Raw genomic sequence first — 72,089 nt, forward strand, 5'->3', positions numbered from 1 at the left:
ACTATACTTTTCTCTGGTACCAAGCTACCTTAGATTTCGTCTGGAATCTTTTTTTTTTTAATGCATACACCAACCAAAATGGGCATACTTTCCAACAAAACTGTTTCCAAACATTTGAATCTTTTCTTAACCGTTTACATCAATATGTTAAGTTATATGGAATAAATTTAATGAGCCAAATTGTCATTCCAATGTGTCTGACCATTTAGAAAATGTAAAACTATGGAATTGATGATTTTTGATAGACACGAAAAATTCAGTATTAGCCCACCTGTGCATTTCATTGACCACTAGCCATTATTTTAGTGCCCATCTTTCGTGTCAAGGGATAGTAGCATAGGTAGAAATATAGCTTGCCTCTGTTTTTTAATAGTTGTGTATCCTTGGGCAAGTTTTTTAACCTCTCTCTGCCTCAGATCCCTCTTTTGAAAAACCTTGATAATAATAGTAACCATCTCAGAGTTGTTAAAGGACTCATGAATTAATACATATAAAGTGCCTAGAACAGTGCCTGGCACGTAGTAAGTTCCATCTGGTCTTGTTAAATTAAATTTTTTGTTGTTGTTGTTCAGTGATAATGTAATTCACACAATAAACATTAGGGGGGAAATGAATCATAAAACTAAGACTAAAATCTTTTTTTTTTTTAAAGAGAGAGAGATAGAGAGAGCATGAGTGGCAGAGAGAAAGAATCACACTCAGTGTGGAGCCCAACATGGGACTCGATCCCACAACCCTGGGATCATAACCTGAGACGAAATCAAGAGGCGGACACTCAACCGAGTCATCCAGGCATCCCATAAGACTAAAATCTTTTTTAACATGTTTACAGGCTGATAATAAGAAAGGGAAAATGTGGATCATTTGGTCATGACTTGAATACGGTGTGGGAACAGTTGGTGTCTTGTGAGGTTCTCATTTGACAAAATGGACATTGAAACCCATCTATATTAGACAATCAGTTCCTTCATTTACTTCCATGCAATATGTTTGTGAAAGTCGCCTTTATTACTATGATGGCAATCTTTGACCTATGAAAAAAATGAAAGGTTGAAATAGCTGAACATAATATTAATGGATACAAAAGAACAGTGGTCATTGGAAACCAAAACAACTTTTCAACTTCCACATTGCTGAGAATGAATGCATCTGGATGTTTGGGACACTGGGTAACTTAGGGGAGGTTGGGAGAATTTCCTCTGCTTGTTTGCCTTTCAGTTGTGAATGATGGGAAACCATCCCCCTAGATTTAGCCACAACATTTCCTGGAGTTTCATACAAAATAGAGGTTTTTTTCCATTATTCTTTACTTTGTAGGCTCAAGAATGTCAAATCACTTAGGCAGTACCGGAATAGACTCCATAAATGATCACCACAGACTCAAAAAAAGTTTGACAAAAAGTTTTTGAGTGCCTCCTAAGTGCCAGACCTTAAGAATATGAACATCGTAAATGTCGTAAACATCATAACCAGAAGCAGCATGTGAACAGGTTTGACTTTGTGAGAACTACGTGCAGGTCACTGTGATAAGTACCTTACGTATACATGCCTCATTCAACCCCCAAAGAGGTAGGGTCTCCACTCTTTAAGAAGTGGACAACCCAAGGGCACCTGGTGACTCAGTCAGTTAAGCGTTGACTCTTGGTTTCAGCTCAGGTCTTGATCTCACAGTTGGTGATTTCAAACCCTGCATTGGGCTCTGTGCTGACAGTGTGAAGCCTGCTTGGGATTCTCTGTCTCCCTCTCTCTCTCTGCCCTCACTCCCACCCCCCACTTTCTCTTTCTCTCTTTCTCTAAATAAATAAATAAATAAATAAATAAATAAATATTTTTTTAAAAAAATAAGTGGACAACTCAAAGAAGGTACCGGACAAGCGTCCATAATGTCAGGCAATGGGCAGTCTCCCTCGTAGGGCTCTTCCAGGCACATGCCTTCCATAGCACCTCTGAACTTATGCCCGGCTGTTGGCTACCCTCAGTGCCTCTTCTTCGGAGGAAATCAGCTCCCACAGAAGACCAAGAGCTATTACTGGTCACAGGCTTTATTTGTGAACAGGCCACACTGGATCCCTGGGAAGGTAGGTGAATTCCCAAAGTGCATAAATAATGTACAATAAATAAATACAGGTTTCTTTTTCCCAGCTAGATCTCGATTCCCAGGTTAAGCCATGAGGGGACTACAGAAAAAGGTAGGATGGTAAATAAGAAATGAAAATCCTCCATGTTTAGCTGCAGCATGGGGTGGGCACAGTGATGATCGAATTAGTTACTGCTGATAGTTATTAGTTACCTGGGATGCCCACCAGGTGCTAAGAGCTCTGCACGCCCCTGGGAGCTTCATTGTCACAGCCATGCTCTGATGTAGGCACTATTGTCGTTCTCATTTCATTGATGGAAAGCAACCAGGTGTAGGGCAGTTACATCACAGCCGCATGGGGCATTTGAACCCAGGTCTGTCTCCTGTAAAGCCTGTCACGTCCCTCAGATGTTGAGCCTCTCCAACATGGGCACAGCTTTATCTTCTGCCTGTCTCCATCTTCCCATCTCCATGTCTTCAGCTTCCTCCTTGCTGTGAAGCCAGCCTGTCACTGACCTCCAGTGACAATTGCAATTACAATAAGGCCAGAGATGCCCAAGAATGGAGGAGAAATGGGATGGGGCACTTATACGGGGGATCTAAGAAGACAGTAGAAGGGTTTACATCCTGGAACCCTCCACGTCCTCTAAGGAGCAGGTGACAGCTCTGAGGGCCTCCCATCCATCAGTTCAACAGCGACACGTTACTAATCTTTACCAGCCACGTGCCTTGCCTCTCCTTTTACAGATGAGGACACTGATGCAGAAGGAATTGTAAGAGGCTGACCTAGGGTCAGCACATCAGGGACTACATGCCACAGACTTTGAATTTTTTACTGCTGATACAGTGAGTGAGGGAACATTAAGAATTCTGGGTTCTGTTTGCCTTTCCACCAGGCAAGTGGCTTTGGCTATGGGTTTTAATCGGCACCTCAGCCTGAAAAAGTATGTCCTCTATATAGAATACATGCAAGCCAGAACTTTCACATTGAGAAGCGTCTGTCCCTGGTCCGTGCCCCCGCACCCTGAAATTGCTTTCATGTGGACAGTTCCAGCTGCAATGAGAATAGGATCCAACAGGTACCAAGTTGGGGGTGACACTGTGCTACCTGGCCCCCCACCAGTAACTCTTCTCGCTTCCTGGAGGCTCTGAGATACCAGGAGTCTCAAAGTGTGATCTGTGGATGGTCACATGTGGCCATTGATTTTTTAGATTCTGATCTACTCTTAATATTTGTAATAATGTTGGAACGTGTTTCATGGAATTAGTCATTTGCTTATATCTACTTAATTTAAAAAACAGCCCCTCATTACTGTCTTATGAGAAGTAATGGTACCATGTGAATAAATTCTGATGAGATCAGTTGCTTTAGGAAACCAGGGATTACTGGCAGAGCAGATGGCCCATAGATTCTTTTCTGCAGGCCATAACATTTTCAGAAGCACAAAAGTACTAAAGCACAATATTAACATGATCGTAAATAAACATTCAAAGATGATTATGATTAAAAAAACCCACTAAGAATGTCATATAGTAACTTTGCCAGTTACTATAAATCAGAGGGCCATAAAATCTAAATCTGGCAATAAACTTGAGAGGCCACATTTAGTCTCAGGTAGGAGTCAGGAGTCCCTGGTGATATCAAACATGTCTACAGTTTGTATTTTTAAAAATGTGACTATAAATCAGGTATCATAAACTCAGCAATAAATTTGAGAAGCCACCCTTCATGTGAGGCTGGATGTCAGAATTCCCCAATGATAAAAACTTTTCTTCTACAATTGTTACTTTTCAAATGTAATACCCAAAGTAGTTATTACGCTGGGTGCATGTGGCAAATGTCTACATGATACTGAGGTTAAATTACTTATGGGCCCTATGTTATAATATTGCTTAAAATGTTTCTAATGTAGTGGGGTGCCTGGGGGCTCAGTCAGTTGGTTAAGTGGCCAACTTCAGCTCAGGTCATGATCTCGTGGTTCGTGGGTTCGAGCCTCACATCAGGCTCCGTGCTGACAGCTCAGAGCTTGAAGTCTGCTTTGGATTCTGTGTCTCCCTCTCTCTCTGCCCCTCCCTGCTCACACTCTGTCTCTTTCTCTCTCTATCTCTCAAAAATAAACACTAAAAAAACTGATTTTAAATGTTTCTAATGTAGTATTACTTTCAATCATTTTGTTAATGTAATCCATAAAGGAATTATTTTTCTTCTGGTTGCGTTTGAGAGCTGCACATAATGATTTAAGAGTTGCCTACGTTCTCAAGCATAAAGACTGCCTTCTCCAATCTCCTTCCATTTACAGCCTTTAAAATGACACCCTTGCCTATGTTCTAGAAGGTTCTATGTGTTTAAATATAAAGCAAAGTAAAATAGGGGTGAATACCCCATGGCTGATTTTGAGACTTTGGCTTTGCTTAAAAATATTTTATATATAATCCTCTACTCTTTGAAATAAAACTAAATACACATACACCATATCATAATTATTCCCATTTTACAAATGAGAAAACCGAAGTATTAAGGGTCAGGTGAATTGTTTAAGGTCACCCAGCTCATATGTGGTAAAGCACTAAGTGTTTGTCATGTCTGACACAGGCCAATGCTTTTAACTGCTCTTACATTCTGTTTTTCCAAGCTCCACACATGGCTGAGAAAAATCCTGGGTACCATTGTAAGGAACATATTGGATTGTCTTTACCTTCAGGGGCCTGTGTTGTCCATCACATTCATTCATTCATTCATTCATTCATTCATTCATTCATATAGCTTTTCCTTCATTGATCTGTTCATTCATTCAACAAATAGTTGTTGAGAAGCTTTTAACTGCTGGACATCATGTTAGGTGCTGGGGTTTAAACAGAGAATAAACTAGACAGACATGGTCCTAGCCCTCACCCATTGGGAGAGACATTGTTCAAGCAATCACATCAGTAATTATCTAGTTATAAATTTTGAACTATGATTCAAAAAAGACAAAAAGAGGCCTGTGAAAATATGAAAGGGCAGCTTTATTGAGTCTGACAATAGGAAAGTCCCTCCTGAAGAAGTGACCATTAAGTTAAAGAATATAACATTCAGAAGGAGTGACAGTACATGTCTGGCTCTTGAATGTTCATGAAAAAATGACAGCTTGGTCCTCCTACCTAATACCGCAGTCATTCAGAAATTCCTTTTCTCATTTCAAGCAACCACATGGAATATCTACCTACAGATACTTGTTTAAAAATTCAGCCCAAACTCAACCATTTCTGAAGCTTGCTTAAGACACTGGATTTTGGAAAACATCAACTCCTCTCCCTTACCCTCCAATCTATCACCATCTTGCTAATTTTATCTCTTAAATGTGTATGTATTTGTCTCCCTCCTTTGTGAATAATTTCTCACTGCCTAATATCATCACTCACCAGGATTTCTGCAACCACCTCCCTGCCTTCAGTCTTGTCAAATAAATTATCCCTGTTGGTACCAGGATGTTCTCTCCCAAACATGGATTTAACCAGAGTATTTTCACTCTTACTTTGCTAGGTCCTATTTAGCAGGCTGAGCTAGGTAGCCCTCATGCACAGCATCTCTGCATATTTCTGTCATTGCCTTTAATGTGACACATTGCAGGCATCAGCATGGTTTTGATTGTATGCAGAATCAAGCACGCAAAGACTGGGGAGAAATTCAGGATCTATTTAGATAATATTCACTTATCTCAAAAGAGTCAGAGAAACACAAATCCAGTTGAGGCAGTGGACAAAATTAGTTACATCTTGGTGGGAATTGCAGATTTCAGGAAGTGAACAGAAAATTAAGTAATGGCAGAATTTAAGTCTTGGGACATGGACAAGAGTACAGTCCCTTTATCAAGTTTTGGACTACCTTTTATAGCGACACAGAGAGATCTTGTTTCGTCTCATCATGATGGTGGAAAGAATCAAGTCCCATGATCTGATGAGGGGGTATCTCTAGGTCTTTAGGCAACTGCAATATATTTGCTTGGATGGGGGTAACAAAGTTTCTTTAGAAGGTAAGTTTGTTTGTTTGTTTTCACCCTGGGAAGATAAAGAATTAAGTAGTTAAATATCAAAATAAATCAAACAAACATGTTAAGGTTTTAGCTAAATTTGGAAAATACATGTGTATACCTGCTCTATTGAATATTTAGAATGTTTAAGAGAAATAGGCACGTTTCAATATGTAACAGAATGTAATTCTAACTTCACATTTCTACTTAAAATATGACATTAATTGGGTTGACTTATGAGTCTAAATTAAAAAGTCTAAGAGAGTATTACCAAGGTTGTAAACAATAGGAAAGCAGTTTTAAGAGCTTCAGATTCATCATGCGTGCAAGTTTCCTTTTATTAGATTCAAAGGAGCAATGCAGGTACTTAAAAATTTTTTGTTTATTAATCACACAATTGAAGCATTTAAAGAAGAAATGAGTACATCATTTTAATAAACACAGTTTAAATTATTTAAGAGAATTCAATTAAGTAGTGAGAGTTTTCTTAAAAGTGGTTGTAAAAATATAGGGAATGTATAAATAGAATAAAACGATTTGTAAATTGAACATAAAAGCTTAAGGTTCAACCTGAAAATGAGGTTTTTGAACTTGTGAATTTTTAATTTTAATAAATTAAGCATTAATTTTTAAGCCTCTGAAGTCTCTACAAGTACAGGAACATTCAAACTGAGAAAGCAATTATCAGTGATTTATCAACTTGTTCCTTTTTGTGGTGAATACCTTGAAGATAAGGGTCAAGTCTCACTGAGATGATCATTTTCTTATTCATATGATTTTTTTCTTAAGTATTTCACCTTTTTATTACCTAGGTGACCTCTTGCTTTAGCCTGCGTGATTGAATATTAAGTTAATACCAATTACTTTATTCAGCTTTGAAGACACAAATAGTCTTGAATCTAGGTTGTTTTAAAATTTTAGTTCAGAAATTCCAGGGAAGTACATTTCTTTCTAGCTTTATTGCAATGTAATTGACATATAATGTTGTGTACACCTTTTTTTTTTAATTTGGAGATCTGATTGACTTTATTAAACATTAGGTGAATTTAAGGTATACAGTGTAATCTTTTCATTTATGTACATATTGTGAAACAATTACTACAATAGATTAGTTAGCGCATCACAATGTGCTTTTCTTGGTGTGGCAAAAACATTTAAGATCTACTCTCTTAAGAGAACAGCTTTCAACTATACAAGACAGTATTGTTAACTATAGTCACCATGCTGCATATTACAGCTCCAGAACTTATTCACCTGACAACTAAAAGTTTGTACCCTTTGACCATCTTCACCCCCACCCTGACCCACATGTTATGACACCCACCAACATGCTGTTTCTAGGTGTCTGATTTGTTGTTGTTTTAGATTCTTATTTCAGTTAAGATAATGTCCTCAAGGTTCATCCTTGTGGTCACAAACAGCAGGATTTTCTTCGGTTTTATGGCTGAATAATATTCCATTGTGTACATATACCACATTTCTTTTTCCATTCATCCACTGATGGACACTTAGGTTATTTCCATGCCTTGGCTATTGTAAACAATGATGCAGTGAACACGGGGGTGCAAAGGTCTCTTACAGATAATTATTTGACTTCCTCTGGTTATACCCAGAAGTGGAATTATTGAATCACATGGTAGCTCTATTTTTGACCTTTTGAGGAACCTGCATACTATATTCCATAGTGACTGCACCAAGCTACAACCCCACCAACAGTTAGTTGTATGACGGTCCCCTTCTGTCCACATCCTCATCAGCGTCTATTCCATGTCTTTTTGGTAATAGCCATTCTAACAGGTGTAAGGCAATGTCCCATTGTGGTTTTGATTTGCATTGCCCTGATAATTAGTGATGTTGAGCACCTTTTCTTATACTTGTAGCCCTTTGAATATCTTCTCTGGAATTATGTCTACTCAGTTCTTTTACCCATTCTTAATTGGATTATTTGGTTTTTGTTATTGGGTTGTACGAGTTCCATGTATATTCTGAATATTAACCTCTTATTGGACATGTGGTTTATAAATATTTTCTCCCATTCTTTAGGCTGACTTTTCATTTTGTTGATTTTATTATTTATTATTTATTTATTTATGTATATATCTATTCATTCATTCACTCATTCATTCATTCATTTTGCTGTGCAGAAGCTTTTTTGTTTGATGTATTCCTTCCTGTTGATTTTTGCTTTTATTGTTTGTGCTTTGGGTGACATATCCATGAAATCAATGCCAAGATCAATGTCAAGGAGGCTTTCTCTATGTTTCTTTTAAAAGTTTTATGGTTTCAGTTCTTACATTTAAGTCTCTAAGCCATTTTGAGCCCATTTTTGCGAAGGGTGTAAGTTGGGAAACTAGTTTCATTCTTTTGTCTGTGAATATTCAGTTTATCCAACATCATTTATTGAAAAGACTTTTTCCCATTGAGTATTCTTGGCTCCATAGTCAGTATTAGTTGACCAGGTATACATGGGTTTCTTTTTGGACTCTATTCTGTTCCATTGATCTATGGTTCTGTTTTTATGCCCCTATTATTCTTTTTTGATTACTATAGCTTTGTAATATAGTTTGAAATAAAAAAGTAATGCCTCCAGTTTTTGTCTTCTTTCTCAGCACTCTTCTACCTGTTTGGGATCTTTTGTGGCTCCATGCAAATTTTTTAGATTTTTTTTTTTCTGTTGTGTATGTGTGTTTTTTAATGCTATTAGAATCTTGATAGGTATTGCATTGAGGTGGCTTAGACAGATGGCTTTGGGTAGTACAGACATTTCTACAATATTAATTCTTCTGCTCCATGAGCACATATCTTTCTATTTATTTGTGTCTTCAATTCCTGTCATCAAAGTCTTATACCTTTCAGTGTACAGATATTTTATATCCTTTGCTAAATTTATTCCTAAGTATTTTCTTATTTTTGACTATGTTATGAATGAGATTTTTTTCTTCATTTCTTTAGCAAATGTTTTGTGGTTAGTGTATAGAAACACAACTGATTTCAGTATGTTGATTTGGTATCCTGCAACTTTACTGAATTCATTGATTAGTTCTAACTTTTTTTTTTTTAATTAAGTCCCTCAGGGACACCTGGGTGGCTCAGTCAGCTGAGCTTCCAACTTCAGCTCAGGTAATGATCTCATGGTTCATGAGTTTGAGCCCCACATCAGGCTCTGTGCTGACAGCTCACAGCCTGGAGCCTGTTTCAGATTCTGTGTCTCCCTCTCTCTCTGACCCTCCCCCATTAATGCTCTGTCTTTCTCTGTCTCAAAAATAAATAAACATTTAAAAAATTTAAATAAAGTCCCTCAGCTTTTGTTTGTTTGGGAAAGTCTTTATCTCTCCTTTACTTCCAAAAGACAGTTTTGTCAAGTATAGTATTCTTGGTTGACACGTTTTTTTTCTTTCAATATTTTGAATATATCATCCCACTCTCTGCCTGAAAAATTTCTGTTAAAAAACCCAGCTCTAGGGGCGCCTGGGTGGCGCAGTCGGTTAAGCGTCCGACTTCAGCCAGGTCACGATCTCGCGGTCCGGGAGTTCGAGCCCCGCGTCAGGCTCTGGGCTGATGGCTCAGAGCCTGGAGCCTGTTTCCGATTCTGTGTCTTCCTCTCTCTCTGCCCCTCCCCCGTTCATGCTCTGTCTCTCTCTGTCCCAAAAATAAATAAACGTTGAAAAAAAAATAAAAAAAAATAAAAAAAAATAAAAAACCCAGCTCTAGGATTTCTGCTTGGGACTTTTTAAAAATAATTCCTATTTCCAGGGCATCTGGGTGGCTCAGTCAGTTAAGCATCTGACTCTTGCTTTCAGCTAAGGTCGTTTGTGGGATCAAGCCCTGTGTCGGGATCTGTGCTGACAGCATGGAGCCTGCTTGGGGTCCTCTCTTCCTCTCTCTCTGCACCCCCCCACTCGTGCTTGCTCTCTCTCTCTGTCTCTCTGTCTCACACACACAAAATAAGTAAATAAACATTAAAAATAATTTTAATGTACTTTTCAGTGCCTTTATATCATAACAAAATAATTTTTTAATGTTTATTTATTTTTGAAAGAAAGAGAGAGAGAGAAAGAGAGACGGAGTGTGAGTGAGTGAGGGGCAGAGAGAGAGAGGGAGACACAGCATCCAAAACAGGCTCCAGGCTCCTAGCTGTCAGCACAGAGTCTGATGGGGGCTCGAACTCATAAACTGTGAGATCATGACCTGAGCTGAAGTCAAACACTCAATGACTGAGCCACCCAGGTACACCCCCAAAAATAATTTCTATTGCCTGTTGAACTACTCATTTTGTTCATGCTTTGTTTTCCTAATTTTTTTAATTGCCTGCTTGTGTTTATAAATTTTTAATTGCCTGCTTGTGTCTAAAGTTTTCTATAAACTTCCTTAAAAGGTTTATTTTGAGTTCTTTGCCAAACATTTCATAGATGTTCATTTCTTCAGGGCCAGTCATTGGAGCTTTATTCATTTCCTTTGGTGCAGTCATGTTTACCTGATTCTGCATGATAGTTGATTTCTTTTATTGGTATATGTACATTTCTATAAGTGGTCTCCTTTTCCCCAGACTTTACATGTTTACTTTGGCATGGAAGGACCCTCACCAGTCAGCTCAGCTTGGGTTACCAGATGGGTCAGCTAGTGTCATCCATGGGCAGGTTGGATTTGCCACTTGTGTCTTTAGTTGAGAGAGGCCACTTCTTGTGATCTGAGGGTGGGTCTTTTTGGGGGGTGTCACTGACTGGGCTCTCTGGTTGTATGGGTCTGATGGTTGGGCTCCACATTCAAGCAGGGCCCCTGGGTGGGTCACTGGGCAGGGCTGCTGGATGTGTTCTGCAGTCACATGGGGCCACTAACTGGGTTCTGCAATCCCCTCTGGTTGGGTGAGGTTGCAAGCTGTGTCTGTTGGAAGGGTGGTGCCACCCTGGTTAGACTCTGTGATGAAGTAAGGTTGTGGGCCAAGCTCTGCAATCACTCCTGGTTGGGTGGGATCTCAGGCTATGCTCCAGACCGTTGGTGCCACTGGCTGGATTTTGTGTTCATACTGGGCCACAATCAGGGATTCACAGATGTGCCCTCAGACTTTGCTCTGTGATCAGATGAGGCTTCAGGCTGTACTCTGAAATTGGGAAGAGCTGCAGGCTGGACTTTGTGGTTGAGAAAGGCACAGTTGGGTGGAGATAGAGACAATGCTCCACAGTTGGGTGTGGTCACTCTCTGGGCTCCCTGCCTGGGTGAGGCCACAAGTTGTGTTCAGGGATCAAGGAGGGCTACATAGGCTAGGCTCTGTGGCTAGGTATTACCATAGTCTCCGAGGATTCCCAGGGCCACTTTTCAGGCACCCTGGTTATGTGAGGCCAGACCAGAGACCTTATTAACAGTTGTTCATGGCTGCTGGCTTGATTCCCTGCTTAAGTGGGGCTATAGGATGGGCTCTGCAGCTGCCTGGCTTCTCTGGCAAAGCTTCCTGGTCAGGTGGGACTGGAAGCGATACTCAGCAGTTGAGTGGGACAGTGAATTTGCTTTCCTGCCTGGGCAGTGCCATAAGACAGTCTCCATGGACAGTATGGCTCATTGGCTGGAGACTCAAATCAGGCAGAAATGACAAGCAAGCTCCCTGGCCATATGGGGCCACTGGTTTGGCTCTGCAGATGGCCAGAGCTGCTGGGTAGGAACTCTGCTTGGGGAACATGCCAACAAGAATGTGATCTGCAAGATCTGAGTGCTGGTTCTGCAAGTGTGCTCCCTTCTTTGTCTCTATCTGATTTCCAGTGGCTGAGGCCTACAGATTTCCCAGTGATCCCCATGAGGTGGGACCCAAGTAGGCCTCCTGGGAAACATCCTGCAATGTTCGGGGAATGGAGTGTCCACTGTGGGCTCTACTTTTCCCACTGGAGAAACTATAGGCCCAGGGGGCCCTCTTGGTGCAGCTCTGTGCTGGGTGGAGGGAGAGGCGATGTGGTCAGACTATAGCTATTCATCTTACTCTTCTAATGTGGTCCTCCTTGCTCTCTGTGGCTCAGGGGTGCTTCAGCCTCACTCCCAGGTTCTGGGATTTTCATAATGGTGTGTTATGTATGGATAGTGGATAGTTGATCTTTTTGTGAGGGGGGCTAAAGTTGATAATGATCTATATTTGTCATCTTGATGATGTTACCCCCTCTGGGAAAATATTTTCAATTCAGTGGACTATAAATATAATTCTTATTTCCCTGAGACAATCCTGTAGGAACAGTGTATATCTTTGAAGTCTGTAATGGACATAAAGTCCATGGAGATTATTTTTATCTAATTTATAAATTCAGCCCATTATGCTGGATTAGGCAAAAACTGAGTTTATTTTCCAGCCCTCTTCAATGAAATGTCCCACATAGCCAGTGATTTACATAAATCATATGAGATTTTAAATTATCAACACATTTTTTTATGCATTCAAAAAGTTTCTGACTAAGAGGGAGAAACTTTAATTAAGACAAGATTGCATTTAAAGATGGGCACCATGACTCATGGCTCAGTCAGTTGAGCGCCCAACTCCTGATTTCAGCTCAGGTCATGATCCCAAGGTCTTGGGATCGAGCCCTGCATTGGGCTCTGTGCCGAGCATGGAGCCTGCTTAAGATTCTCTCTCTCCCCCTCTGCCCCTCTCCCCTGCTTGTGCTATCTCTCTCTCTCTCTTCCTTGCTCTCTCTCTAAAATAAATTTTAAAAAACAACCAGCACCATTAAATATACTATTGAAGGTCTGCAGGAAGGCAGGGAGGCCAAGTGCTCCCTAGGAAATAGCAGGGCTCCTTCCTACCAGCGCATGGAGAGAAAATTCTGAGTTGAGTTGAATAATAGAGACACACTTCCACCAACTCAACCATATTTTGACCTGTCTCCCCTGCAACCAGAGGCACACATTTATGAGGTTCCTGACTAGTTGAGCCTTCTGGAGTCACAGGACAAACGTGGACAACTAACTAGCTCACACGGACATCAGACGTGCTAAACAACTGGCAAAAAGGCAGCCACGAGTGCTGGACAGACAACTCAGTCACTGTAGACAGCAAGGCGTGGCTGAAGCAGCCTCCCAGGACTCAAGGGCACCCATGTTGGGGTCTGTGGGCAGGATGTGTGCAGGGGCCCGGCAGCTGCTCTGTGCCAGCACAGGTGGGACAGCTGCAATGAATGGGCCAAAGAGCCACCTCAAAGGCACACTGTGCCCAACTCCAAACACATGGCCTTGCTGCGGACAGCTGAGAAACAGCAGCAGCAGCGGCGCAATAGCAACAAACAGCCCACCCAGCCCAGGCGTTGGCAGGGAGGGACAGAATGGCTCCCTATTGTGCAAAGCAGGCCAGCAGGCAGGGCCACACAAAGCTCTGTCAGCAGCAGCTGCAACTGCCAGCCAAAAGTTATCTTTACATGTAAGTCACTTGGACAAGGACTTCCGGTCACACAGGACTTCTTCCTCCGCTCAGTCAGCCTAAGAGACATCTCTAAACTCCCATCAGAGTGCATCCGTAATGTGTTTGCAGGCTATTCTGCTATGTGCCTCTCCTACCCAAGTCTATTAGAATGCCCTCCACATCCATTTCACTGGTAGCAACCGCCAGGTGGACTTTAGCTGTGCTAATTGTCAACTTAAGTATAGAGAGGCCAGTTGTCTACCCTTGTGGAGCCCCCCAAGGTGCATCTCCACCTGACTGCATTCTTGGATCTTTCTCCAAAGCCAGCATCTCCAGGATGAGTGGATGTCATGGATAGATTCCTGTTCATTGCCCTTGTTCCTACCTTATTCGGAACGGTGGGCATTTACAGGAACAAGGCACATGGGCACCCACCATCAAAAATTTTACCTGGATTGAATTTTATCAGTTGTCTCTAAGTGGGTGCCCGCCCTACATCTTGGATGTTGCTCTATCATCTACATTAACACTCAAACTTTGCCCCTTGATCTGGAACTGGCTGGCTTTAGCTAGACTACTCACTATTATTCTCAAAGCCCATTGAACAACTTTCTTAGTCCTCCACATGGCACTATTCCCCCACACCACTCCAGGCCACCCCACCGACTCATAGTTTGGGACCTGTTTTGCAAACTGAATAATTGTTTTTCTAAATAATTCCAATTTTGTTCAACCAGGCTGGTGGTTTTGAGCAGTTCAGTAGCATGGTCTCCCAAGTTTGGAGGGTTCATCCATGATGCACTTTCAGGGGAGATTGGTTTGGCTCCCTTTATACATGATCCGAATCACTACAAGCAAATGTTTAAGATCGGCTAATATCCTAAATAGGCTTAGTGATATATATATTTTTAAAAATAGTATAGATGTTTGAAATGGAAAAAAAAATTCAACCTTTCCCCAGTGGGCTAAGAAAAAAAATCTATGAGCGAGAAGCTTCTAGTACTACATATAGAACTTCTAATATTATTCCACAGCTAGTTTCCTGATTCATATTTGTCACTGTTTTCTCACTGCTGGTCCTTTTCTCTTTTAAAACTCTGATCTTTTTTACTGTCTTTATTTTAAACCTTTTCACCACCACCCCCCTCCTTTTTTCCCTCAGCCACAATATACAACAATCTGAATGTTTCAGGAACATCTTTCTTTATCTCTGTGTCTGTGCAGTGTTCGGTGTCTGGGAACCCTGATCCCATTTTGTGAGGAGTCGCTTGGTGGTCTCTTGTTAGAACATAGAGATACAAAACATACTTCTCTTCTTCACAGAAACAGAGAACAGGTCCCAAATAATGAAAGCTAAGCAATACTTCTTGGCTTGTTTGTTAGTTTGTTTCTTCGTAATTATGGCAAATTATACATAACATACAATTTATAATTTTTACTAGTTTTAAGTGTACGATTCAATGGCTTTAAGTACGTTCATAATGTGTGACCATCACTACTATCCAAGTCTAGAATGTTTTCATCATCTGAAATATAGACTCTACAACCATGAAACAATACTTCCCTTCCCCCCAGTCCCTAGTGATCTCTATTCTTTCTGTCATTATAAATTTACCTATTCTCGGTATTTGATATCAGTGGAATTACACAATACTTCTCTCCTTCTAACTTGCCTCTTTCATTGAGCATAATGTTTTCCAGGTTCATTCATGTCACAGCATGTATCAGGATTTCAATTCTTTTTATGGCTGAATAATATTCCATCATATACGTACACCATGTTCTATTTATCGATTCATCTGTCAATGGACACTGGCATTATTTCCGCTTTTTGGCTCTTGTGAATAATGCTGCTATGCCTGGTTGCTTTTTGAGGATGAAAGCCTTAGATCCAACTGGAGACAGAGATAGCTGGTTAGGATACTGAGGTTTTCTGAGAAATTTTTAACCTAACTCAGTGTTCAGAGTCCTTGGGTGATGCGAGGGCCCTATTAACTCAGTTCTATAAGAACGTAAATTTCAAAAGCTATTAAAAAAAAAAGAAAAGAGGACATCATAAAATGTGTATCAAGAATTATTAGTGACAATCTCACAATCCCATGACCTTTAAGTGCACCCAATATTGTAACAACTAACGCCCAGATATTACACATACGACCTGACTATAATACATGACAGTGGGTAAGAGAAAATCATTGTTTTGGTACAAATATCCTTTTTCCTTTCTTTCTTTTTTTTTTTTTTTTTGCATGAGTTACAATTTGTCATACTGTATCCTCAGTTTTGTATTATGTGATAGTTGTAATGCCCCATCAGAGATGAAATACATATTCATCTTTGGAAATTATTGGAGTTAAAAATAACCAAATTTACCAATAAAAATTATTCTTCTTTCAGCTAGAGTCATTAGGTAAGAAAAGTTTATATTTCTGAATTCAGGGATTTTCTTCTCTAAACCACATCAGATTCCATATGAAATAAGTACATAGGCCATTCTGTCACATTCTTGTCTATCTTCCTTATCTGCCTCCTTCACCACCTCCTTCTCCTGCTCCTGCGTCCTGCCCTCCTAGCAAATGGGAAGCCACGTATGTTTGCTAGGATTCTCTTACTTCCCTGTAACTCTCCTTGCCTATGAAATGTAGGCACATCTGAGGCTCATTCATAGTCAACACTATGATCCAGGGAGATTTTTGCTGGGCTCCAGCCAAAGAAATGTTCCTCTTAGTGAGAAAATGGAGAGTTTTCTTAGCAGACTGTGACCTCAGGCTCACTGGCTCTTGTTGGGAATGCAGCAAAATTTGTGCCACAAACAACATAAAAATTTTCTGAAAGGGGTAAAATCAGGGTAGTTGGTTCTCAGGTATGTACTTTTCCTGTTCGTTAAAGGGGCTGAAGACGAAACATGTTACAGTTTGTCTCCCTGGTGGTGACAGTGGCCTGGTGCAGTTCTGGGAGACCTCATGCTCTGGGACTAGCAGGCAGGGTGTGTGGAGGGAATGGGGGTGGGAAATGAACAGGGCCAGGATGTCCAGAACAGGTATCTCATTCCAAAACTATGCCTAATTTGGAAGTCACAGTTTTGATCAAAACTCGGGGTCAGAAGGCATGTGTTCCCTACTCTGTGCCTAAACCCAGACCACCACCTATGTATGTAGTATGGCCCCATGCACCATAATTATATACAAGTAGCTACTTCATTATTGAACTGTTATGGTCCAGGCACTATGTCACATCACTTCACAATAATTCCAGGAGAAAGTTATATTATTTTCATACCTAAATTTACCAATGAGGAAACTGAGACTGAACAAGATTGATATATCTGTGATGACATAGCTCCTGAGAAATGGAAGTGTGGCTCACTCCGTGGGCCTACTCTTTCAACTGGTAGGCTTCACTGTGGTTGGCACCCCATCTTCGTGCCTTGTTATTGTTCAAGGAGAGTCAGTAAGGGCTCCGAGGTTGTCTTCAGAACAGCAGAACGTCCATCAGCATTTCAGGTCTCACTGTGTCTTTCCCTGATGTCTTCGCCCTTCATGTGGGCACCCAGAGTCCTGTTGAAGTGACTAACCTACCCAGCAGAGATTGCTAAGTTTTCTTATATACCACCACCTTCCTGTCCTCAGTTCTTGTCAGATGGGTACCTGTCTTTGCAAGATTTCTTGGTCCCAAAGACTTCCTGTCAGTCTTGCAGTCCTGACAGGATTCCTACTGTGTGGAGCCAGCCTCATAGGCGCTATGAAGGGGAGCCGTGCTGTCAGGCCTCCCTCACCCCAGTGCCTGGCACATATCATGTCTTAAATGAATGAATCCCTCATTCTAGAAGTCACCTAGTGTGGGAAGAAAGAGACGGATGTGCAGCTGAATGGGACACTCACTTGGAATGAGAGAGAAACCACACTTCTTAGAGAAGGAAACGCATAAGCCTCCTTGACCCCAGAGTCCTTTTCCCTGGCCTGCCCCCAAGACCGCTAAAACCCCAAATGACTGTTTCCTCCCCACCACTGTCTGCCTCCCTGCCCATCTCTCTGGACTACTGAGTTGAGAAACCAGTAGGCCTTGAAAACAAACTTCCTGGCCTCACCACTGGCCAGGATGCCCATGCACCAGGGTGTCTTCACTGTGGAATAGAGAGAAGACAGCAACTGTTTTCCTGTACTCACTTCCTAGAGCATAGATGACAGGAGCATGTTGGGCTTAGGTGGGCGTGTGCATGCGTGGGTGCTCACACACGTGTGGGTGTTTCTAAGCAGGGACCATGAAGTTACTATTACCCAGCATTTGCATTCCACACACTAAAGCAACGATTTGTCTCTTCTGAGGGTTGGAAAAGGAGCCTCGTCTGAGGGTTCAAGGCAGTCCTTTGACCTGTAGCTTTGTGGGTGGCCTGAGAAGGGATGTGACCCAAGCTTTGCCAGAAGCCACAGGAATAAGTTGGAAGGTTGGGGCTTGTGCTGAACTTGAGCTCGAGGCCCTCCGAAAAGAGGCCTCCGAAGCATATTTCTTCCTCGGCTAATTAAGCATGGACAGGGGATGCGGGAAAATGTGTGGCAACCAAGCAGCCATTTTCCACGTTTTCTTACCTATGGCCATGGCACAAGAATGCGGGGGGAGCAGGGATGTCCATAAATAGTCTGGCCCCAGTTGCACAGAGACAATGCCTCTCACAACCGAAGCTTTAGCATGTGCTAGAAATGACAATGCCATCCAGTGTCAATAGTTCCAGGGGGACCCTTCATTCCTAGTCACAGCAATGAAACCGCTGGTGGGTGGTCTGTGCTGCTGGTCGTCTTCATTATCATTTCATTGTGCTTCTGGGAGGCCCAGTGCATTTTGGAACTCTCGGCATTCTAAAAGCCTTTCATGCATTGGAGAGGCTTGACATTCATATTTATATATCTCCTCTGCTTGCATGGCTGCAGAATCTCTATTCTCAGGATCCCTGTTCTTTGTGCATTCAAGGTCACACCCCATTTAAGTGGGAATTGCAATATACCCCGAGAACATCAAGCCATCATAACTCAACTCCACAATCCAGATTCCTCTCGGGTGCTGAAAGCTCTCTGCCTCTTGATTCAAAGTCAAAGGGAAACCTAGAATAAACTCATCAAATTATGATCTCCGAGTCTACCTAGGAAACTTCAAAATGTTTACTTTGGAAACTTTCAAAGTTTCATCTCTTTTAAAAAATATACCTTCAGGGGTGCCTGGGTGACTCAGTTGGTTGAGTATCCAGCTCAGATCATCATCTCAAGATTCATTAGATCGAGCCCCAAGTCGGATTCTGCCCTGACAGAGTGGAGCCTACTTGGGCTTCTCTCTCTCCTTCCCTCTCTCTCTGCCCCTCCCCAACTCATGCTCTCTCTCTCTCTCTCTCTCTCAAAATAAACTTTTAAAAATGAAACATTAAAAAGAAAAAATATCCCTTCAATGTTGCATTTATAAGCAAAAGTGGGCTTGTCTCAGTCAGAAACCTGGGCACCACTGCCAGCTTCTTTCCCTCTTTATATGGTGGGTAATCACTTCTGGTCAATTCTATTTATGGAGTATCTTCCAGTCCCACACCTCCATCCTCATCCTAAACTCCTAGTATTCCTCCTGTCTAGTCTGTGCCTACACTACAACTAGGATAGTTTTCTAAAAAATAAGCCTGATCACACGAGTTTCCCCCAGCTTCTAGAGTAAATGTCACCAACCTTAGTATAGCCTAGAAGGATTTCTGTTGCCTGATCCCTGTCTACCTCGTTTGTCAGGTGTTCACAGTCGCCCTCCTATCCAACCAGTCTCACAATCTTGACTAACTTGTATTTCTCCTTGAATGCTCAGCTTAAGCATCCTTTACATTTACCCTGATCTGTACCCCACATGACATGCTCTGCACACATCAGAGACAGCATGACCAGAGTCATCATGAATTTGCTGTTCTGTTTTTCACTGACCATCATATAAGGTTGACTCATGGAGAATGGACAGGTGATTGTGGAAGAAATATTAGATAAATTTTGCTAAATTGCACCTGAAATCATCCTCCAAAGTGGCATCATACAGAGAACCATCAAAGTGATAAGTAGCTTCTTGTCATCCCTTGGCATTATGGGGGGAACAACTGAAATTTGAAGCAGGAGGCTCTGGGAGATGGTCGCGAGGACCCTTGAAATGCCGTTGAGAAGTGAGGCCAAGGGGCGTGTCTCCTGTAGGGCTCATCAGGCACTGATTGTCCATGCTCATGTTGGTTTGCTTGCTATTTCCTCATAAGGGGATGAATGGTAGCCTCGGGGCCCTCCTCTCCTCCAAGGCCACCAATGGTTCACATGAGAATGTCATACCAAATGGCAGAATGAGTCACAATAAGACCCTCTGTGGCCAGGAGGAAATGGTATATTCAGCCTTTATCATTTTAAATGGAATTCCCCAGTGCTCACAGAGGTATTTTAATTGGTTTCTTCATAAAAAATGAAAAGGGGCTCTTCCTCAGTTTCTGAGAGTGAGTTTGGGATTCGCTCGGATAAAACACTCTGAGAGAAGGGAACAGAGTCAGTGGAGTCTGTGCAAAGCCCAGATGGGCCTGACTCCCGGCATGTCCCTCACACCTCCCCAGGGCTTCCCAGGTAAACTGCACACTGTTTCCTGGAAGCCTCTCGCACGTCTTTAGGTGGTCTTTGTTTAAGCATTAGATGGACGTTTGCAAGATTATTTAAGTGGTTTCCCACAATCTATTTCAAGCGTTTACTGTAAGTGGCTCCAGGAATTTTAAGTATGAGGTAAACTACAGATCGCCTCCCTAAATGCACCATATCCTGCGTTAGTTTTATACAGTAGTCTAATCTAAAAGATGGTATAAGGCCGGGGTCTGAGCTGCTGCTAACTCCCCCGAAGGGCTCTGGGTACACCGGAAATGCCTGGGAGGGGCCCCTCCCAGTGTCGTCCAGGGTGCTCTCCTTCCGGGTGTGGCCCCAGACTCTCTCAGCCAGATTCTCCTAAAGACCCTCCCACAAGACCCCTTTTCCGAGATTCGACAATGGAACATGAAAAAAAAAATCTGAGAATTTAAAGCCCAAGGATATAAACTAAGTCTCTTGTAAATATGATTGCCCTCTTTCTGCTGTGCTGTAAGCAAGCTCTGACTCACTTCCCCTGCTAGAGAGGATTTCCTCCTGCATGTACTCCCAGTGCATGGGATTCTTTGAATGCCTTTGCTATTACCCCTGTGCTTTCAGCGTGTATCTCTTAATATTCTTAGGCCTTGCTGAAGGCGTTCCTAGCCATCCGTCTCCACAGCTTTTGGCATTACCCATCTTGGCCTCGCCCCTGGGGTGGTTCCTGGGGATTAGTCACCCAGAACCTTCCATAGGCTTCACTGGGCATAGAAGGGTTGTCTTGTGCCTAACGGAGCTCCATGCCAGAGCTCCCCCTAGCCTTCCCACACTAGGGACAGACAGGCCTGGAGCAACCCCAGAACACACTGGAAGTTTTCATGTCTTCAGGAGGTATTGATCAAATTTAGCATCGGCCTGATCAAAAGCTGCACTGTGGAAAGTGAGCAAAGCAAACTTACAAAAGTCCACAGAAACGGACATGTTCTGACTGTGTACTGTAAGTTTTCTGATGTGATTGATGCTAAACTGCAGGCCCTACTAAAGCCTCTCAAAGAGGTAATCATTACTCTCCAAACAGCCATTCTTGTCAATTAATCATCATGGAATACCAGATATCAATTATACATCTACAGATACGTCTATGATCGCTCATATGTCACCCTGAGCATTGTAGGGCAGCATGCTGGGTGGTTTTTTTTGCTTGTTTTTTTTTTTTTTTTGATGTTTTCATTGGTGTGAGCACTGCTGATGAGAATGATCACATTAAAGAGATACATTCATGTTACCAAGTTTTTATAACACTTTGCTGTGATGGATGGAAAGAAACATAACCTTAGCTTTTAGTCTGTCAGATATCTTAGGGCCTGACTGGGGAAGATGGGGAGCAAAATAAAAATAAACAAATGTCATCATTTCAGGTACTTCCAAGTGCCCTGACATCAGTCAGGCTTATAAGAGAGAGGGTCTGGGGACTGGATTGGAAGGCAGGGCGCGGCTGGATGAAGGGTGTAAGGAAAGTTCCTCAGAGGAGGGGCCCTTTGAGCCCAGGCCTGAAGGGGAGAGAGGCTGGCACACAAAGGTCTGAGGGAAGAATGTCCAACCTGTGATGATAGCAGGTGCAATGGTCTCAAGGTTAGAATGAGTGTGACTGTAAGGGCAGTGAGGCCAGAGCATGGACAGCACTAGGGATGGGACTTGGTTGGGGGAGGCGGTTAGAAGGTGGACCCAGGTCATGGTTGCCATATTGAATTTCATTTTAAACTTAATTGGAAGGCATAAGAGAGCTTTACTTCAGCAGAGGGTGACATAGATCTGATTTATGCTTTACGGAAATTGTTTTGTCTACCGTGCACAAGATAGGCCATAGGGAGCAAGAAGGGAGGCAGGGAGGCAGTTCAGATGGGAGATGATGATACCTTGGACCATGGTGGTAGCCGTTGAGATGGTGAGATGTGGTCAGTCTGAAGCTGTATCTTAGAAGAAGCACCAGTGGGGGGCACCTGGGTGGCTCAGTCGGTTAAGTGTCCAACTTCAGCTCAAATCATGATCTCACAGTTCATGAGTTCGAGCCCCGCATTGGGCTCTGTACTGACCGCTCAAAGCCTCACCCACACTCTCTCTCTCTCTCTCTCAAAAATAAATAAACATTAAAAAATTAAAAAAAAAAAAAGAAGTAGCACCAGTGGGATTTAGCTCATGGATCAGATGTAGAGTTGGAGGGGGAGAAGAAGAAGCAATGACCTCAAAATATTTAGTCTTAGCCACTGGGTGGACCTCTCCATATGCTGAAAGGGGGAGAGCTTGGCTGGTGGGGAGGAACTGATCCAGGGGGAGGAAAAAAGTCAAGAGTTCAGTGTTGGCACTGTTGGTTGTGAGGTACCTATTAGTCATCTAAGCAAGGATGTTGAGTAGGCAGATGAGTATTTGAATTTGGAACTCAAAGGAATGTCAAAGCTGAATAAATAATATAATGGTCAAGGGCATAAATATAGGTCTTAAAATCTGTGAGACTGAATAGGGTCATCTTACCTTGATGGAACATAGATCATTTAGAAAGTCAAGAACAGAGTCATGGGGCACTCCAGCCTCACAGAGAAGTGGAGAGCAGGAGCCATCAGAGAGGCTTAACACGGACAGCCAAGGTAATGTGGCATCCTGGAGTCCTGGGAAAAAGTTTTTCCAGAAAGAGAAGGAGTGACCCATACCAAATGCTGCTGAGAGTCTAGCAGAGGGAGGGCAGAGAACTGATTCCTGGCTTTGATGTCAGTAGTCTTGGTCAAAGTGTGATGGAGAGGACAGAAGTGTGAGTGGTTTCAGGAGCGGTGATATGTGAGGATATGGAAACGATGAATCGTAACAATCATTTCAAAGATTCTCCGATGAAAGGAAACACAGAAATGAGGCCGTGTCATAGGGACAAGTGTGAAGAGGCTGTTGTTAACATGGGTGTTATTGGCTCTTGTGTGTTTGCTGATGGAAATGAAGGTAAGACATAAAAAATAAAGGAGAAAGAGAGAGGAAATAATTGCAGAAGCAAAGTCCTTGAGAAGAGCACAGGGGATGAGATCCAGATCATAAATGGAGAAGTTGGCCTTAGAAAGAAACAGGTATCCTTTCATTTAGAGGGAGGCAATGTGATTTCAGCTTAGCAACTTCCAGCTTGTGAGTCCCAGCAAAGAGTAAGTGGATAGATACGTGAGCAAGTATGGGGCTTTTGATAAACATGTATGATTGAGGAAGACAGAGGCAACAGTTGTTAAGGGAATTTGTAAAGGAGCATTTATGCCACTAGACCAGGAATCTAAACTAAGAAAGGAAGTGAGAATACATGTGTGTGGGTGGTGGTGGTAAATAGTGAAAAAGTGGAGGTGAGCTGATGGGATTGTCTGTCATGCCAGTGTAGTTCTGTTGGAGGTGGTCAAAGTGTGAGATGCCTAAACTTGAGATTTTAGAAGCTTTGCAGTTATTTTGAATGATGAGGTCCAGGGCAAGCCATGGGAGTGTGTAGCTGAGGTCTAGAGGAAAAGATCTTTGGAGCAAAAGAGGTCAAGGAACTAAGAGACCAGGATGTTTGCTGGATCATCAGCATGGAGGATGAAGTCACCACGAATGAGGAAGTGGAATAGGGGTCAGTGAGCAAAGGTGCCAAAGTCATCTCTGAATGACTGCGAAACCAGGAGACCAGTAGGCTCAAGAAATGAATAGTGAAGTCTGATGCTATTTAGTTCAAAGAAAGGTTTTGAAGAGGGAAAGAGGAGCAGCAAAGGGAGCAAGGGCACCCACTGCACTCCCAGGGTGTAGAAGAAAAACAGCCTGCACAGGTGAGAGCTTTGAGGGAAGCATGGTGCTCAGAACACCACCAGGTGTCAATGAAAGCAGGATGTTGATGAGAACTTCCAGATAGGGAAAGAGGAGAGGAAACCAAACGTTTACCAAGACCATTTCAGTGGGATAGCTAGGATGTACCCTGACCTTCCTTCTGCTCCAGTCTCATCAGGGTGGTTTGTCTGGGAGCCTCAAACCTTCCCAGCATTCCACAGACCCTACCTTGTTTGTGTTCTCTGGGTGCTAACACAATCCCCTCCCCACACGAGAGAGGTGGTGTAGCCAGGAGATCACATGGCTCTGGGTGATTTATAATTGTAAACAGTGCACGAGGCTGCTTACAATGAATGGAAACACCCTATGGTGTTTGGGGGCCCCAACAGCCACTTCTATGACCAGACCCCTCTTCTAATCAACTTACCTCAAATATCATGTTTTCAGAGAATTCTATATGTAAAAGAAGAAACACAGAAGCTATTGGTTTTGAAGGCTGGAAGGTTGAATGTTCTAGGAAGGTTCTGAGCAATGAGGATTCATTCAGTCTTCAGGACCATCCCCCTTTTTGTTTTGTAGGTATTTTTATTACAGTAGTAAGAGTCACTGCTCATGCCTGAATGAGGAATCTCAAGTTCATTGTGCCTGGATCCTAATGTCTGTGATAATAAGGCTGTGAAACCAGGTACATTTCAATAGTAAGTGGTAGTGAAGATTTGATAATATTTTAAGCTGGTGTAATATTTTCTACTGACAAAAACCAAGTGGCAGAATTTTGGGGAACTATTTGCTCTTGGGTGGAGAAGACAAAATTTTCATATAAAGGAAAATATTTTGTCAAAAGGTATTAGTGAAAAGGGGACTTCAAATGAAAGTGATTTCAGTATTGTAATTGAGCATTTCCACACAATTGGCTCTATTTTCTTAATGAAATTAACTTATACATCCAGGGAAATGATTGGTCAACTCAGTCAAATATTTGACCAAGAAGGAAAAAAAAAATTTCTTATTGTTTGGGTCAAAGGATTTTACTGAGTCCAAATGAATACATCCTCTTGGTGGGGGCATCTGCTTGTTAAATAAGGAAAAAAGCTATAGTTTATGTTAATTATATTCGACTTATTTAGACTAATTGAGGGAGCTTGATGATGTTAAATATAAGTTTATGAGAACAAACTTCTGCTGTTGTAGAAGTGATAAGATACCAAAAGTGGGACCCAGTATAAAAGTAATGGGCAATTGACATTTGTAATGATTAAAAGAAGCAAAAAGAATGGGTTGGTGACACTGACGATGTAGTGATAATCTGAGAACAGTGTTCTAGAATCTGGTAGAGAACCAGATCTAGAATCTGGTAGAGAATTCAACCACCTGGCACAGTAACACAGCCCTGCAGACCTGCCCCATTAGTCAGTCATGTTTCTGTGGTGGTGACTCTTTCTCACAGCTTTTTGTGTGGTTTTTGTTACATGTACGACAGTAGACAAGAGTAAATACAGGCATAACTGGCTTTATTGTATTTCACAAATACTGCATTTTTTACAAATTGTAAGTTCAAGACATCAGGGGACGATGTCCCTGCAGATATGGTGGAAACAGCAAGGGAATCAGGATCAGAAGTGGGGCCTGAAGACAGGACTGAATGGTAGCGATCTCATCATCAAACTTGAATGGATGAGCACATGGTTTCTGGAAGTGGAATATTCTCCTGGTGAAGATGCTGTGAAGACTGTTGAAATGACAACAGAGGATTTAGAACAGGACATCAACTGAGCTGATAAGGTGGCAGGGTCTGAGGACTGACTCCAGCTCTGAAAGAAGTTCTACCATGGGTCAAATGTGATCAGGCTGCATCGCACGTTCCAGAGAAATGGCCCATGAAAGGAAGAGTCGATCGATGAGGCAAACTTCATTGTGTATTTTTTTTTAATTTTTAAAATGTTTATTTTTGAGAAAGGGAGAGAGAGAGAGAATTAGTGGGGGAGAGGGAGACAGAATCTGAAGCAGGCTTGAGGCTCTGAGCTGTCAGCACAGAGCCCAACTCAAGTATTGAACTCATGAACCACGAGATCATGACCTGAGCTGAAGTTGGATACTTAACCACCTGAGCCACCCAGGCACCTTTCATTGTTGTATTATTTTAAGAAACTGCCACAGCCCCCCAACCTTCAACACCCGTCACCCTGACCAGTCAGCAGATGCCAACAGGGAGGCAAAACCCTCCAGAAGCAAAAAGACCATGACTCACTGAAAGCTCAGGAGGTAGTTAACATTTTTTAAATAACAAAATATTTTTTTAACTTTATTTTTATTTGTTTTGAGAGATAAATAGAGAGCAAGTGGGGGAGGGGCAGAGACAGAGGAAGACAGAATCCCAAGCAAGCTTTGTACTGTCAGCACACAGCCCAATGCAGTGATGTAACTCATGAACCATGAGATCATGACCTGAGCCAAAGTCAAGAGTCAGATGATTAACCAACTGAGCCACTCAGGCACACCAACAACAAAATATTTTTTTAAGTTTGTCTATTTATTTTGAGAGAGAAAGAGAGAGAGAGAGAGAGAGAGAGAGAGAGAATCTCAAGCAGGCTACAGTCTCAGCACAGAGCCCAATGTGGAAGTCGATCCCATGACCCTGGGATCATGACCTGAGCAGAAGTCGGGTGTTGGACACTCAACTGACTGAGCCACCCAAGTTCCCCTGCACAAAAAAAGTATTCTAAGCCTTGATTAACTGCTCTCTGTCTGAATTCTTCATGTTTTCTGAGAGCAATGTAACTTTGATATCAGAACATATCCTTTTTAATTTCCTATTTTCTTATTTGAAGGCATACAGAAAAAAAAAATGAAGTCATGGTTTTCCACTCTGGTTCAACATGTCTACCTGAAACAAACCTATAGAGGTTGAAATCCTATGTTTTTTTCCACCTATTAAATGGGGAAGATAACCTGTAAGTCAGGAGTTCTTATGAGGATCATCTAATACAAAGCATGCCCAGTCCGTAAAACACAGCAAGCACTCAATAAATGTAGGTATTGTTGGCATTATTATCTGGGACCTTCTGTTGCAACCACCTTCAACTGGCTCACTGCCTAACTCTTACTCTTCTATGGAGTAGCCAAAGTGACATTTATATGTTTTCTCAAACATATAAATTAAATTCTGTCATTCCCCTTCTGAGAACTACCAGCAGCTTCCCTGTTCTTAGAATAAACTCTAAGCTTGTCACCACGACCCACAGTGACTCACTCAGGCCCCTACTCACTTCTGCAATAGGGGCTCACACCACCCTTCTCCCTACTCAAAGACACAACATCTGATGTCTTCCTGCCCCCCCAAAAGTGCCAAGATTATCTCCACTGTAGCGCCCCTGTCTTTATTTCCTCTTCTGGAGATGCTGCTCTCCCAGATGCTGCTCTCCCAGATACTTCCTTGAATAACCAATCCCAGCCCATGTTAAGTACTTCCTTTCTTACCCACCAACACTCTTCAGCCAATGACTAAGTTTTGTTTCCTCAGTAGCACTATTGCTATCTGAAATTTTCTTGTTCATTGATCGGATACTTGCTTCCCAATCTTCCCCCAGTGGAAGGTAAACTCGATGAGAGCAGGACTTCCTGTTTGGCCAATAATAGGTGCTTAATATGTAACTGCTAACAAATGAATCAATGAGGGAGTGAATGCACTCAAGAAATAAGCTTTTATAATAATGAAGCTTTCATGATAATCCTTAAAACAAAAATTAATTACATTTTCGTTAAGGTGTGTGTATATGTATATGTGTATTCAGGGCACAGAGTTTTTTTCAGCGGATCTGAATGATAAAAACAATCAATAGTGACAGGGTTTCACAATGCTAAGAAAATCAGATCGCCTTTCCCTAGAGGCCAGAGTCTCGGGGAACACCGATGGACATGATCTGGCTGGGATATGTGTGCTGAGTTTAGACTAAACTAAGACTTGCTGTTCACCCTTCTCTGCAGCCAGGGTACAATCCCATACTCACACGAGCAATCATATGGAAGAGGGGAGAAGATGAGAGGGCCTCATCATGTGTGTTCATTCCCTCAGGGTCTGATTCATTGAAAAGACAAAAGAAAGGGGAGGAAGTCTGAGCTCTCCCATGTTTCTGCCTTTCCAGGTAACTGCTCAGTCTTATCCTGGGGGAACGAGAGATGGCAATACATAACTGGCCTCTTTCCAAGCTCCTTAGAATAGAAGTTACCGTAAGATGCGTGGACATGCGTAGGTCCACCTTCAGAAAGTCATGCCCCTGTCCAAATACACACTGACCTCTGCCTTTTCAAAGGCAAAATTTGATCCATTAATGTTCTCCAGTGTTGGTTTCATAAAGCATTTGGATGGGCCCTTCTTCACAAATGAATAAAAATGAGTAAAGTCCTCAGAATCAAAGGAAAGCCAGGACTGGCTTCCAGAAGCACGAGGCAACCCAGAGAGTCCATCTGCAGCCAAACCATGCAACAGACCCAGACACAGCTTAGAGGCTGGCAACAAGTCTGCCTGTAGGATCTGCCAAGGAGCCAGATGCTGTTGCTTCCAAAGCTTGGCATCAGGGCCCCTGACTGCCATCCAACAAAGAGGAAAAATAGGAATGATATAATGTGGTGGGATAAAACACATCCCACCTCAACCTTTTTTATTACTCACTGAAAAAAAATATGGAAGATATTTATGGGAAAGTACCAATGTTTTTGGAAATATTGTACATACATTAGCTACAACACCATTTTTGCCAAATGGGAAATATATTTAAAATATGCAGCCTGCGTCTGTCTAAAAATAAATTGTCATCTTTTCTGATCAATGTATATGTCCAGGATATGGAAATGACTCTGCTAATTGAGGATGCTGTCAACCAGTGCACTTGTAAGTTACCAAGAAGTAAACTTGCGAAGAAGTCTGTCTGTGTGTGTGCATAAAATAGCAATTAATGTTGTTGTCATGTGAAGTGAGTTTAAGAAAGATCGGGCTTTGAAAAAGAACTATCCAATGAAGGTGGTGTGTTGAATCTCATGGTTATATAAAGTATTAGGAGTTATGTTAGGCTGGATGAGATAAGATGTTTATGAAAAAGTAGAATGTGGTGGAGAACGGTGTTGGCAAAGGCTCCAGGGTGGTATTAATAACCCACTATATATGAGAAAGTACTGGTTATGTAGTGAAAATTCACTGTCATTCTGCTTCATCTGGGTTTTAAATTAGCAAATTAATGTCACTTTTGATACCACTGGTGAAATTTCTATTGTTTTGAGTGACTCAGAATTCTACATCTAAAAATTAGAAAAATAAGGCAGGAAAGAGAGGGTATCTTTGTTGGGTGAGCCAAGGGGCGTCACCAACAGCAGAGTGCCTGGATTCACACCCACCGGAAATCCCGCCCCCGAAGTCACTGTGGGCTCAGGCCGCACACGCAGAGTCGGTTCCAGGAGCCTTCAGCTAAAATGCCTATCGCCTCAGCACATTAGCACAGGCAAATTTGTCATCCCAGCCCGTTGACAGGCGTTTGAAAACAGGGGACAGTCTGTGGGGGAGCAAGGACACTGTGAGGGCATCAGGTAAGGCAAACCTGGAGCCTGTTACTGACAGGGTGGAGGGGGCCAGTGCTCTAATCCAGGTGGAACTCTGGGGGAGATCCACCCTCTTCACTGCTTTGCCAGGTTGGAGCATTATTTCATTTTCTGTCTCAAGAGTGAGAATCTAGGACAAATACTTAAAAAAGAAAAAAAAAAGTTTTGGGTTTAAAATGCAGCTGTTTCCTTTCTAAGCTATCCATTTAAATGTGAATAATTGCATCTCGATCATTAAAATATTATTTCTTCACCCAAGACCCTTGGGTTCCTCATATGAATGGAAAAAGGCAATCAATTCAAATAAAATATGAGAGATCATTCCAGACAGGAAAGATAGATGGGATTTTCTTTTTTTTTCTTTCTTTCTTTCTTTCTTTTTTTTTTTTTTTTTGGTTTCCTTTTTTAAATTCCATACTGCTCCCACACTTCACAGAGAAGAATGCAATCCAAAGAAATAGACCATTTTCATGTAGAACTTCCCAAATATCTCCCCAGGTCCCTGGACACCGTTGCAGAGAAAAACTACTGCAGTAAAGGGTAGCCCAAAAAAGCCTGGGTTCAGTTGCCTGCTTCATTCATGGGACGGGTGTATATACACATGGACACAAACATTTGTCCATAAAAGCCCATGTGTACTTCAAATAAAGACCCAGGGAGAGATTAGTAGACTCTTCTTGACTCTCAGATTCTGAAAGATCAAACCGCCAAGGTTCTTTCCCACTTAATAAGGATGCTGATTGCCGGAACAAGGCAACTCTGTACTGATCTCTTACACACTATGCTGTTTTTGCAAAAAGAATAACGGGTAAGAAAAAAATTGATAAAATGTTTTTATCTCAGTTTTGACCTTCTTGTGATTTGTGTCACTTCTCATTGATCCCCCGCCCCCCAGCAAGTGAAAAAGAAGGTCTTATTATAATGCCAGCAAAATCAAAGAGACTTTCAAAAATTTATGTTCAATACATCTCCAAATCGGAGCAAGAGGTCAGGCTTAGCTCAGGTGAAAAATGTGATGATATAAACATAAATTCATCACTGTTACAGTCAGCAGATCATATGGACATTCCAGCATGTCAGGCAAGGACCATGATTTGTGTCACTGCAGAGAAAGATAAATCACAGTAGAAGACATAACAACCAGAATCACTGCCACCATGTAATAGATCATGATGCACCCCGATCTTTTCCAAACGTTATTTACAGTTATCAGGGCTTAAGGATGGCAAAGCACAAATGGATATTAATCTTTACTCTCCCAGGCCTCGGCCGACTCAGGGTTGCTGTCTATTAGAGTCAGCCCGTGATTTCCAGCAATGTGATAAACTCTGGCTATGTGCAGTCTGTCCAAAAGGGATCAAATATAAATATTTCCAAAAAGAAAGAGTGTTTCCAATCCCATCAATCAAAGCCTTTGAGAACTCTGTCACTGTAGCATTCTGGAAACGATTGCTATGTGAGATTTTGTTCCAGAAAGGAGCTACTGAAGTAAATGAATGAGGCCATGTTATGGAAAGAAGAGGGGGGTAGAGGTGAGCGTGGGGGGCTGGGCAGAGTTAGAACACAGGAAGCTGCAGCAAAGAGGCTTTCAGAGCACTGGTGCTGGAACTGGAAACCTTTTCTCTAAAGCTTATAATGTAACTGCTATTTTATCTTTATATACTTTGGCTTCCCAACTGTGTAGATTAAATGGGAACTTGTCGCCCTGCCATCTACCATATGACCGCAGGTCAAGGCTATGTTCACACCTTCTCAGTCCCTAGACTTACTTTTGCAGGGTCCCAAGTCCACTCCATATCACATGTGTTAAAATGTACCCATATCCCATATTATAGGGCATTTCTTTCTTACTTTTTTTTTTTTTTTGCTATAAGAATAAACTTTCAAATTGTGATGTTGCCTTTGAAATTATTTGGCTCTGAGTAATTTAAATCATGATAGGCGGTGGTTTCCTGGCAGCTCCTGTGTCTACGTCTTCTTGTAAAGAGAAAATATACATGTATACATCATATTCAGCTGCAGTGCAATTTTTACTAATACTAAATTTAGCAATGAAGGAAGTGGCCATCTTGTCATGTTCTGCAAATTAAATATTTATTAATTTCAATGTTTTAGTTTTCTTTTGAGCCATTACCTTTTTCAGTTCTTCAATATTTTCTTGGGTCCCTAGAGTTCTTGTGTAAGTGCCTGATGGATGGAACAAACTGTCCTGGGTCCTCAAGAGTAAAAGCACTGGCGTGGGGGCATTCCATCCACTAAACCTTGTGTTCCCATGACCTAAATTCCCCCAGTCTGCTGGTGTCTCTGTCGTTTGCTCACCAGAGAGTACACAAAACTTATTTAGGTGCCCAAGGAAGCTGTCCTGTGGGGGAATGCATATCAGGGCAGTACATTTCTCTACAGTGGACTCACTGTATAGGGTCATAAGTATGGACCCAAAGACTCAAAGACAAAGAACTTGACTTGAAGAACAGAACAGTCCCTTTTGTGCTACCTATTTTTTTGATCTCCTTTTCAAGAGACCTTTCACCCTTGAGATGATGGTTGCTTCTGACAAAGTCTCCATCCTTTGTCTTTCTAGACCCAAGGCATGCTTTTGAATTTACATCCTGTCTCTTGGCTCAGCAGTGAGTTTCATTAGGATTTAGGCCCTGGGCACATTTCTAACATGTCTAACCTTTGTAGAAACGAAGAGAATGTGCAAACACCTTCATCCCAGAGCAATCTGGGGTAGTGTCTCTGATTTATCTCCCTGATTTACTCTACTTTCAGAGCAGCACAGATAAATACTGCCTGAGATGTATATTTTACCCAATTTCTATATATTTATCTATCTTACGTACTGACCCCTCAGTTGAAATAGGTGGAACTAGGAGTTCTTCCTTCTTTTCCTCATCTGTGGTTACACGGATGGCCACACTCTTCTGTACTGCCAAGGCCCCATCTTGGATCCGGTCCATCTTTCTTGTCTTTGTCTCTTCATCTAGGCATGACTCTGACCACACCAATTCACCTGTCAGGTCTTCCAGAGTTTCACAAAAAAACATTTGGCTTTTATGTCACTCCACGCTTGGGGCCTCGCCACACAGGACACAGCAGATATCTGATATCTTGCCTCTCCCACCTGGGCAAGCAGACCCACCCTCACACCCAAGACAAGAGGTTCTTTCACAAGTTACTGGTCACAAGGACCAAATCACAGCCGGCATTCTAACAGCAGCCTTCACTGATTTCTACCATGACTTTTAAATTCCCAAGCCAACATTTTAATATTTTACTCACTCTTGGTTTGCTTCCTGCTTCCCCGGTCATCCCAGTAAGTGTCCTTGTCTGTCAGTTTTCAGGAGCTCCACCCTGACATCCTACCTGCCCTTCCCCCTGTCACCTTCCCCCCTGCCCTCCCAGTGTTCCTGCCCTTAACCTTGTTCTGTTCTTTATTCCTTGCAGTGCCTGCCCCCTTTTAACCTACCATGTAATTTACTTGTTTATTTTGATGATTTAGTGCTCATTTTTAAATCCCCTCCCCAGTGCATAAGCCTTCTCAGGCCAGGGATTGTTGTCTGTTTGTTCTCTGATATAACACAAACATCTAGAACATTGCCTGGCACATAACAGATACTCAACAAATATTTGTTGAATAAATAAATGAACAATACTTCCTCCATTCCCTAAAGGGGGGGAGCTTTAATAAAAATTTCTCCCAAGCAGTGCTGTAATCTCTTGATGGTGAGTGCTAACATCTATAAATATATCCACGGTATCTCATCCAAAAGCCTTATGGGACTGCCTGGTCCTTTACTTTTCAGTCAGACTGAAAATGCAGCCTATCTCCTTAGCTGTACAAACACTGAAGATGGGAGAGAAGCCACCACCCAGGCAGGTACAGAAACTGGGTTACCTGTGTCTCAGAAGCCTGATGTGTTGAACAAGCACACCCAAAATATTTCTCACCACATTGGAACATGTTTTGCTTATTTGTTTAACTGAGAGCTCACTAATAACTGGAATGGCCACAGCAAAGGTAACAACACATCCATTATTCTCCAAGTGTTCTTCTATGGTGTGCCTCAACTTCCACACATGCCTATAAGACACATGTCTTCAGTGTGTCTTAAGAGCTTAAATTCCTTCTTTTTTGCTTTGCTTCAAAGGGCAGAACTGAAACCAACAGGTAGGTATCGTAGGAATGTGTTTAAGTAGATGAAGGGAGGTTCTCACAATTAGATCTATTCAGAAATGAAATGGTTGTCTTCAATATGGAGGGCTCCAGTCCCTGGAGAATTGCATCATGGATGTTGTGGAGAGCATTTCTGCAGTGGGTGAAGGGTTGGACAGAGCGACCTCCCTGAGCTGAGATTCTATGAGACAATGGCTTATACTGGTCAGTTCCTATAGCTCACTCTTCTTAGGGGACAAGAGATGCTATCTTAGCTGGGCGGTAAGTAAACTGAGGTGAAAAAACTGAACAGATGACCCACATTTTCAGAGTGAAAATTCATGAAAAGAACACCCATATTTCTGAATTCCATTTTTCCTTCGCATCAGATATAATTAGCTTTCAAAGTGAAAAGTATCAATCAAATGTGAAGGGCAAGGCAGAAATGTTTCCATATTCTTTATACTTGGATAAAAAGGAATCAGCTCCCAGCAATAAAAATTCATTTCTCAGAACCCAAAAGTAATATTGAGATCACCTAATGGGGAAGATCAACAATCTTTTATTGCTGTTCAGAGAAGTCAAAAGCATCCCGATTGGGAGAGGATATGGAACCAATAAAGTGGGAGTCAGAGAGGTACTCCCATGGGCAGTGTAGACTCAGAAGCTTCAAACCCGAGAGACTTCTGACTTTGGGCATCAACAGAATTGGCTGAGAAACTTGAAGATATAACTAAGAACACTAGCATGATGCTTTCCAGGAGTTTGTAATAGTGGTTATCATCTGAACTTCTCCTCTAAGCTCTTGAAAGGGTCACACAAAATTATTCTTCTGTTTTGAACCAGTGTATTCACTATACTTGTTTCCCATTAAATGGTGCATCTAAGCAATCTTATAATCGATTCCAAAGTACCCAGTGCCATATTTGCTGCTGCCACTCATCTTCCTGCTCCTGGATGTGATGACTAAGGATGGAAAGTTCAAGGGGAGCTGTGTGTCTTCCAAGCTGTAAGAACTCTTAGTATCCTTCACCATGGGAAAACAGGAAGTTGGGAGAGGCTGCAGTCATATAGACTTTACTCTCAGAACTGGAAGAGGCCAATAAAATGTATGTTTATTACTCTTTACATTTGAGGTATTTTCAAGCGAGCCAAACACCACAGGACTATGAACCCCTTTGGAACCTTTTCTTTAGAAAATCCCTAATCTTGGGATCCACCTGGGTGGCTCAGTCAGTTGAGCATAGCTCTTGATCTCAGCTCAGGTCCTGATCTCACAGTTCATGACAGGCTCACAATGATAATGCAGAGTCTGCCTGGGATTCTCTCTTCCCCTCCTCCCTTCTCAAAATACATAAATACATACATACATACATACATACACACATAATAAATAAATAAATAAATAAATAAATAAATAAAAGTAGTTTAGAAAATCCTAAATCTTAAAATTTTTGATGGTCATTCCTCTTATCAAGTAGAGGTAATGTTGATCTATGGGAATGATGTAAGTTCCAAAGACAAAAAGATGCCATTAAAGAAAGTTACTGCTTTGGAGATTTATCCTATAAAGTATTCCAAATTTGAAAGCTCATATAAACCCTTCACTGCAAAGTCTTGAGGAAAGGAGTTCTCCTATTTAATATAAAACTGTGTAGAGTAAGGAACTTCTTGAGTTCACACTGTTTCTCTCTCCATCTTTGCCCCCTGAATGAATGTTCTTCCTTCCCCACATAAACTGAGTTAAAATATGGCAAGACACCTTCCAGCCTTTGGATTAATTTTTTTGAACCTATTTGCCCTCAAGAGGATAAGAAGGATGATTCTAGAGAATAATTATCTACCTGTTTTGGTTCTGCAATCAAGTATAATCTGAGCCCATTCTAAAATTAAGAAGAGGCTAGGTGGAGGTAAACTGGGAACCTGACATGCACTACCTCTGCCTTATAATTGGACATTCCTCCTCATTAGTGATTCTTTTTGAGCTAGAAAGTACTAATTACCAGGGTTGTCTCTCCTCACTCTTTTTTCCCCCAAATGATCTCTTTTTGTTCAAGTTCACAGAATTGGCATCCTATTTCTTTTTGCTGTTTTAAGGATGCAGCACAGAACCTTGGCTGCTCTCAGTGCCCTGAATTTTGGAAGGTGATGTGTCCTCCAAACTGCTAATCACTGGCTCTAAACTGTGATCATCTCCTTACCAGTTCGAAGAAGGAAAACATCCAGAGCAGGGGTCATCAAACTATAGCTTGTCACCTGACTTTTTAAAATAAAGTTTTACCGGAACACGTCATGCACATCTGTCTATGTATTGCCAGTGGCTGCTTCAGGGCTACTGCAGCAGCTGAGTAGTAGCCACAGAGGCTGTATGACTCACGAGGTCTAAAATATTTCCTATTTGACCCTTTGTTGAAAGAGTTTGCTGACCCGTGGTCTAGAGTACGTGCGCTAGAGATAGCACATGATAGGGAGTTGAAAAATCAGCAACAAAGACTCACCTGTATTTTGAATTACCTTCTAATTGGCAGTCACTTCACCTTCCAGTTTCTTCTTTCGTAAAACAAAACAGGTAGCCTATAGAATCTCAAAGTGTCTCTCAAGGACCCAAACTCTGTAGTCTGTGAGTGGGACATACCCTGCCATCTCCTTCCTTCCAGGCCTGCTCTGTGCAACACTGAAGCCACTGAAAGTATCTGGCACGATCCTGTTTGCTTACGTCAGGAATATCCATTGCCCCCATTTGGTGACCCAGCTGCTGAGCCCTGAAGTCCCTTCTACTGGGGGGTGCACCCCCAGTAAGGCCCGTCCTCTGTCCCCATCATCATTCACATGTTCTTTTTCAGGTACTTGCTCTGTGACTCACCAGGTAAATCCAAAAAACTACTTCCAGCTTTAGCCACTCAGACAGTTTTGAGTTATTTCCCCATCCAGGAATGTAGGGCAGAGCACACTGGTTCTCCATACCCTCTCCTCAAATAAATGAACAAAACTTAGAAGCCCAAGAAATAAAACTCAAAATCATTCTTTTATTAAGAATCAGATTTCAGGGGTACCTGGGTGGCTCAGTCAGGTAAGCATATGACTCTTGACTTAGGTTCAGGTCATGATCTCATGGTTCGGTTCGTGAGTTCAAGCCCCTCATTGGGCTCTGTGCTAACAGCATGGAGCCTGCTTGGGATTCCATCTCCCTCGCTCTCTCCCCCTCCCCCACTCTCTCTCTCCGTCTCAAACAAACAAACAAACAAAAGAAACATTGTTCAGCTGACTCATTCCCTCTGTGAAAATTCTTTGTCCAACCTGTTTGCCCAAGTCTGGGTGGTCCAGTGACACAGACATCAGTGAAACAGCTGACCAGAACCTTCTCTCTTGGGGCAATCTCTACTACACGAGTTCACACACTTGCTAGGTCCTTACTAGTCATGACACCTGGCAAGGGTTATTTAACCTCTCTGGGTTTCAAGTTGCCACGTTTGCAAGTGCAGGTAACAGTGTCCATCTTGCAGCCCCATTCCAAGATGGCGGACAATGCATATAAAATCCCCAGCATGTCGCAGGCATGACCAAAAGTATTCTCCATAATGAGATTTCTTTGAAAAAGAAATGCTTACTCCCAGCTAGGAATTTTCTCCCCACCGGTGCAAGACCTGGGTGTGCTGGCCTTCCATATCATGCTTCCTCTGAGGTCTTTGGTGGGCCAGGAAAGTTGGAAGAGACTCATGTAGAAGCAACAAGGAAACCAGGGAACTGGAATCTAATCCATTCCCATGCAACTGTTCCCACCTCTCTGAAGACACAGAAGTATGTATGTATGAAGGTTTAGGACATCATGGGACAGCAACCAGGGACAATTTTCCTAGGGACCGTTAAGTAACTAGAATCAACCCTCCCTTCTGACCCATAATTACGGTGATTCACAGATCCTTGCTTAATTATTTTCTTGCTGAAACTGATTTTGGCTTTTGGCTCCCAGATTAAGTCTAGAAACTCCTCGAGGGAAGCACAGTGTCTTCCTCATATTTATGCTGCATATACGGTGCCTGGCACAGAGCTCGGCATATAGTCAGGGGCCGGTAAATGACAAAATGATTAATCATGACTGATTAATGGATGGATTAATAAGTGAATGAGCCAATTGACTGGATATCAGGGAGGGGGATCCTTGAACATTTAGCCTCATCCTTTGTGTGGGACCAGGATGGAAACAGAAGGAAAGATAAGGGGACCCTGAATGGAGAGGATTCTGAAAAGGAAACTGAGCATCTAGCACAGGCCGGAACTAGTCGCAGCCCAAAGCGGCCCAACTGTGAACAGTCCGATTGTCCAACTCTGCAGCTCTCGGCGCCAACCCCCAGTCTCTGAGCCGCCAGGCCTCCCGGGCCCGGTGTCAGAACCCATGCTGCCGCGGGAGCAGTCATGCGTGTTCCCCCAGCAGCCGGGCCTCACGGAGCGGTGCCAATTTACCTTCCGCTACCAGGGCCAAATCACTTCATCCAGTAACTCTCCAGACCCCTGTCCCTCTCTGACATTTGGGGGATGGCAGCTCCCAGCCCACAGTGAGTAGTTTCAGAGAAAAATGCAAAAGTCATTCCTTTTCTTTCAGCGAAGGGAGCCCCTGACTGTGTCAGGGCTACTAGCTGACTATTGATGCATCTGAGTTATTAACAGTGTCTGTTTGTGTTTCTGTGTTTTGCAGGGCTGTCTCCCAGCCCCAGCACCTGCCCTCATGGTCTAAGGACACCCCGTAATGCCAAGCCACAGCACACATTTCTGGGGTGCTGCTCGAGCTGCCCCTTGCGCTTGAGAACCCCTGATTGTTGTGGGGCAGAGCAGGGACGACACTTTCTCAGTTCATCCTCATTGTTTTGGTTCAGCTTGAAATGCCCTTCTCCTCCCTCTTTGGGGAGTTCCAGGCTGGAGTTCACAGAGGCTCCTGATATGCAGGACCAGTTTCCGTAACAGCCCATCCCGCCTCGGTGACAGAGATGTTCCCCTGCTCTTTGGGGCCAACCCGACACTGCCTGTAAAGAAGTGAGCAGGCCCTCCACGAGGCATGTGGTAAGCGTGGTCACACATATCTTGACCTCTACTTGCAGACGTGTGGTTAGTGGTTAGGATCTAAAGTCAGACCATCTGGATTCGAATCTTACCAGGTGGGGGAGCTTAACCAAGTTATTTTCCCTGCATCTCAATTTTCTCATCTGAAAAATGGAGTTGAGGATGTGCCCACTTCATAGTGTTGCAGCAAGAATCAGGTGAGCTAACTTCTGGCACACTAGTGCTTCAGCAATAGATGTCACAATGATGCCCAGGCCAGGGCAGCGTCGGGGGCCTAGCCCTAATCCGTGCCGTTGGCTGCTTCCGTGAACAACTGGATATTCTGATAGCTTGGCCTCTTACTAGCTGTGTCATCACGAAAAGAACAAGGCCACATTGCATCCCATTTTCCTCATCAGGAAATGTGATAACGATACCTTTATCTACAAAGTCCTTATGAGAATCCAATGAGGTAACATAAATGACAATTCTCTGTAAATCTACACATGCTGCATGGTGCTTGGTGATTGGGTGACACCATCTAGAACAGGTAACTGGTCTGTTTTTTCTTTAAAAGTCTCTCCTGAGAGGGGCGCCTGGGTGGCGCAGTCGGTTAAGCGTCCGACTTCAGCCAGGTCACGATCTCGCGGTCCGTGAGTTCGAGCCCCGCGTCGGGCTCTGGGCTGATGGCTCAGAGCCTGGAGCCTGTTTCCGATTCTGTGTCTCCCTCTCTCTGCCCCTCCCCCGTTCATGCTCTGTCTCTCTCTGTCCCAAAAAATAAATAAACGTTGAAAAGTCTCTCCTGAGAAAGAGATTCTGGAACCTGACTCTGACCCTGGCACCATCTGATACTATGCTACCCTGAAAGTGGATAAGTTCTTTTTCTTTTTTATTTCTTTTTTTCTTTTTAAGTAGGCTTCAAGGAAGCCTAGTGTGGGCCTTGGACCCACCACCCTGAGGTCAAGACCTGAGCTGAGATCAAGAGTCGGATGCTTAACCAACTGAGCCATCCAGGTGCCCCGATAAGTTCTTTTTTTTTTTTTTAATTGAGGTATAACTGACATATAACACTATCTTAGTTGTAGGCATACAACTCGATGATTCGGTGTTTGTGTATATGTTGTGAAATGGTCACCGAAGTACGCCTAGCTAATGTCTGTCACCGCACATAGTTATAGATGGTAGGTTCTTCTTTATGTTGGTTTAATTTCTCAAACTTGGCCCTATAAAAACATGAGCAGAGACTTGTCATCACCACATCGTAAGATAAGCAAAGAGCCTGACCAGGAGGCACAAGGCCTGCTTGAGTTCCAGGTATCCAGTTAAATACCCATGTCCCCAGTGCAAGCCCATGAACTTTTCCTTGACCAAAGTCTCCTCATCACTAAAGTAAGGACAATAAGCACACCTTTGCTTATTCATTTTTTCAACACCTGTGTCTAGCAGCCTCTCCTATCATCTGCCCTGTTTGGGGGACAGATCCAATGAGATGCCAACAGGGGATGCTCCAGCTGACGCCCTGCAGGGCCTCTCCGTGGGACCTACCTGATCTACTTTAGAAGACTCAGCTGCCTTTTCGTAATGTACCCACAAATTACAGTGCTCCCACAGCACATTTATGGACATCAAAGCCCATAATTACAGATAGACCCAAACAATATGTGGGTACCAATGGGCGCCAAGGACCCTGGTAATGCTGTTTCTATGGGGGTTTTGTTGTTATTGTTTTACATTTTATCAATGCCTGCTTGTTGGTTAAATCCCAAACTGATCACCTCTGTGCATGAGGGACTGAGCATGTCCCTAGTGGATCTAGAATTGTGGGAAGTCACCGCATTGTAGGAAACCTCTGAGTGTTCACTCTGGGGCCCTAAAAGCCCCCCTCCCCAAGAGAAGGAATGGTCTGTCCCCATCTGGCTCAGTGGAAGCAGTGTGCCTGCATCGTAGGTAGAGGAAAAGGGTGGTCACGTGCAGGGTGATCTGGCCACACTGTCTTTTCTGATCGGTGAACCATGGGTAGCCAGATCCCTCTGGATATCACATCATTCCTGAACTAGGGGACATGGGCTTTGGTCAGTGCCTCACCTCCTGCCCTGCCAAGCCGCTGACCACACCCTAAGGGTAAATTGGGAAAACACCCAAGCTCAGCACACAGCAGAAGTGAGGAGACCTTCGTGAGGAAATTCTGCGTCTGGAGGTCAAGCCTCACAAGTGGTTTAGTGGGCCAGCAGCAAGCCCCTCTCCAGGCCAGTCTATTAGCAGCTGGTGTGTGGGGGGGGGGGGGGAGGGCAGTCATCTGCCAAATGCACAGTGTGATGGATGCTTCCTTAGGTGACAAGTCGTGAGGAGAGGAAACAAGATCTACAGGGGGGTGGTTGGAAAAAATGAACTCCAGGGCAATGAGAACAAAAAAGACATGGAGGAGGGCAGCTTTCCCAAAAGTAAGTGAAAAATGGTAAAAAGTCTGTGCTCATTGTGATGAGACGAAACTCCCTCACTTGCACGCAGCTGCTGACACTGCCCTTCAGGGTTTGGTTTCTGGTTTTCAGAGAACCGCGCGGTAGCAGGCTGTGAGGGTTATGAAAGATGTACATTTTTTGATCCTATAATTGAACCTCTAAGAATATAACCCAGAGAAGTGATGGAAAAGAAAAGAAAGAGAAGGACTAACCCTATCACAGGAAGAAATTTTTTAAAAATACGTAAATAGATAAAAACATGTATATAGAAATACATATACATAAATTTTATTTTGAGATGAAATCAGAGATGTAGATCCAGATGTCCAGCCCAAATATCCAGAAGTAGTGGGATGACCAAAGCCCTAAGATATCACTACATAGCCTGTTCAGTGGTCACTCAGAGATAAAGATGACATCCGTGCTGATACATGAGAATACACATATTAATCACATTCTGTGGACATGATAGAACACAACAGAGTGTGTGTGCACTGATGTAAAAATGTGTCCATGTACAATGTCGAGGCTCAGGGATAAATTCGGAAACATGGAAATGGTTGAAACTTCATGTTTTATTTTCTGTCAAGTATTTCAGGGCATAATAAAAATTGTGAATTTGGAAACAGTAGTGAGGGCCCCTGGGTGGCTCAGTCAGTTAAACTTCAGACTCCTGATTCCGGCTCAGGTCATGATCTCACGGTTGGTGAGTGGAAGTCCCCCCACCCCCGCCCCAGCCCCGTCGGGCTCTGCAAGGACAGTGCAAAGTCTGCTTGGGATTCTCTCTCTCCCCCTCTGTCCCCCCCCCCGCTTGCACACGCAATGGTGCTCTCCCTCCCTCCTCTCAAAACAAATAAACTTAAAAGAGAGAGAAGCGAGGATGTGGTAAAGTCACTGAGAACTTGCAGGCCCCAGAAAAGTGATTAAGAGGAAAAAAACTGAACTGCCAATCACAGCGGAGTAAGAATGAAGATCCCAAATCTCGCCCCATCTCCTCCGCCCTGTCCTCCTTTCCCACCTCTACCCACCCACCGTCAGGCCACTACATCTACCTCTTCTTCTTTTTAAAGGTTTGCTTTTCTGATTCGTGTCTCTTTTGCTCTGAGGTTGGAGAGACTGAAAGCCAGTGGGGCATTTCCAGGTCCTTCCTGGGTCCCTCCCAGGTCCCCTCTCTGAAGGCCAGTCACCTATGATGGGAGCTCTAGACTTTCCAAGAGGTTGGACTGTGCATTTTGCGGCTCGAGCTCTATCACAGCGAGCGTGCGTAGAAAGAGAAGGCACACGCCACAGCCCCAGAGTCCAAATTTGCCACTGGCAGCAGGTCTCAGAGCCCCAGATCCAACAATGGACTCCCCTGGTCCAGCCACAAAACATTTATAACCTCTCCAAGCAGTCCTCTGGCAGAGAAAAGCAAACTGTGAGCTCAGGAAGCTAATGACCTTGAAACTATCCATTTATCTTGGCCTTTCCCCTCCGTGTGAGATGCCACAAAAAGTGCCAGTCTCTCTCTTTCTCTCTGAAGAAGAATGGATGGAGCCAGACAGCCATGCTCGCCTCACCTTTGTTTTCCTCCTGGGCCAGGCCCAGGGCTGGAATACCGATGGGAACCAGGAGGGAAAGGAAATCATTCTTGATCATCCAAACACCTTCCCGAATCCTCTGGGTAGGGGGGACAGCTCACCTGAGTGCTGCCTCAAAGCCTAATGTTTGCCGGCTCCTCCATAAATCTTCATAAATAGACAATGCAGATTCCCAGCAAACCTCCTGCCTGGCTCCAGAGTCTGGTGCCCACCACAGCGGACAGCTCCGCTCCTAGCTACCTCTGTCCTCCCTGCCTAGAGGAGGAGGAGGAGGGCAGCCACCCTGAGGAATCTGAGCGTTGGAAATCAATATTCCTCTCAGTTGCCCACTATCTGCTTCGGTGGCTTGCCCTCACCCTGGCACAGGGACATCAGCTTCCCGCTGGGCCCGGCTGAAGCCAAGAGCTGGCACAGCGAGACTCCCCTTTGTTTCTGGTGTGGCCACTTGGGTGTGAGATGTTTCCTCTTCTCTTCCCTGCGACACTCAATTGGATTTGAGTTAAACAACAAATCCGTGGACTGTGGCTGGGCCGAGGAGGCAGCTAACTTGTCTCAAGCCCGGAGCACAAGCAAACCAACAAGCTAGCGAGAGCGACATCAGCAAAGAGAAATAAAACCACTGTGCATTTGAAAAATGCAAAGCTGGTTTTAGAGCCCGAAAGCCCCTTTCCCCAAATACCTGCTTCTTTGATTTCGTGTGACCTCCATTTCTTTGATGACTTTTCTCCTTCTTCTTCTCCTGCCAAAGCTGTATCCCTCTCCTTTAGCTGGATCACGCCAGGGCCATGTGTGCGCTGCCCGTAACACAGCGTGCCAAGGCCCCTTCCTCACTAATCTCCTGTGTGCTCGTATCCAAGCCTTTGAGAGAGCTGTGTGAAGGTAGGGCATTTGGGGAAAACATCTGGAAGAAGAAAGAAGAGAACTAGGGGCTGATGCAATGGTCTCCCATTCAAATGGCCAGTTCAAGGCTCACGCGCTCTCTTTCTCTCAAGTTGGTTTTTTGTTTTTTCCCACGTCTGGCTTTAAGGGTGAAAATATATTATTTTCAGGTAAATCCACAGTTGCGTTTAAAATTCCCAGGCTGCCTTGGATTCATGAAAAAGTAGTTTCGTTCATGTGCTACTGTATTAATGTGTGAAATGGTTAAATTAATCCTTCCATAGGATGTCTGAATAGGTTATTATAAGGTGCTTAGAGATTTGGCAGGCTAAGCCCCATCTTTCTTTCAAGATGTTAAGAGAATAAATGTAAATGCAGGAAACACTGCATGTGAGGCATCTGCTGTCCAACTGTACAATCTGAATGTCAGCACACTATTTAGGAAAAGTTAACCACAAGAGCAAGGGCACAGGATGCCCACTAGGTTGAGACTTCTGAGGAAACCCAGGAACTTGAGACTGGACCGCCTTCCTGTTGCCCAACCCTCCTGTCTTGGTTAAGACTCTTGTCTTCTAGGGGCATCTAGGTGGCTCAGTCAGTTAAGTGTCTGACTCTTGGTTTCAGCTCAGGTCATGATCTCATGGTTCATGAGTTCGAGCCCCGCATCAGGCTCTGAGCTGACCCTGTGGATTCTGCTTGGGATTCTCTCTCCCCATCTCTCTGTTTCTCCTTTGCTCTCAGGCACACACACTCTCTCTTTCTCTCTCAAAAATAAATAAATAAACTGAAAAAAAAAAAAAGATTCTTGTCTTCTAACAAAAACCAACTTGACCTAATTTGAACCAAGAGGGAAAAGTATTAAAGAGTTGCGGGGGTGTCGCACAGAATCCAGAGGCAGTGGGATGTCTCAAGGAGCACAAAAATAGGAACTGGAGGGAAATTGGGAATCCAGGCTGTACTATTTATTGCTTGCTCTGTTTTTCTCTGTGTTCTCTGTTTACTCTGTTCTTCTGCTCTTCTCTGCAGGTCAGCTTCTTCTATTGCTGCATGCACGTGGGGGACGGTAGCAAGCCCAGTTCCTGAGCTTTGAGATTCCCTCAATGCCATCCCACACAGAGGAAATGGCCACCTCCGAATCCGAATTTTACATCAGTAGTCCTGTGGTCAGCACACCTGAGCTCACTCTTGCCCTATTCACACAGTTTGCCTGTTTCTTTTGTTCTTTTCTCAAAGCATCCTGTTCTTGTGTCAAGGCCACACATTTTGTATCTCACTTAGGATACTAATTAGATGTTTGTATTGTGTATTTAGTTGACTTTCAGTTTTCCCTTGTATCCCCTTACTTATCTTCTTTTTCAAGGTCAGATTATTGTGTTTCATTCTGCTTCGTCTTGTTTTTTTTTTAATTTTTTTTTCAACGTTTATTTATTTTTGGGACAGAGAGAGACAGAGCATGAACGGGGGAGGGGCAGAGAGAGAGGGAGACACAGAATCGGAAACAGGCTCCAGGCTCTGAGCCATCAGCCCAGAGCCCGACGCGGGGCTCGAACTCACGGACCGCGAGATCGTGACCTGGCTGAAGTCGGACGCTTAACCGACTGCGCCACCCAGGCGCCCCATGCTTCGTCTTGTTTTTATGCTGCTCACTTTATTCTGAGGTCTGGTTAACCTCGCTTGTCTACTTGGAATTGCAGGTAGGAGAATGACTTGGTTTCTTTCTAGGTTGCTTGGTGGGTCTTCTCTGTGTTGAAAGCACATGTCTGTTTCTCTGCTCTTTCACAATCAGAATGACTGGGGCGTTTGTAGATGCAAGCAGACCACTGCGATTGGCAGGCTTTACTTCAGAATAAGCAAAGGAGGAGTTGGTGAGGTGGGGTGCTGGGTTTGGGGCTAGGTTGTCTCCAGATACAATGGAGAGGTCTTCATCCAGGAGCACAGCATCCTCCCAAGCAGCCCTAATTCTTGTTAGGCTGGGACCCCTTTTGTTTTGCCTGTGGGTAAAGCACTGGACTGCCTTTCTAGGGGTGGTGGAGAAGAGAGGGGAGGGAATCGTGGAGAAGCAATTGGCATGGTCATTGAATAAGTAGAATTTTCTACCTACCAACTGAGTTTGGAGCATTCCCAGGCTTCAGCAGTAGCTGCCTGGGCTCTCTGGGCTGATGCTCCCTCACTCTGTTTCGTTCATCAAAACCCCTTTCGTCCAGCAAAACTTTTTGCTCCCAAACTCCCTTCACGCCCCTGACATTTGCTAAAATATCGTGTTTGCTGATGATGCTCCTGAAGACTTATTCCTGTACCTTCTATTGGAGTCTCAGAAGGGAGTAGAAACAAATATTTCACTCATTCTGCCACCTTGAACAGGAATGACTAAATCTGAATTTCAAATTCCAATTTCAAAATCCAGTTGGTCCACCTAGATGATGGGCCCACCCCTGTTCCAATAAACTGGATGGGAAGATCTCATGATTGCTAAAAGCAACCATGGGGTGGGCTGGAATGTCTCCCCTAAGGCAGTCACTACACCATTAATTTTAAGAATTTAGATTTTTCTTGTTTTGTTTGTAGGCTCTTTATTCTCTGCCTTGTTCCAACAGATCCTGGTCTCCTGTAACTCCCTCGTTCTCACCTTAAGCAGGACTAGGTCTATTGGTGAGCTGATAAATGTTCAGCAACTGGATCTCTTGGTTTGTGACATTTTCTGATTTCTGTGGTGGATATACTCCCACTATGGCAGATTTCAAACCTTCTGGAATTACTGAACGTGGAATTGGGGAGAAATGAACAAAACTGACTCTGCCAAGTGTGTGCAACCCACCTCCAGCACACCTCTGACTGGGGTAGAGCCATTGTATAGTCCTAGCCAAAGCATGGCCAACCAGTAAAGTTGGTTGAATCCATTAAGATACTGAAGCAGAACCAAAACACTGTTTGATGAAGCAAAAAGAGAAGTTTATCAGAAAGAACCCAGAATAAATCATGGAGTCCAAGGAAGAGCTGAATGTCCAGAACTTGGGAAGAGCTGACGTTGCTTTGGTGACCTCAGAAGCAGCGACACTTTAGGACTCGACTCCTCTTCCCAGTTTCTGGCTCTAATTGAAATTCCTTAGAGAGAACCTGATTGTCTTCGAGTTAGGTGTTTTCACCTGGGGAAATGTAGCCCTATCTGACTTCAGTGACATTTAGCAAAACAGGACTTGCTTACATAATGTGTAGGATTCAGTGTAGAATAAAAATGTAGACCCCTTTGTTAAAAAAAAATTATTAATAGAGCATTAAACCAACTGTAGGGCCCTTTTAAACACAGGACCCAGTGTGACTGCTCAGGTTATATGCTCCTGAAGCTGGCTCTGGCTGGCGGAGGTCGGTGGGGGGAGCTCACTCTTGTGGTCCAATTGTGAGATCTGTCTTAGGTTCTCTTCTGAATTGCTCACTTGGGGGTATTGCAAGGCAAGCCCATGGAGAGGCCATGTGGCAAGTCAACCACATGAGTGAGCTTGGAAGCAGAGAAACTACCTTCCCCCATCCCCACCCACCCATCCCAGCAAGTCTTCAGATGATACCGCAGACCTGAATGATACTTTCAACTTCATGAGAGACATTCAGGCAAAGGCACCTATCTAATCCATACTTGGATGTCTAACATACACTAAGTATGAAATAATAGGTGTTTGCTGTTTTAAACCACAGGTGTTTGTTGTTTTTGAGGCTACTTTGTTACCCCACAAACGATAACTACTATAGTGTTATTTATTACTTTTGACCTATTGAAATGTATTATAATTTACACATGGGGGTGTTGAGTGAGTCTATTTATTATGTCATCTAGCCTTAACTAACTTCATCCTCACAGAAGCTGTCCAAGTGATTTTAAAACATTTCTGCAAAGAGGGGCGCCTGGGTGGCGCAGTCGGTTAAGCGTCCGACTTCAGCCAGGTCACGATCTCGCGGTCCGTGAGTTCGAGCCCCGCGTCAGGCTCTGGGCTGATGGCTCGGAGCCTGGAGCCTGTTTCCGATTCTGTGTCTGCCTCTCTCTCTGCCCCTCCCCCGTTCATGCTCTGTCTCTCTCTGTCCCAAAAATAAATAAACGTTGAAAAAAAAAAAAATTAAAAAAAAAAAAAAAAACATTTCTGCAAAGAAACTAGAGATTGGAATTAAGGCTGATAATGCAAACAAACTCACCTCCAGAAAATGGCTCTTAAATACATTTGAAGGAAAAAAATAACAATGACTAATCAGATCTGTCAAGATGATGACCAAAAAAAAAAAATCAACATTTTTGAAATATGGACTTACATCCACTTGAAATTATAGCTAATCATGGTAGTACATGTATAAAAATTATAAATAAGTAAATATTCATATGTTTGTGCATACTCAAATGTACTTAACTGATGGTTTGCATGATCCAAACAGATCGGTGATGGCTGTTTCTGTGCTTGAATAGGGTTAGGGGAGAACACCAGTACCCTGTTCTGAGGTCACTTGATTATAACACCATCATCGCAAGAGAGGACAATGGTCAGGTGGGCCAGGTGCAGCCTGGGACAGCAGTTTAGAGTGAGAGGCCATTTAAAATAATCAGGAAACTAACAAGCATCTCATGATGATAGGGACTAGTCACAGCCACACTAAATCACAGTCACACATGATGGAGATGCATTATTCTTACTTGGATATTAAAGAGAAGAGTGATTCCAGAAGACTGGAAATCCACAGGAAAACTGTAATCATACATGCAATTCACAAAATAATTTTGGTTTGGATATATAATATTCATTCAGAAAAATATCTTAAAGACCTGTGTACAGTTTTACAAATAATAGTAACATGAACCTACTGTAACCACCACCTGGGTCGAGAATTAGAATGTGGCCAGCCATCTGGAAGCCTTCCAGGTACCTTCTCCAGTCATATCCCTGTCCCTCTACCCTGGAAGCCACTTTTGTTCTGATTTCTGTGATCATTCTTTTTGGGCTTTACTTGATAGTTTTACCACTTTGGCATGTCTCCATAAACAATATGGTTTGATTTTACCTGTCTTTATGACTGGAAATTTTACACAAATGGAAATCATTCCACATCGTATCCTTTTGCCTTTTATCTTTTGTTCAACACTGTTTGAGAGTCATTTGTGCTTCAAATAGCTACATCTATCTTTATTGATATACAGTCCTCATTTTATGAATATCCTACTTATTTACCCATTCTTTGTAAGAGAACATTTGGCTTATTTCCAGTTTTTAGTTATCATCAGGAATTCTGCCTTAAACATTCTGGTACATTTATCCAAGTGTACACATACATGAGTTTCTCTAGGACATATGTGATACGGAAGCACAGAGTTATAAGCTGTGCGTATCTTCAAATGGAGTGGATAACGACAATTCTTTTCTAAAGTAGTTGTACCAACTTACACCTCCCTTCCACTCCACAGTGTTTGAGACTTCTCACTGTTACACACCTTATCCAATCTTGGTATCGCCAAACTTTTAAATACTTGCCAGTCTCGTGGGTATGTAGTGTTATCTCTTTGTGGTTTTAATTTGCATTTCCCTCACCCATAAAATGCTTTTACACTTACGTATTGGCCATTTGGATTTCATCTTTGGTAATTTATTGGGTTTTGTCCATTTTTCTATTGAATTGAGTTTCTCTTATTGATATGGAGTAGGTTTTTAAAATAGATTTTCAATTTATTGACACATATACTACATATTCTGTAACATATTTACATCTTCCAATTTACAGTCTGACCTTTTATTATTTGTATAGAATCCTTTGGTGAATACAAGTTCTTAATTTTAATGTAGCCAAACTCATGTATCTTTCCTTTCTGATCTTGTTTAAGAAGACATTGCATATATTTTTATGTGAAAATATTCTATATTGTCATCTAAAAGCTTATAGTTTCACCTTTTACACTTAGATCTGTAGTCTACCTGGAATTCATCATTGAAAATGTCTTCCTCTCCTCATTCATCTGCCATGCGTCTTTTTCATATGTCAAATGTCCACACATGTGTTTATCATTTTTCTGTTCTCTCTATTCTGTTCCATTAGTCCATCTGTCCGTTCTGTGCCAAGACTATGCTGCCTTTACTACAATTTAAAACAAATCTGGTGTCTGGTAGAGCAAGTCTTTCTACTTCATTGTTTTCTTCAGAAGAGTCAGAGATTCTTTGTGTTTACATCTAACTTTTAGAATCAACTTCTCAAATTTTACCAACACCTTGCTAGAATTTTGGCTAGGATTAAGATTACATGGAATCCATGAATCAGCTTGGGGAAAATTAGTATCCTTCCAAAATTGGGTCTTCTCATCCATGAATATGGTATATTTTTCAATTTGTTTAGGTTTTCTTTAATATCTCTCAATACAGTGTTAAAATTTTGTCTGTGCATATCTTCCATATGTTAAAAACATACTTATATTAATTGCTTCATATGTTTTACATAATTATTTACTGATTTATAGGAATACAATTGAGTTTTGTATATTGCTATTGTATCCAGCTACCTCGGAAAAATCCCTCATTAATTCTAATAATTTATCTGTAGGTTATTTTAGATGTCCTATGAACATACTGTTGTTGTTTTTCTTGCCCTTCCTTTGCACTGTCTAGGGCCTCCAGTATAACATTCAATACTATAATTTTTATGCATGTATCTTACACCTTTGTGAAACTGTAAGTTCAACGAGGGATAAATCATTGTACAACAGGGGTATTCAATAAGCATTTGTTGAATGAATCATGGAATGAATGAGCTATTCCATCATCCAGATGGCTAATCATAGCAGAAACCATAAATGGTCATGGAGGCAGGAGACAAGTTGACAAACTGGGTTAAAAATCAAAATCAGAACCAACAGTACAAAATATACTACTGGAGACCAACATGTAGGTGCAGAATACATGCATTAGCCTAGTCAAGGACCTGAGCTGGGTACAGAAAGAGGGACAATAACTGATTTTCTTGAGCTTCTGGTACAATGTAAGGCACTTAAATTCATAACTCTTCCCTAAAGAAATTGTGGGTGGGGTTTTTTTTTAGTGTGTTACTGTGCTTCTACTACTTTTAGCTTAAAGCCCAAATTTTGTATATTCTTGTCCCTGCCCACCTCTCCGACCTTGGTCTTAGAAGGGTCTAACCTCCCCACCTCCCACCTCATCATCCCTTGTTGTGTTCCACTCACTCTGACTTCTTCCTGGTTTCTAGAAAATTCCAAGCTTTCTCTAATAGTGCTTTGCCTATCTGTTCCTTCTACTTGGAACACTCTTCCCACCGTCCCTGCTCTGGCCATGCCTGTTAATTTGTCAGGTCTCTGCTCTATTGTCACTTTCTCAAGCAAGCCAACCCTCATTTTCACCATGTAGCTTAGCTACATGGTGTATACTCTTAAAGCCCCTGTACTTTTTCCTTAAAGGTTCTTACCAAAATAGCAATTTTATTCCTGTGTTATTATTTGACTAACGTCTCCTAATTAGATTGTAAGTTCCAAAACAGGGGTGGCTGTGTCTAGCTTGCTCACTGCTGGCTTCCCCAGCACCTGGCTAGTGTCTGACACACACATGGCGGGTAAGAGTCACTTCCTGAACTAAAACCTGTAGATCTTCACTCTTGGCTTTCCTTTATGTCACTGCCCCTCTGTCCTTTCCCTTTCTCTCTGATGCCCTCAGATGCTCCCTCCTTGTTCCCACAGCCCTGTACCCTTGATTCTATGATGCTGCTTAACCATGTGGAACCCTATGCACCTCCACCTCCAGACTGGTCTTATTAAGTTCACCTTGTACTGTCAGCCCCTGCAAGGTGTCAGGCACATAGTAGGCCCTGATATATATTAGCTTGACTAAATGAATAAATGCAAATGAATAATAAACAACGAATGAAGTGTGTATGTGCATACAAGTATTTGAGAGTCTCTTACCATGGGGCAGTCTCTTAAATGAAGATAACTAATTGCATGCTTTTTATGATAATTTAGTGATTAATCTCCCTCTGAGAGGGTCTAAGATAGAACCACCTTACACCAAATTGCAGTCAGTAGTGAATATTCTTGCAGAGAGGATCTGGGTAGCGTATGCATGTGTAGATGTGTATGAAATATAATATATATTTTTTTCTTTCTAAAAAACCTTACAAAAATAAAGAAAATGTCAAAGCCTTTTAAAGGGCGCGATCACGCTGAGTAATACAACCCTTCCTTGATTTTTGCATTATTTCAGTATGAGATGTTTTTATGGCTCTTGCTAAAAATAAAAGACATTTCAGAGTTTCTCAGTAAATGAAGCACTGTAGACTTTTCAGTTTTGTTGTTTCCCCTAAAATTAATATAATTAATTAAAATCCCATGTGAGTGTGATTTACAATCTGTGAGTCAATGAGTCACAGACTCTTATGCTAATAGGGCAGTTCAGCTTTCTGAGCTCTTTACAAAAAACTGTGCCCCAGGGAAGGGCCAAGAACAGAGGTAAGGTGACAAAGAGGCCCAGAAGGAAGGACCTCTCTAACCAGGCCGTGGTATATTTATATTGTGTTTGGAATGGAGGAGTCTGAGGATGATTTGGAAAGACAACTGCTTTTATCAAGTGTAAGAAATTAGTTTAACTGAATTTAAATGCAATTACAGGAGCAGCTGGTGAAGGCTAATTTCTCTTCAGTCTGGTTTCTCAAGAACCGCACCCCCATTCTGTTCCCTGGGAAGGGATCAAGTTTCAGGCTTTACATCATTGACACCAACCCTTATAGGCTGGCCTTGGTGGAGGTCAGTGCTAGGAGCCACAGAGGACGGGGATTACCTCTCTCCTGGTGTTTACCTGAATTTGCTCCTCCCCTTTCCTTTGTAAAGAGACCCAAGGCCAGGTGCCAGTATCATGTTGACGTTACTTTGAAAGGCTCAATTTCCACTAGGGTCCATTCTGACGCGATCTCTGTCTAGATGGCACCGGAGCTGGAATCCAGGGTTTCTAGCTGCTTCTCCTGGTTCAGGATGGTGAATCCTGTGTGGTGAGGAAAATCTTTGACTTCAAGAACTGAAAAGCTCTTAAATGTCATCTACCTGGGCCAGATCACTAACCTGATAGACTGAGAACAGACAGCCTGGGAGCAATACCCTGACTGCCAGTCCAGTGTTACTGGTACCAACACCCCACACTCCATAACCGCACCTCAAAAATGTCAGGCCCATTCTTTCCACACGGGAAATCCCTGCCACCCCAAATCCAGCTCAGTGCACGCACCTGATTCCCTCAAATGCACTAAAGTGAATACAGTGTTCGGGCCTGGATCTTCTGCCTTTGGGTCAAGGCTTTGCCGTTCTTAAAATATGGAATGTATAAACCATCTCTGTCATCTACACCCCCATATAAAGGAACTTATAAAATCATTAGTAGGAGAAGGGATTGTCACAGATAAGAGAGAGGAAAGAGATAAGGACACTGGAAAAGGAGGTTTTGGGGAAGCTGATCAAAGGAAGAAAGAAGGTGGGCACTCTGGGTAAATACCGCAGAGGTCTCCTGGCCGGTCCTGGTCCTGCTCCTGGCTCGGATCAAGTGATCTTCCAAGTGGGGGGTTGGAGGGAGGCCCTGTGGAGTCTCACTTCCCCAAGGGTTACCTGGTTTCTAGCTCTGAACTGGTGGCCCCAGCGGGACCTGGGATTTCCTGTCTTGTGGGCAACCTCCCCAGGGGCCTCCACATATGAGAAATGTCATGTGAAGCTTCTGAGTTTCTCTCAAGTGTCACCAGACAAGGGCATCAGCCACAGGCCGGGCGGGGCCGAGAGATGGCCAAGCTGCTCAGTGTGCCCATCCAGCCAGTGGCATCCCCCCGCGGCCCCACGTTTCCTGGAACTTTACAGACTGCCAGATGCCTTCAAGACAAAGCTTATGGGCCCCGGAACATGGCTCTCAACTCTCCCCAGCAACAAATACTCTCCAAGGCCATCACCCTGCCGGCCCCCTCTTCACTCTCATCCTGCCTTATCTATGTGTTGGTCCCCCTTCCGCTTGGGTACAAGGCCACTCCCCCATTTCCCCCACCTTCCCAGGTGCTCACACATGAGCACACTGAGGCCTGTGCCTCGTGGGGCTGCAGGGACCCCCTGGGCCCTGGCCTCCTTGGAGATCTCCTCAGGCCCCTACAGCTCACCTGTCTTCAGCATCCTCTCTCCCTCCTGTCATGCACACCGCCCTCTTGTCCCATGCAGGGCACTTCCTGAGGGCTCCTCATGTGGCCCCACGTTCAGCATTATTACTGAACAGACTAACACCTATAAAGGTTGTTCACCGCAGGCCTCAAGGCAGCATGTAGGCTCCAGATACTTGAAGATGGTTTGCCAAAAAACAAAAGACTGACCCCCCACAGGAGAACCAAGGCTGTTATCAAAGCCAAAGTTCCCAATCTCATTTCCTGAAGGTTTGTTGCCTACAACCTAGGATTCAGGTCAGATGAAATTATTAATTCCTTTTATGGGGGCTCGCGTGTCTTTTTTCTCTTCCATGAATTGGCACATCACAGGGGCTTTCTCAAATTATTGGCAGGGTTTGGAGGAGAGGAGGGGCCCCCAAATGCCTGTGAACATTAATAATGTTAGTAAGATCTATTGGAGGCGGGGTCCTAACACACACAGCTCAGCGCCCACGACACACAGCTTGTGCAGCTGATGGCCCCTGCCAGGCCCCGAGAGGTAACGAGGGTGATAAAGAATGGCAGTAGATCTGTGACTCTTAACCCCCAAGAGGGACTCAGCTGTAAGGCAGACCTTACTGAAATCCTTATTTTCCTGGTTCAAACTAGCCAGCCCGAGGCCCCGGCTAGAAGAGCTTGCGGCTTCTGTCAGACAACCTGCTCACTCCTGTCTCCACACCAAACCTGCTCTATTCCAGGCTATTATTTTTATATGAAACTCTCTTCCCGATCAACTCATTTTGTTCAACCCCTGCTAACTGTCTTGCGACTCCCATCCCTCAGTGAGCCATACCGGGAAGACAGGGGACGGCGAGGGGGCAAAAGTGGGCATGGGGCGGGATGAAGTCACTGTCAGCAATGCACCTGCAGTCAGTGGGAGCTACGGCTGGTAAACGAACCTCAAGTTCAGCCCTCCAAGACCCACAGGCATCCAGGCTTCTGCATAGGACTGGACAGGAGGAGCCCTTTAGGACCAGACAAGAAAGAGTTTTGTTTTCTGAGCATTGACTTGCAGCTCAGCCCATGTGAGGGCTGTTCACTGAGGTGTCTCGGCCAGGTGGTAGATTTCTCCTGTTGTCCTGTGACTTGGCTTGAAGCGGAAGATGACCCGTGTCACCTGGCACCCTGATAACAGAGAGCAAATTCCAGCAAAAAAGTGCCCATGCCTGGGCTGGCCATTCTTGTGCCCAGCAGGCAGCTCCCTGCCATCTGGCCACCTTAGAGGGACCACAGCCGCTCTGCTCCTCGCCCACCTGGCTTCAGCTGCTTCCCAACCCCAGTGACAGGGACAGCATCGCCAATACTAGGCACAAACCAGCCTCCGATTTACCTGCTTTCCTGCTCTGGGGACTGGGGACCAGGTCCCCTAATGCTGTTGTGCCCTAGTTTTCCACAGAGCTGATGCCCTGTCCCTTGAGGTAAGCAATCTTCCAACCTTATTTGCAAATACTGAAAATACAAAGCTCAAATGCATTTGTGGCACTCAGGGCACTAACATTTGTCAGGGGACTTCACTAGAGATTTCCTAAGGCATGAAGTGAAGAAAATAAGTACTGGATAGATGGGAATTTGGGGGCAAAGCGTGCACACATGTACATCGCGATGGCCTCTTATTCTAATATAACATTACAAAGAGGTGGTCCAGAAAGAGATCAGGTAGAGGACCCGGGCAGCAAAGAACTGTCATAATTTCACCATGTTTCTTAAAAGGCGTTTTTAAAAGTGTGGTAGCTTGTGTTGCTCCTACAAATCTGAGCACTCTGTTCATTGGTTTATTTACACAGTGACTTATTTCGGGAGTACATTACAAGAATACATGTGATAAAATGTGAAAGTATAGATAGATACATGGGAAAGCATGTATGGGAGGGAAATTTTAGAATGGGAGGGGAAATCTGGCATGTGGATATATGGATTATAGGGTTACATGGATAATAGAGGTGAGCCACTAATCAAGAACAGATGATTGCTAAACACTGTCCTCTTCACTGGTGTTGGTGACATTAATCAACACCTGTATAAACAAGGTGCTGGCTCCACATGGGCTAAGACATGCTCCTGCCTTCCAAAAACTCAGGGTTTTGGGGCAAATAGAAGGGTCCTTGTCCAAATGGGGTCCTGTCACAGAGTCATAGAGAAAAGAAGACTGGGGTCAGCAATGTGGGTCCACATAAGTATCCCGGTGGAGACTCACCGTGTACCTGCTGATCTGTGCTGTGCTCCCCCCACTGCATGCATGTCTGGCCGGCAGCCCCACTTCTCCCTGGCTGAGGTCCATGGGGAACCTGGCCATGCCCCCATAAAGCAGCACCCCTAAACTGCTCCTAGCCAACATGCCCTCATCCGTAAAACACTCAGCATTGGTAGCACATCTCATGGTTGGAGCCACTCCTACTATAATGTCTAACAACTTGCTAAGTACCTGCATGGATTTATTTGTCTGACGAATTCACTTGAACACTGACCCAGAAGAAAGATTCAGTGTCTGATGACGGGGGGGGAAGAAGGCTGAAGCCAGGGCCACATCTCCACACACGTTGGTGTTGGCATTTCCGGAAGCAGTCCCCTCATTGAAGGAAACTGTGAAGACCAGGATGGGGGAGAAGGGAAGGAAGTTTTCGCAGCTCATCATTTGGCTAACACTGTTGCACTGATGGCAAGGCTCTCTGTCTAGATCAATTCTTGTGTTCATTTGAGCAAAGTAGTACTAACACATTTTTTAGTGTTTATTTATTTATTTTGAGCGAGCGAGTGAGAGAGAGAGAGTATGTGTGTGTGCACAAGCAAGGAAGGAGCAGAGAGAGAGGAAGAGAGAGAATCCCAAGGAGGCTCCATGCTACCAGCACAGAGCCTGACGTGGAGCTTGATCTCATGAACTGTGAGATCATGACCTGAGCTGAAATCAAGAGTTGGTCCCTTAACTGACTGAGTCACCCAGGAGCCCCAATACTAGCCCATTTTAATTCATGCATTTGATTTGTTTTTTCCAAGTAAAAAAACTCTGGATTTGGTTTTGGCCCCATCTCTAGGCAATTTTGGAAAGAAACAAATTGCATTTCAGCACTAGAGTCTCACCCTGGATTCCCCTGGGTGGATCCTCACCCTGAAGCACCCAAAAGTCTCATATTGTCCACTGGATATTCATCTCTTCCTGTAATAGATCTTAATGGGAATCACTTATCTTTTTTCTCATCTCAAGAGTAATCCATTAAATTAGCTAAATCTGACTGCCAACCTTTATATCCAAAAATAATACAGAAAATAAAATTAAGAAAAAGTGTATACCTAAATCCAACTCTTTACTTTTCCAGCTAATATTTGATTATTTTAGACATAATTCAATGATGCTAGACTCTTTTCTAGTATTAAATTACTCATTTTTTTCTTTTTGAGTCAAAATCCTGATGGAGAACAAGTAAATCCTAGCGCCAGCTCTGTTCCCTGAGTCTGTTGCTTCAAGGCCTCTTGACATCAGGCTCTCGCTGGGAGTTCTTGTCTGACCTTGGGTCCCACTCCAGCAGACCAGGGGTCAGTGGGTACAGGAACCAGAAATAAGGCTTTCTCATCAGAAAGAGCTGAGCTGAAATTCCAGCACAACTACCCAGTTACTGTCTTGATGTTCTCATTTGCAAAAAGAGGTTCCTAACACCTACTTCACAGGCATTTTATAAGGAGTAAATAAAATAATAAATGTCAAAAGCTTAGCACGGTGTCTGGCTCACAGTAAGGATGACAGTCATCACCACCATGATGTCTTCCTTATCATCATTGTCACAGCCATCACTGATTCTTACAACTAATTCAAAAACAAGCCACACATTTCCTTTAAATCTCTGATTCCCAGTGGAGGGCTAACCTCGTGGAAAGGTGGTGGGATTTGGGTCCATCCTAGCTGTTAGCTCTGGGTCTGCCATCTCGGACAGCCTGCTTAGCCTCTCTGGGTCCTCTCACCTCGTCTGTCCAGTACGGATGACAGCTGCTGGGAGGGTTAGCGTGGGGGTGCGTACAACGCATCCAGACCCATTAAAGATTGGCTTTCTGCACCTTCATCCTTTCTTCTTTCACTGTAACGAAATATTAGAAGAAATCGCACCCACATGAGATGCCACACATCTACCTAAAAGCCTTGTAATAGCATAGGCAAAATATTTAGTCTCATTTCATCAGACTCTATTCTCTTTGGGCTCTGCTTACAATGGGTATTAATCACTTAATCATACAAGCTAATTTATACTCATCTGTTAATCAGTTAATGGCTCTTCCATAAGCATTTACATAATGTTTTTAGCCAGGAAAAAAAAATGCAGTCTCCCAAAGGCTCCTAGGAAATGTCCCTGTGGTGAGCCTACCCTGCCCGGTGACAGGGACTACCTTCATGTGAAGACTCTTCCATAATCACCCAACGGCAGCCCATCCTGCCTGTGCCTGAGCCTGAGCCTGAGCCTGGGTCTGCTTGACTTGACAAGATCCCCATTTGTTTGCATGGATCTGTTTAAATGCTTGCTCTATGATGGCTGCGTTTCTTCACACACCCAGATGCACAGTACAATACCTGCCCCCTCTTGTTAGAGTGAATGCACAGCTGGGCTTGTGTCTTATTAGCAGGCTGGGGCTGGGTAAGGGGGCAGCAAGGAAGAAGGAAACTTATATCTTGGAAGCTGGCCACTTCTGTGTATAACAAATACAAACCGGAACCGGGTGACACTTGGGACCATCAGCATAAGCCAAGATAGAAGTCACTCTTGCAAGGAGTCTGTGTTCCTGGTAGAACGACACCAACAATCAAAGTTAAATGATTTCTTGCCATTGTACATTAAGACCAGAGCATTGGAGAAAATGCCTCTTCAAGACTCAGGGTGCCCACTGTTGCACCATTTGGTTGTATAAACTTGTCACTATCTGCACCTGGGTGGCAGCTCAGCTGTGGTCAGTCCCTGGGGGGAGGATATTAACCCTTTTGGTGACAGAGGCTGGCTCAGCTTATTTTGCAACCATCTCAGTTTCTGGAAACAAGCCACATCATGTCTTGAAGGTGGAGAGTGGATGGAATCTGAAAGAAGGTAGGTCACAGACTGGCAGAGAGGGCAAGGAATGATTGACAAGAACTGTAGGTGAGTCTCTGAGAGGTTGTGTGACTTTGCTTATATTAAAACATAAACTGTGGATTGGATGGGGCTCAGACATTTGGCTACAGCACGCATTTGGAAAACGCATCAGCCAGAGCAGCCACGGCACCTAATGCGCATCTTCGTTTGAGTAATGCTGATGGGAAGTGACTCAGCAAAGGCTGTAAAATGGGTTGCATTGGGAAAACCAAAGACTTCTGCTCCCAGGTCAGATCCTGAAGGCTAAATCCAGAGTTTCACTTCGTTCTTGGATTTGCTGCTGCTGCTGCTTCCACTGGGGCCACCAGATAGCCAAGGGCCTGGGATGGTCTCCAGTCGTCTCCGGCACCCTGGCTTGGGAAGCAGGCTTTGAGTCCAAGGGTGGACATCTCTGTGGCTAGCCATCTGGTTAATGCTCATCACGCCCGTGTGGGACGCCAACAGGGAACAGACTTAGGACAGAATCAATAATCTGGCAAGGAGGAGGAAGCTCACAGCTTCACAGATGAGCTCCTGAGCATTAATTAATTTATTCATTAATTCAATAATAATTCATTAAGGGCATATTATATGACAAGCAATGCGAAGACATAGAGTGATGGTGCCATTATAAAGATATATAAAGACATACCCTCTTCCTGTCTTTAGGAAGCCCATACTGGGGGAGCAAGACAACCACACGGACATGTAATCAGAATACAACCTTAATAAATAGTGTTTTTGTAATGTGTACAGAGTGTTACAGGACTATAAAGGAATACGCAATTATCTGAGGAATTCCATTAAAGCTTCACAGAGGAAACGGCATGAGGGCTGCAGCTCAAAAGGTGACTGGGAATTTCTACAGACACGGGAAAAGGAGAAAGTAGCAGACTTTAAAATCAGGCAGACCTATCCGCTAGCCCTAGATCTACTTGTGCAATGCTGACTTCAGTATTTAGTCTCTGTTTCTCCATCTGCAAGATGGAAATAATAAGCCTATCTTGCAGAATTTTACAAGAATTGGAGATCATCTATATTCAAAGAAGTCGTGGCTTTAGCACATTAACCAGCTGGGTCTTGAAAGAGGACATTTTATATAGCTGGTATACCATGAGTAAAAACAGAGACATGTGGAAAGAAACAGTACATTTTTCCAACAGGAGGTAGTTTACCACATCGGGAAAGTAGGCCTGGGAGGAGGAAACAACAGATGACGCCAGACAGATGATTGGGGTTCATTTATGATGAGCCAGGACTGTCTTAGGTGAAGAAGAGCCAGGGTCATTCAGGCTTGCCCACGACCGCTCTGCCCAAGGGCTCACTGCGAGTCTGCTTCACGGGTGGCTTCCGCCCAGTCTTCCCGGTTCTTCCTCCTCCCCACGCCTCCTCCGTCCATCATACTCTGACAGTCCCCACGCCATGCCCACGGCTCTATCCTCAGCATCGCCATATGCCATTCCTCCTAATTCTTTAGCAGTCACGTCTATTTAGAGCTGTATTGAAAGTCACTTCTATCACTTCTCCTGCAGGTGCATTCTAAGAATACCCAACAACAAAAATCCAAACAGGCAAACAAAGAAATGACAGAAAGATCTTGATGACACCGAGAATTCATTGCCCTCTAGACTTTGCTTTCTTCAAGAGTTAGTTGGAAAGAATAATATTACCAACTTCGTGGGATTAAATGAGATAATTCCGTGAAGTGCAAAGTAAATCCTTATCAGCTTATTAGCTGCTATTATTATGATTGTTCCTAGCTTTATAAAATAGGTAACCATTCAATACATTTGAGTGCTTACTATGTGCAGAGAATCAAAACATTCCTTTACAAACATATAATTCACCTACAACTTTTTGGGCAGATATATTCTGCAGAGAAGAAAGCACAAGCATATGGGAGCAGTATAATTTAATCACCACCTAATTAGCCAAACTATTTAAAATCGGCCTTACAATGATGATGAAAACATTCTCACTTCTAAATGCCGGAAGCTGCGTCTTCCTGTAATTCTCTCCCTGGAAAACTGCGCACTGAGGGGCTCTTGGCTCAGTGTGGACGCTTCCTCTCCATCACATTCAGACCTCACTGAGTCTAGTCATTTCCTTGCTTTGTCATTAGAGGAGGCCAGGATGGCCTCTGTTATCTTTCCTCATTTTCTTGATGTTTCTCCTAGTGGTGATTGTCCTTTGTGTGGGAGGATGTGCCTGAGATAGGGATAATAGGACCCAATATTTATTAAGACTTGCTACATGGTGGGGGCATCTGGGTGGCTCAGTCGGTTGAGCGTCTGACTTTGGCTCAGGTCATGATCCCACAGTTCGTGGGTTCAAGCCCCGCATCAGGTTCTGTGCTGGCAGTTCGGGGCCTGGAGCCTGCTTCAGATTCTGTGTCTCCCTCTCTCTCTCTGCCCCTCCCCTGCTCACGCTCTCTCTCTCTCAAAATTAAATAAACATTAAAAAATTAAAAAAAAAAAGACTTACTACACGGCAGAGGCCATTTAAGCATTTCACTTTTGTTTTTCTTGAGAGAAAGTGAGCGACATGAGACAGAAGGAGAGAGAGACAGAGACAGAGAGACAGAGAGACAGAGAGAGAGAGAGAGAGAAAGAGAGAATCTTAAGCAGGCTCCATGCTCAGCATGGAGCCCAATGAGGGGCCCAATTTCACAACCATGAGATCATGACCTGAGCCGAAATCAAGAGTCAGAAACTTAACAGATAAGCCACTCAGGTGCCCCCAAACATTTCACATTAACCCTCCCATAGCCCTATGAGATTAACACCATGAGTATCTCCATTTTCTAGAAGAAGCCAAGGCTCCAAAGGGTTAAATAACCTGCCCAAAGTCTCTCAGCTGGTAGGCAGTGCAGCCAATATCCACCCCCAGGCAGTCTGCTTCCAGCTTCCCTAAGAGTCAGAAAATCCAAAAGCAGTAGAAACCTTTGGGCTAAGAAGAGGCAGTTGCTATGAGCGAACCCAATTCTTAACTCTTGTTTCCCAATTAACCCAAAGCTTCTCTTACAGAGTTTAGAGAAACCCTGTTTTCAGACTGTCCAGTGATGAAATTATGAACACCCAAGCCAGGTAAATAAATGTCCAATGGAAGGTTTCTCTGAACAGCTAATTATAAAAAAAAAAAAATCTGTTATGACAGAAAAGCCCAGAGAAACTTAGAACAGAGTAAGAGGCCACAGTGTTCAAAGAATCAATCAAAAAGGAAAAACACTGTAAATACGGAGAAAGCCCACAAACCGAGACCAAAGTACAAGACGCTCAGCAGGAATGTTCTACAGAGGATTAAAGTGTTTGACAGACAACTGGGCTAGGTGATTTTAAAAGATCTTTCTAAACCCAGAGATGCCATTATTCAATCAGGAATGTAATTTTTTTAAAGTTCCCAGTGTTCATGTTTTTAATCTCGTGGACTAATTCATAGCAGGTCAGCGTAAGTTTGGTGCTGCCATTGCCTCCAAACATTTCCACATCCAAATTCCACTGTGCACACCAAACCCCACGTGTTGGCTCCACTGACCCCTTCTTTCCATGCACCTTATCTCGGTTAATGGTCTCACCATTGCCAGTCACCCCGACCTGGTGCTCAGAGTCTTCCTTGACTCCTCCTATACCCTCGGGCTCCACACCCAACTGGTCAACAAGCACGATCAGCATCTAAAGTGTCTTCCCTGGCTGTCCTCTCCTACCCCACCATGGCCCTGTTGGTGCAAGTAAGTCATACTACAGTACCTACTGTGGACTAAAGACACAAAGATGAAAGTCATGGTCCTTCCCCTCAAAGAGCTCACAGCCTGGTAAAGGAGACAGGCTTATACACAGAACTCAAGACCCAGGCAAGAGGCATACAGGAGGTACAGTAAATGATACAACAGATCAATATGTATCAAGCATCTTGTTACCTCACCTGGTCACAAAATGCTCCTAGTCCACATGCCTTGTCTCCTCATCCTGTCCATTACTCACACTGCCAACCTAACAATCCCCTCTTTTGGTGTCACTTGATGCTCAGAAGCATAAGGGCACCTGGGTGGCTCAGTCGGTTGAGCATCCAACTCTTGATTTTGGCTCAGGTCATGATCTCACAGTTTTGTGAGTTCAAGCCCCCCATCAGGCTTTGCACACTGACCTCAAGGAGGCTGCCTGAGATTCTCTCTCTCCCTCTCTTTCTGCCCCTCCCCCACTAGTGCTCTCTCTGTCTCTCTCAAAATAAACAAATAAACTTAAAAAAGAAGAAGAAGGGGCGCCTGGGTGGCGCAGTCGGTTAAGCGTCCGACTTCAGCCAGGTCACGATCTCGCGGTCTGTGAGTTCGAGCCCCGGGTCGGGCTCTGGGCTGATGGCTCGGAGCCTGGAGCCTGTTTCCGATTCTGTGTCTCCCTCTCTCTCTGCCCCTCCCCCGTTCATGCTCTGTCTCTCTCTGTCCCAAAAATAAATAAAAAACGTTGAAAAAAATTTACAAAAAAAGAAGAAGAAGAAGAAGAAGAAGAAGCAGCATTGGATGGCTGCACTTGTCCAGGTATGTGAAGGGCAGATTTCTGCGCCTTATGCTGAATATAATCTACGGCAGAAGTGACGGGTGCTTATGAGCTTGTTCAGAGACGTTTCCGGAGTAAGATGAGCCCCCGGGAAAACAGTGGCATTATATGATTGGCAAGAGGACTAATACCAGACTCAAAAAGAATATTCACAGAGGTGGGAGGAAACCAGGAAAGAGAAAGACAGGGAAGATAGAGTGACAAGAAGTTGAAAACAGTCAGTGGCAATGAATGTTGCTGAAATTTAAGCCAGAAGAGAACTAAAAGCCAGCTACTGGTTGCCTACTGTTTTTTTTTTTTTTTTAATTTTTTTTTTTCAACGTTTATTTATTTTTGGGACAGAGAGAGACAGAGCATGAACGGGGGAGGGGCAGAGAGAGGGAGACACAGAATCGGAAACAGGCTCCAGGCTCCGAGCCATCAGCCCAGAGCCTGACACGGGGCTCGAACTCACGGACCGCGAGATCGTGACCTGGCTGAAGTCGGACGCTTAACCGACCGCCACCCAGGCGCCCCAGTTGCCTACTGGTTTTGCAAAAGCTACATCTTTCCATTGATTGGGTCAGATACCAGACTTCATGGGTTTGTGATTTGATTATGAGGTACAGGAGGGCTGCAAGGATCCCTGTATCCCCTTTTAACATGACTGGGAGTGAAAAAGATGTATTTAAAGCATTCCATCCTATACTCAATTTATTTAAGCCCAACATGTTGGTTTTTTCTTTTTCTTTTTTTTTTCTTTTTTTGAGAGAGAGGGAGAGTGAGGGGGATGGGGCAGAGAGAATGGGAGAGAGAGAATACCAGGCAGTCTCCATGCTTAGCATGCAGAGCCCAACATGGGGCTCAAGCCCACAACCAGGGCATCATGACCTGAGCCAATATCAAGAGGGAGACGCTTAATGGACTAAGCCACCCAGGCGCCCCCAACGACTTGGTTTTAACTGCTGAGAGCAGAGACCATCTTGTTTCTCTTCATATCCTTATCCCATGGTAACCAGCAGTGTTTGATGCATGTTTGTTTGTTTGTTTGTTTGTTTAGGGCAATGGTAATTTTCCTGTAATTAGTTCTTAACTAAAATATTTGAGGGTGCATGGAAATGGTTGCTTCCACCAATGGTTTCAAACATTGTTCATTGGGTTTTTTGTTCTATTGATTTGCATTCTCTCTAGAGAGGCAACTAGCTGAGTAGGCAAAAATAAACTTTCAGAGATCACATTTGAGTAATCACAAATTCTGAACTTATATTGGCCCAAATTAAGATTTATTTTCGTAATTTTGGCAGCTCTGAATTTGCAGTGTAAGTCAACAAGAAAACAGGACTCACATTGCCCCCATAACCACTAAACGATTTATAAACAACTTGGATGGAAGCTTCTATGATGCAGAGCAAATCTGCACCAGTATGCCACATCGGGTCAGATGGCGGGACTCACTTTACATTCACCCTATTTCCTGGATGGACAGTGCCTGGTCCTAAATGTTCCCTTTATTTCTATTTTTATTTTTTAAATGTTTTATTTATTTGTGAGAGAGAGAGGGGCAGAGAGAGAGAGAAGGGGGCAGGGGATCCGAAGTGGGCTCTGTGCTGACAGCAGCGAGCCCGACGTGGGGCTCGAACTCACGAACTGTGAGATCATGACCTGAGCTGAAGTCAGATGCTCAACCGACTGAGCCACTGAGGCGCCCCCAAAATGTTCTCTTTTTTAAAAAAAACTGACTTAGTATGCAGGTACTAGGGTTCTGATGTTTCTGAACACACTGGATTCTGAGCCACCCCAATGACTCCGCACACAAGGTCATTTACAACATGTAGCAGTAACACGATTGCACACGATTTACAGAGGAAATAATCATTTGCTATGAAATTATCAAAAGCTCCCCTTCTGGCCATCCTGAGAGCAGTTCTCCAACAGTTTTCCCTTAGGTTAGCCCCAGAATATTCTGGAAGTCTATTTATTTATAATCCTGGCACTGACCTCCTATGTCTGTGAGGTCTTTACCAAATCCAAGCGGGTGGACAAGCACTGATTCCCTGTCGCTGGCCTCACCTTGCCAGGTTCTCCCAACACCTCCTAAGCCTTTTCAAACAGAGGGCTCACCCAGCCTGCCCAGGGCCAGGGTCCATCAAGCCTTATCTGCTCTGTTGAGAGTTGGCATCCCACGGCTCCTGGCCCAGCCTGCAGCAACAGCGGTTCAGCAGTGGCCCTCACACCAGGAGCCTGTGCACACAGGCGTCTCCCTGGGGCCCGGGGGAAACAGACAGAAAACCCTCATTGAAACACTGGCTCAGCAAGTTCCATTATTCATGGACAGAGAGAAAGCAATGGCGCTGAAGTTAGGCACCGTGTGTCCTGACGGCCAACATGGGGAACAAGTGGGGGTTCAAACCACAGTGCACTCAACCTTCTCTGGGCATTAGAGGAGGTCCTGAAGCACTTCTGTGTCCCCATAACGTGGGATCTGAATACCTAGGGCTGACAGAAAGGTAGGTCGACACGTCTCTTTTATGTTACAAATACCGCCTTGACGTTCTGAAAACATGAGTGAGCCACCTACTAAAAGCACATCAGCACACACACTTGCAAAGTCAAACGCCTTCCTTAACCAAATGGCCTTGAGAAGAGATGTGTAAAGAGACATACGATCCATGCTTAGCCTCTTGAGGGGGTGCTGGATTTCTAATTGACATATAAAAAAGGTAATTGCTTGAATCCACTGTAAACCTGAAGAGGCTTGATCCTGCTTCCTCCCAGCCAAAGAGCCCGTCGCTAATTTTTTCTCTTGTTCATCACAACAGGCGCTGCATCCAAGACATTGCCCAACTCAAATCCGGTAATTCCCTCCAAGACCATCATAACCTTCCAAAATAAGCTTGTTCGTTTAAAATAGCCTTGTCAATAGCACTCACCAACTCACACAGAGCAAATAATGATTTATACCTGAAAAAAAAAGGGAAAACTGTCAGCCTCTGGCTCATCCTAGAGGAAAGAGTGATGAATTCACAGGCTACTGTTTCAGTAATTTTTACTTTAAAATGTAAATTGTATTTTTTTTGTTGTTGTTACGAGAATGACACATGAGCATTATGGAAAATTTAGAAAGACCACTAACCAAAAAAAAAAAAAAATAGTAGTCAATTAATTAGACGAACTATAATCCCACAGTGGAGATATAACCTCTGGTATTTTGGCTTATACTCTTCCAGATCTTTCTTTCTTTTTCTTTCTTTCTTTCTCTTTCTTTCTTTCTTTCTTTCTTTCTTTCTAAGTCCATCCTCCATGGCATCATGATGCTCACAGTCCGTATTTGTGAGGCCATCGTAGAAGATGAAATCTGTGTCAAGAAATAACTATGAACACACTGGATACTTTTAGCCACTGAAACCCAACAAGCCTCTTGGAGTGCTAGGTCAGGCTCAGTAGGTTCAAACCACAAGAGCTGGCTTCATTGATTGGGTGTTCGGCCACATTTTCATGCCATAGAGTGGCTCTCAGCACTGGGCGGGAGCAGCGACCCGGGGGGAGCCAAGAGGGCTTACTGTAAGTCAACATGTTTGTTGATCCTGGACCAGTGGCTGAGCCGGAGGACAGGGAGAGCCCTGCAGGGCAGACAGACAAAGAGCAGGGAGACGGAGCTGGAACATGGAGGGGCAAGCACTGTCTGCTCTCTTCTCTGGGGGAGAGAGAGGCCCTGGGATTCTTTCCATCTGCAGAGACTGCAGTGGTCAATGCCCCCATGGCCTGTGGGGCTTTGGCTATATGTCACAAGAGGGTCCTCTCCCCAGCCGCAAAATTGTTTATTTGGCATCTGACCAAAGGCATTAGGGCTCCTTTGAGAAACATTTGATCGGAGCCCAGAATTTTCATGTACGCTATGGAGAAAGGAGGTCAATTTAAAGAAAATTTAGATAGAACAAGAGCCACAACAAAGCAGCCTCTTTAAGGGGCAAAGGCAGGGATGCGATGTTTCTAGGGCAGAGACACTGACCCCGTTCCCATTCTAGGAAAGGGACACTGACCCCATTGAAATAAACAAAAAAAGCTCCTCAAAGAGGCTCACCAAACCCAGGCAGTCACGAGCGGGAAAGAGGTCCTCACGCCTCTGCAGTCTGGCCAGGGACCAACATCTCCATCAGCCTTGACACAATCAGTTCTCTTAATATGGGGAGGCCCTGGGATCACAGCAAGCTCCCCTGGGCAGCTGATTTGCTTTCAGTGATCTGCCAAAGCCTGTGCAAGTGCTGTTTCCACCAGAGCTGGAAAGCGTCGATATATTGCGGGGCAGGGAGGACCTCATGTTTCCCGAGCTCTTGCTAACAACAGAGTAGTCCACGTTTCCTCACTTACCCCTTACAGTCACCCTAAGATGCTCAGTACTCTTGTTCCCACCTTGCAGATGAGAACGCTGAGGCTCCGATCATGGGAGGGATCTGCCCCGGGTCCCACAGCAAAGTGACAGAGCGGGCATCCGAAGCCAGAACTCATGTCCTTGACCTTCTATGCCGTTCTGATCTCAGTCCCCTTCAGAGTGTTTCTTTCTTCTATCCCACTGACTTCCTCCTTTTTATGAGAAGAATGGAGAGTCTTTATAGGTGGCGATAATGAACGCGAGAGCTTAGTTTTTCATAGACCTCTGCCTCCTGCAGGAAAGGATCAGAAGTCAGCATGGCGGTGATGTTTTGTATTCCTCTGCCGTAGCTTAATTAAGGGAGCGCGTTGTGCCGTGATTACTTAATACATTTAACATTTAATAATTATCCAACACGTAGCCAGTATTCCAAGACAGACGCATCCGGAGAATCAAGAACGAAAAGGCAGGAAGGAGAAAGGGAGGAGTAGATGAGGTGTTAAGGAGTAGACAAGGTTTGAGGGGGAAGATGAGGTTTGCTGCCCTGTGTATTCTTAGTGTGGCTGCAATGGCCAAGGCACCGCGGCGAACGCTGATTCCCTTCCAATAAGAGCAGCGCTGTTCCCTGGGCAGGGAGCTGGCCGCTGAGCACACTGGGGGAGCCCTGTCCGCAGGACACAGATTCCGCTTGCGGTTTTCCAAGGGAGGGACCGATGGCCCCCGGCCATCTGTGCTCTCTGCCGGACCCCACAAGGTTTGACCGTGACAGCTGAGGGGGGGCTAGGATTGCAGCCGTGAGCACACTGGAAAAAAACAGCTGCTGCGGGTCCTTTGCTCGCTGGCCTGCGCTCCGCTGGCGAGTGGGACATTACGGCCTTTGTTATTCACGAAGCATTTGGAATCTCTGTCCATTTAAGGAAGGAAGCCGCGGGGTAATCCAGCCCTGGCTGTGCCATTGACGAGTGACTCACTCATTTCTGCCACGTGAACTGTGGATGAACCCGGGCCGCCGGGGCTCAGGCCCTTCCTCGGACGTGGTCGACAGCCTGCACTTGATTAAACTTAATGGATTCCTGAGGCATACGTGCGCTCTATATATTAAGTCAAATTAAGCCCTGTGCACCATAAACCATGCTTTCTGTTTGTTTTGATAACATTAGAGAGTTGGGAAGGAAAAGAGCAGGTTTAGGATAAGAGCAAGAGCCCGGCCACATTGGTTTACCCCAAAGGGAATCCAAGCCAGCGCCGGGCCCCCCCCCCCCGGGGGCTGTGGGGGCAGCGGCGGGGGGGAGGGTGGTGCGGGGGCAAGGCTTGAGGGTGGGGGCTTCAGCTGGTGGGCCGCCTGGACCGGGAAGGGCTGAGGGCGCAGTGCAGAGTGGAGCTCGGTCCTTGGAGAGGGGAAGCCGTGGATTTGGATTCCATCCCTGCCCTACCGCTAACGAGCGGTGTATATCCCTGGGCAGCTAATGCCTCCTGCTCTTAGCTTTTTCATCTGTGGAATGGCCTGTCTCGGCTTCAGAGGGCTGGCAGGAGGGTAACATTGGCCAAGGGTTTAGCACAGCGCAGGGTGCGCCGCGAACATTAAGAAAGGTAGGCATATACACACAGGTACACCTGCATATATGTGTATACCTCTGCATGTATACATGCTTAATGTAAATATCAGGCTATCTAGGTATATACGTATACCTAGATAGTGTACTTATCGGCCTGTATAGAGACAGATCAGCCCATGTCGATACAGACACAGACATAGATAATGCACGTCTCAGCACATAGAGATAGAGATATATACATACACATACATAAAGTATCTATTGGCGTATATGGGTATATGTATGAGGTAGCAGGGAGCCTGGGCAGGGTCGGCAGAGGGAACGGTATGGCAGAGGAGGGGGTGACCCCAAGGCCCGCACCTACCTGAGCCATGAATAGAGCCCCTCCTCGGGGCTGCTGGGGTAGGAAGCCGACATTTATCAGGTGACCCCTTATTGGAGAAGCGATGTCCTCTCATGTGGTTTTTGCTGTTTCTAAAAACAGAAAGCAGAGGCTGTAACCGTGGCCAAGATCGTTCAGGGGAGACTCCTTTGGGAACCAGTAGCTGACGCGCAGCAAGTGACGCCCTCTGGCCGGAGGGAAGAAGAAGCTCAGGGGCCAGTCGGGAGCTGGGGACAGACGCCTGCCTCCCTGGGCCTTGCATCCGTGACCCTGGAGTTAGGTTCCCAGGCCCCCAGGAGGGAAGCAGCTTGGGTCTAAGCCGGCAAAGGAAAAAGGGGTAAGTTTTTCCCGGCAAATCGCTCTGTTCTGACAGAGCCACCAGCAGCCTCGTCCCCCAACCCAGCATGTGACATGGCTGTCTGCGCACCAGTCCTTCTGCTTCTCCGCCCACTTTCACTTCTCCTCTGTCCTTATCTTGGCCTCCCCTCTGGAGGAGCGGGTCCGGAGCACGATGCCTGCGGGGCAGGGACAGGATGGAGCACTTGTGGTGCCTCTGCTCCAACCGTGGAAGGGACTTTAGGCCCCTGAGTCCAGCGAGTCTCAGGGTCCTCACCGTGAGGACAAGTGTACCAGCTCTGCGAGGACCCAGTGAGGTCACGTGTGTGGTGGGAGACGCAGGCTTTGGAAACGAATACAACATTGCACACACGTACCTCTTTCAGGGACTTGCACCCCCAGGGACTCTGACAAGCTGGCTCATGTCCTTGCCACCACCACTAGAGCACTATGAGAGCACACAAAAGCTGTACGCTATGGCCTGGCTTGTGCCTCCCCCAAATTCACATTTTGAAGTCCTCATCCCCAAAGTGATGGTTTTGGACGAGGGGCCTCTCGGAGGCAATTAGGTTTCCAGGGAGTCATGAGGAAGGGGCCCTCGCGATGAGCTTAGTGTCCTTTGTAGAAGATACACCGGAGAGCTGGCATTGTCTCTCTCCCTACCACGTGAGGACTCGGTGAGAAGGCTTCCACACGCCAGGAAGAAGGCTTTCACCAGAGCTCGACCAGGTTTGCAGTTTCATCTTGGACTTCCGGCCTCCAGAAGTGTGAGAAGAGGACACACTTGTGTCCTATCAGCCACCCGGCCTGTGGCGTTTTGCTGTGGCAGTCCGAGCTGAGTGGGACACACACATCTCAGGCTTATAACACTGACAGCAGGCTAGGTCGATCCCTACCCAGCCGTGGGGCCACGACACCGGTGGGCCAGGGGCTCTAGTTAGCACAGGATGAATGCTGAGCTTTCCAAAAAGTTTTGAAAAGCAATTTGGTTTTCCTTTGGTTTTTGAATGTGAATGATTCCAAAAAGATGGTGGGTTTAAATGTGGGACGGATATTGGTAGAAAGAATGTACAATAATACATGTTCTTACATAATGTAAAAGTGACTGTCATACATTTTCAGAGCACGTGGGCAGGTACAGGTGGGAGAGAAGTGTGGGGAGCAGCACAGAATGTCACAGCTCCACAAGACGGAAAATGATGGCACCCGGGCACACTGAGACATCGGTACATTCACGCTCACCCTCCTTCACATCTAGTGAACAGATATTTCACAGCGAAGACGTTAATCTCCTTCTGGTCAATAGTTCTCAGCCAAATGATCAAAATAAAATACATCACTCATCGCAAGAAAAAAAACGATAACTATGTGTGGTGATGGATGTTAACCAGATTTATTGAGGTTATCATTTCAGAATACATACAAATACCAAATCGTTATGCTGCACACCTGAAAGTGAAAGCGTGTTCTGTGTCAATTATACCTCAATACGTTCAGACACACACACACATGCATACACACATGAATACATATACACATGCATACACACATACAGACGTATACACATGCAGACATACACATGCATATATACATACACACATACATATATATGTACACACATATGCATATATACACACACATACGTATATACATACACATGTGCATATACACACATGCATATATATGGACACATGCATGCATACATACACACGCATACATATAGAAACACACACACATACACATACACACATGCATATATATACACACATACATATATACATACACACATGCATATATACATACACATATGCATATACACACATGCATATATATGCACACATGCATGCATACATACACACGCATACATATAGAAATACACACACGCATATACACATACACACGTGCATATATATATACATACGCATACATATATACATACACACATACATATATACATACACACATGCGTATATACATACACACATGCATATATACATATACACATGCATATATACGCACAATGCATGTATAAATACACACATACATATGTACATACACCCATGCATATATACACACA

Source organism: Lynx rufus, unplaced genomic scaffold, assembly GCF_022079265.1.
Source record: "Lynx rufus isolate CCGP_SWC_20201006 ecotype Redwood Valley unplaced genomic scaffold, mLynRuf1.p SCAF_15, whole genome shotgun sequence".
Classification (NCBI taxonomy): Eukaryota; Metazoa; Chordata; class Mammalia; order Carnivora; family Felidae; genus Lynx; species Lynx rufus.